This window comes from Diabrotica virgifera, chromosome 1, assembly GCF_917563875.1.
Source record: "Diabrotica virgifera virgifera chromosome 1, PGI_DIABVI_V3a".
Taxonomy (NCBI): domain Eukaryota; kingdom Metazoa; phylum Arthropoda; class Insecta; order Coleoptera; family Chrysomelidae; genus Diabrotica; species Diabrotica virgifera.
The window spans coordinates 74,571,851-74,643,939 of NC_065443.1; positions in this window are offsets into that span (position 1 = coordinate 74,571,851).

Below are 72,089 nucleotides of genomic sequence, written 5' to 3' on the forward strand. Positions count from 1 at the left end.
GAATCAGAATATTTTTCCTAGCGGATGCGCAGAGGCTTTCTAGACTAATAATAATAATTAATTTTTACCAACAAAAATTTAGTTGACAAATATATTCAATTTGCTATTTGGTCGCCACTAACAAATCGGACATTGTAGGATCTGCTCGGGCATTCCTCCACTCGATGTTTAACCGTTTGTCTTGTAGTACCGCAATCGCAATTTGAAAAGGGTATTTTTCTCCATCTGAAAAGTGAATCGGAGCATCTACCACAATTTGTTCTTATTCTGTTCAGTGTCGCCCAGATTTGTCTTGGTTAGTCGAAACTCTCTAGCTTGCTTATAATACATGACATATGACATATTCCAGGTGTCAGGCTATACTTCGTCAATCTCTTACGTCCATTTACTATATTTATTCGTCGTGTTTTACTGCTTAGAGTCCAAGATAATGTCTTGCAAGTCGCCATTCGGGTTTTGATTGCTATTGTACTCGACTTCACAATCATATTCATTAAATAGAGCCTTTCAACTAGAACCGAACAAACAGAAACTAGCAGTAGGTATTGATTCATATTTTGAACGCTTCCCTTTTCCTGAATTTTTAGTTTCCCCTTAACATGGTCCGACTAATATTCATTTTAGCCTCATTTTTAACATTAACATTAAAAGTGGATTCGAAGAAATCGCATTTTTCGCACCAAATTGTTAATAATTAAAAAACCCCGCTGAAATTTCTGCAGAAAAAGTCGTCAAATACCTTGGTATTGAGTTGTCTTGGGTAAAGTCCTTCGACTTTTATACCCGCATGTACTTTTATGCCATACTGGACACAGTGAAGAAACTCGTGTATCTTGGCAGTAATAACAATTAGAGCTGGGATCCAACCATAGAAATTAAAATCTGAATAGAACGAGTCCGAGTTTCATTTGAAAAAATGAGAAACGTACTATTACTGCTACGATCTTAATATTGGCTTTCGCGTTCAAATGACATAAGTTTATAGTTATTCAGTGCTATAATATGGAGTGGAACAATGAAAGAGAAGCAATGCTTAAATGATTGGTCGACAGAGTTAGAAATGAGGAGGTCCTTAGACGCTGAATCAAACAACAGAATAGGTCAATATATAAAGAGAGACAGGCTTGAATACTTCTGTCACATTATGAAACATCCTGAAAATATGAACTTTTACGTCTGATGCGTTCAGGGAAAAATCCGAGGTAAACGTGGTGCTGGTAAAAGAAGAACATGCTGGCTGAAAAATCTTAGACAATTGTACGGAAAATTGACTGTATCCTTAATTTGAGCTACTTTGAATAAAATCACAATAGTGAATATGGTAGCCAACGTAATATCCAACAATCGATAACTGCCATGGAACTAGAAGAAGAAAAGATAATAGTGATGACAAAAGATTAAAAGTTTGATAGGTGCTTGTCGATACATATTTGGCACCTTATAGGCCTGGATCCCGCGTACCAAAAAAAAGTTGATTAATAGCAAGCTGAAAATTTGTTAATAGCTTAACGGTGTCTAGTCAGACAAACTTTGATCTACGGGAACACTGGAACAGGAGAAGCATTAATTGTGGAACAGTTTAAAAATTTGGAACCTCAGATTACGAAAACGTCTCATGTATTTTGTCGGACAGAACATCCAATTGATTGGTTACCCTTTCATTAAACTCTCATGCAAAAATCAGACTGCTATTACTAACCAACATGATTCCTGTCATTTGACAAGTTCTTCGTGTTCCACTCAATAAAATGCCCAGTTGGTGATAAACACCAGTTAGTACGTTCTTTAAAAGTAAAATATTGCAAAACCTCTAAATTTTAAAGAACCGCTTGGATTGACACGAAATTTGGCATGCACATAGCTAACAAGTTAAAGAAAAAAGTGATATCGTGCCGATGTGTGCTTTTGCCCTAGGGGTTAGTTTCACCCCCTATTGGGGGTGAAAAATATGTGTTCGAAATAAGTCCGGAAATGGATAAAATGACTAATTCTATGCAAATTTTCCTCTATAAAGTTTTTTTGCCAAGTTAATACTTTTCGAGTTATTTGCGAGTGAATATGTTCATTTTTCTACAAATTAACCACGTCTTCAGACGGTCTTTCGCAAATAACTCAAAAATTAAGTATTTGGTCGAAAAAAAATCCTATCAAAAATATAGCACGTAAAAAAGTGAAAAATATGGTGTATATATTAGGTCACTATACCTAGTAGAAGCAGAGTTATAGCTAATGAAAACTAGGTTCATGTTCGTCAAATTCCAAATCGAATATTTTAACGTGCCATAACCAAAAAACGAAGCACTTTTTTGGGGAAAACTTATTTTAACTTTTTTAAAGTGTTTAAAAAATGCTTATTTTTGTTTTTAAAAAAATTTTTAGCATCAAAAGTAAACAAGTTACGCTCAAAATAAAGTTGGTCCCTTTTTTTGGTAAGAAATCGGGAAAATCACCCCATAATTAGCATTTCAAATGAACTTAATTGTTACCACTTCACAAGTTTTTTTTTACTCGCGTGTGTATTGATCATAAAAAAGGATTTTTCTCAAAATTAAAATTTTAAATAATTTTACTTTAAAACCAAATTTTTTCAAAAACTTTGAAGCACTTTGAATCGATGAAACTTACAGATCATATAAACACAACATAAGTAAAGTAACCTGTGAAGGGGTAACGATTAATTTCATTTAAGTTGCTATCTGGGGGGTGATCTTCCTGACTTTTTTTGCCAAAACAAAAGGGACCAACTTTATTTTGAGCGTAACTTGCTTACATTTGATGCTAGAAATTTTTTTTATAAAAACAGAAATAAAGCTTTTTTAAACACTAAAAAGTTGTAATGTGTTTTCCCAAAGAACGCTTTATTATTTGGATATTTCACATTGAATTATTCTATTTGGATTTTTTCGAATATAAACCTATTTTTCATTAGCTACAACTCTGCTTTTGCTAGGTATAGAGACCTAATATATAAACCGTTTTTTTCACTTTTTTATAGGCTATAGTTTTGCTAAGAATATTTTTTTCGACAAAATGCTTACGTTTTGAGTTATTTGCGGAAAACCATCTAAAAACGTGGTTATTTTGTTGAAAAATGAACATATTCACTTGCAAATAACTCGAAAAGTATTGATTTGGTGAAAAAACTCTATAGAACAAAAGTTGGTTAAAATTAGTCAGTTTATCCATTTCGGGACTTATCTTGGACATATATTTTTTCACCCCCGAGATAGGGTGAAACTCAGCCCCAGGGGAAAAGCACATATCGGCACCATATCACTTTTTTTCTTTGACATGTTAGCTATGCGTATGCCAAATTTCATGTCAATCCAAGCGGTTCTTTAAAATATACAGCAAAAACCGTGAAAGAATGTACTAAGTCTGATTTTTGCATGAGAGTTTAATGAAATGGTAACAAATCAATTTGAAGTTCTGTCCGACAAAATAGATGAAGCGTTTTCGTAGTCTGACGTTCCAAAATTTTATACCTGTTCCACAATTAAAACTTCCCCTGTTCTAGTGCTCCCATACATCAAAATTTGTCCGACTAGACACCCTTAAGCTATTAACAAATTTTCAGCTTGCTATTAATCAACTTTTTTCTGGTACGCGGGATCCAGCTCTATTATAGTTTATATATAGGGCTTTTCATCGATTGTCATTTGTTTCGAGCTTCTGTCATATTATGTATAATCTGTGTATATTATTATTATACACAGATTATACAACATATGACAGAAGCTCGAAACAAATGACTGTGAATGAAAAGCTCTATTATTAAATTTATGTTAGAGTTAGCATTATTTTTATGTCATTTTATTATTTTTCTATTCGCCGTGTGCAAGTACTTGAAGGGGATACGAGAAACGATGGTGCACAAGTCGCAGAAAATCCTTGCAACTTTCTAATATATTTCTTAAATATTTCATATTGTCAAATTGACGTATATTTCTGTCATTGAAGAAAATGAGATTTCGCAAATGCTGTGTTATAAATTGCAAAAATTATATATGTTGCTAGACAATATTGATGTAATAATATGCAATTATTAAAGCGAATATAATTAATTGTATTTTGCTTGTAGTACTGCATTTTAATAATTAATTTGATTTACTACATACCTACAATGCTTACGTTTTAATAACATAACCTGAATCTTACTTTTTCTTCTTATTGTATTTTTGGACCATGGCCTTGACAATTATCCAGTAACCAGGACTAATATAATTGGCCAATATAATTAAAAGTGCTAAAAATGTTGCTAAGCTATGAAACCATGGTTCGCTCTTCCGAACTTGCATGGTCCAAATACAAAGAAAATTAAAAAAGTGTCTATCAGTTTTGTCCTAAATTCTAAATAATAAATTTTAGTTCAGGTTTTGTTTTGAAAAGTAAAATACAACACAACATTAAATGTTAGCAACAGTTGGAGAATATATTTCAACTGGCTGAATTATTAATGTCTAAGCCTAAGCCATCAATAAAATAGCAATAATTAATGTTGAACTATTAGGTTACATTAGGAAATTATAGTATTAAAAAAAATTCATAAATCGCTATCACTGGTAGATCAATTAGAAGAAATATATCTGTAACGATAATTGTCAACATTAAAAATGTAGTTAACGAACATCATGTATGGGCTTATAACATAACTACTGCAACAAAATGCAATTCTTCGAAACACAATGCAAACAAAAAAGGTATCGTATACCACCAATTCAGCATACGTTCTCGATTTTAATCGTTGGTGGCATTTGTAGATATTGCATTTAAGTGAGCTGAATGGTCATTTAATGGTCTGTTAACCTTATTCACACAATGTAGACATAATTATTATAATAGGTACTGGTATGGTAATGGCACACGCCTACGGTGTTCTGCTTTTAATGAAAGAAAAATGCAATGGACTATCAGGTTACTCGGTGTCGGTTGACAGATATATCCTATTGCAGGGGTGGGCAAATACTTATAAGCGCGGGCCAAAATGAAATTTTCAAAATGTCCCCCGGGCCGGAGACCTACCTACACGTGTTTTTGCTGGAGGTTTTTCTCCGTCCAAGAAAACTTTTTGACATAAATACTATAAGTATTATTTTAAAGCATTTGGACAAATACATTTGAGTGTTAATAATAAATAATAGTAGTAATCAATTGTCTTACTTGTAAGTACATGCGCACAATTTGTTCTCAGTTAAATTACGAAATTTTTAATATGGTCCATTATATTAAGCCATAAAAGGGATCCAGATAAAAATCGAAATTCAGAAATTCAAGAGCAGCCTATTTGAAGATGAGGAAATTTCTGAGCAACCAAAGATTCAATATGAAAATCTGATATCGGATGGTAAAACGTTAGGTCAAGTCAACCATCATAGTCGAAATTCAAAGGTGTCAACTGATCTAGTATGATCATGTAGAAAAAATGGACGACGACAGGATGCCAAAACAAGTTTTAAAATGAACGCCAAGTAAAGGGCCTGGCTGGGTGGCATTCAGAAAACAATGTCGGAAAGGAACGTTCACCCTGGTGAATGCAACGACGGAAGAAGCAGGAAACTGGAAACAGGAAGGCGGAGAACCCTATAAAAAACCGGGATGATAATAAAAATGTTATGTCCACTCTATTCTTCTTTATTGGATTGTTAATGCTGACTTAATGAGAAAGCTGGAAGCTTTTGAGATGTGGCTTTTTAGGAGATTTTTGAAAACACCATGGACCGATCATATTACGACCGAAATGGTGTTGCACAGAATGGAAAAGGAACAGAGAACTTTGACCATCATTAAAGGGAGAAGGACAGCAAGGAGACAGGGCACATACTAATAAATGAGAAGTACATTATTGTAAGTTGTTGCAGCAGCTGATTATGAAGGATAAAATGGAAGGAAAAGGCTCCTGGTAGACGACAAATACCCTGGCCGAAAAATATTCGCGCCTGGACCGGGTTAAACATACAGACGCTTTTAAGAAAAGCAGAAGATAGAGATTCATTATTTTTATGAACACTACAAACACTAATACTGTTGATTCCAACAAAATCGCACAAAAGAGATTAAGAGCGTAGGCGCAAAATTTCGGACCAATGCTTTTTAAATGCATTCCTTTTTTTCTAATCGTGAGAAAACTAATAAATATTTTTGAAAAATTTAAACCCAGAATGAAAGATTACATTATTACCGAGGGCCAAAAGTCCCTTACAATAAATAAAAAGTTTCTTTGGAATGAGATATTTGAAATTAAAAATCACCCTAATTTTTTTTCTTTCTTGTTCACCCCTGCAACTTACTAAAATAAGCATTGTAGAAGTTTTCAGGGACTTTCGGCCCTCGGCAGTATAATTTTCTCAGGATTCGAAAAAAATGAATGCATTTAAAAAGCATTGCGCCTATGCTCTTAAAAAAAAGCTTGCGGGATTTTTCAACGGGCCGGATAAAGGAAGCAAAAGGGCCGGATTCGGCCTGCGGGCCGCCTTTTGCCCACCCCTGTCTATTGTGTCCATAAAATAAGAATACTGTTAAAACTATTACATCTCTGGATTTGAAGCACGTTGAAAAGAACAAATTGGCTTTGATACTCAAAATATAGTAACTAAACAATAAAAGCAGTAACATCATTAACCTTTAACTAGCCGCGCATCAAGTTATAACATAACTACACGCGTGGCGTACTTTATACGCCACAAGAAAATACACTAAAAAACAGCGGAAGAGTTTATTTTTTTTTAAATGCACTTACTTGTTTGTTATAAACCGTTTTCGGCATCACTGAATACTTGGAGTTCCTTCTCAGTAAGCCAATTGTGATTTATAAATAAAATTACTAATAAAAAATTTTTTGAAATGTGATTTTTTACATGAGAAAAAGTATTGTTTATAAAGAAAAATATAATTTGTGCCATAATGACTAAAAAACAATTGAAATATGTACTTATATTACTATATATATTAATATAATCGTGGCGTATATTGTCCACCACCGGAAACAACAAATAATAAACTGTAAATTACGATTTTCCCAGAACACCGATTATAACGAAACTAAAACCAAATTGTAAAGCATATTCCAGTGATAGGTTAGAGAGATAAATAAGGTCAAAAATTAAATTTTTAAATATATTTGCAGTAGAATTCTTATATCTGGCGTACAAAATACGCCAGCGCGTGTAGTTAAAGGTTAAGAAATATAGTAAATTTGACTCTTTAGTCATCTTTTATTTATGCCCAAGCATTTATTTTCAAAAGAAATTTTTACTTTTATCACATATTATCACTGTGTTTGTTTTCTTTTGTAATTATTGACTCTAGGTATTTGAAATAGTAACAAGATCCAGATTTAAAAAAAATCTTGGTGTTATTTGATTATCCATCGCTTTTATTTATTTGTGTGTTTTTCTTGGAATGGATTTTATGTATGTACTTCGATTTTAAAACAGTAACTTCGAAGGTAATTACTGCTGCTTTTTTTTAATATGACCCAGCACAGTGACTCAAATTTTACTACTGCGTGAAACACAGGCGGAAAGCTACGAATACGGTAAATCTAGTGGCCCTATTTATTGACTTTAAACAAGTTTTTGACAGAGTTTTTGACAAGTTTTTATCGAGTATATTAAGTATCGAGTTCAGAACTCCAAATTATTTTTGAAGTATCGAGTCCAAGATTTTTCTAAAAGTACCGAAAAGAAATATAATGTATGTGGTATTTTTGAAAAAAGAGTTGCACGACGTTTAAAAAGAGATATCACTCCACCTTCCTTTCCATTAAAGATTTTGGGGGTTGTGTCCGCCTCCACTAGAGGGTTGATGTAATTTAGTTGAAAACTAATCTACAAAATGTCCCCATCACAAATAAACTTGACGTGTTTTTGCATATTTTGAGATTTGCCATAGGGACCAAATTACAGAGAGTGGTACCTTTTCAAATTGACGTACTTTATAGCACAATAAGAACAGATCAAAATGAATATAAAGGGTGATTCATTAAGAATGTCCAATCTTTGAGATGTAGATTCTAGACCTCAGAATATTAAGATTTAACCCAAATCATTTAAATAAAATGTGGCTCGTTACTGAGTAACAGGGTGTTTTATTTAAAAATTTAATAACTATTTTTACCCTGGGCTTTAAAACTATTTGACATATCCTTGTCATACTTGGCAGAAAATATAAGTACTGTACATCCTACTAAATTATGATAAATAAACTTTTCTGGCTACTAGCAGAGGCGTACGACAGGGGAAAGTGAATGGTTGCCCTTCCCAAATTCTACGCCACTGGCGAAATTGCTATCTTAGCACAATATTTCGATTTTCCAATACTTTATATGTAAGTAATATACTCCTCATTTGTAACGTTAGTCATTAGTTTTCGAGATATTTGAAGTTGAAAATGAAACGGCATAGTTATTTTGATTAATGTATTGTGCTCCTTCATTTTTAACTTTAAATATCTCGAAAGCTAATGATTTTATCGGTACGGATGAAGAGTATATTATTTGCATAGAAAGTGTTGGAGAATCGAAAAATTGCAAGAAAATAGTAATTCCGCCAGTGGCGTAGAATGTGGGGAGGGTCAACCATTCACTTTCCCCTGTATTACGCCTCTGGTACTAGCCAGAAAGTTTTATTTAACATATTTTAGTAGGCTGTACAGTATCAACACTATCTGCTAAGTGAGATAAGGATATGCCAAATATTTTTAAAATACTGGATACAAATAGTTAATATTTATGTAATACGGATGTTTGGTTTAAAAATTTAAAAATTATTTGTACCCAGTACTTTAAAAGTATTTGAAATTGCCGTATCATACTTGCCAAAAAGTGTAGGTACTGCACACCTTACTAATTTATGTTAAATAAACGTTTCTGGCTATTACCAGAGGCGTACAGGGGAAAATGAATGGTTGAACCTTCCCAAATTATACGCCACTGATGGAATTGCCATTTCAGCATAATTTTTAGATTCTGCAATACTTTCTATGCAAAGAATATACTCTTCATTCGTATCGATAAAATCATTAGTTTTCGAGATATTTGAAGTTAAAAATGAAGGGGCACAATACATTAATTAAAATAACTCCATAGTTTCATTTTCAACTTCAAATATCTCGAAAACTAATGACCTTAACGTTACGAATAAAGAGTATATTATTTGCATAGAAAGTTTTGGAAAATCGAAATATTGTGCTAAAATAGCAATTTCGCCAGTGGCGTAGAATTTGGGAAGGGTAAACCATGCACTGTCCCCTGTCGTACGCCTCTGGTAGTAGAAAGAAACGTTTGTTTATCATAATTTAGTAGGGTATACGGCAACTACACTTTCTGCAAAGTATGACAAGGATATGTCAAATAGTTTTAAAGTACTGAGTAAAAATTATTATTAAATTTTTAAATAGAACACCCTGTAACTCAGTAAGTAGCCACATTTTATATAAGTGATTTGGGTTAAATCTTAATAATTGGAGGTCTAGAATCTACAACTCAGATATTGGACATCCTTAATGAATCACCCTGTATATGCAGAACAAATGTAGATGATATACGTGATGCACGTGATAGAATGGAATTAATGAGGAAATAAGGAAAAATGATGATCCAGATTAACGGGCTGCGTAAAGTTGAAGCAGACTTACAAAACTCAGGAGTAAGAGAGGGAAAAATTAGAGGCAAAATTATCAACTCGTGAGTTAGTCTGACATGAGCCTTTGGCACGTGGTCCATCCCACTTCATTTATTTTTGGTTGACGATTATTAATTTCATATAAAATGTCAACTTTTATATTAAAACTATACAAATTGTATACAAAAACTATACAAACTATCAAACTCAAAATTGTAAAATATGTGACTTGTCGGGTTTTGCATTTATACGCCTGAAATGAAAATCATGGAATTATTGACAATCAGAAATTTTATATTGGTTGGAAATCTAAATAATTACTTTAAACTTCTTACTGATAACTAAGGAACATCTTAATGATTATTTCATTCAGATGCCAGTCAGATGCCCTTCGTTGCTACGCAAAAATACATTCAGTACGAAATTAATATACTTTTTTTTGGAATTTCTAAAATAAAAAGTACTGTACCAATTGTTTTAAAAATTTGTATGAGCATTCATTATAAGAATAAGGACAGGCAAAATAATTTTCATAACAAAAAATATTTAAAATTAAACGATTTATGCGCCATCTACTGGCACCGTGGAAAAAAACATAGCTCCACTGCTGCAGTGATGGGGACTAATAGAGATCATGAAACATAAAATTTCAAAGTGATTATTGAAATACAAATTAGTTCCTATACCATCAACTAGGATTTTTGAAAAATATTAAAATTTGGAAAAATGACGAAGTAATGAACAAAATTTTTAAAATTAGCTAAAACATTCTCAGTTTCAGAAACCGCCAACTGGACATTTTTTATCCGATTAAAAACCCCTAGTGCATGGCATGGAAAATAACATAGGTATATTTCAATAATAGCACGTTCTTTAACGTTAAAATATTGCAAAACCTCTAAATTTTAAAGAACCGCTTAGATTGACATGAAATTTGGCATACACATAGCTAACAAGTCACAGAAAAAAAGTAATATTGTAGCGATGTGTGCCTTTTCTTCGGGGGTGACTTTCACCCCTTTACGGGGGTAAAAATATACGTCTAAAATAAGTCTGGAAATGGATAAACTAACTAGTTTTTAGAGGGTTTTTCGCAAATAACTCAAAAAGTAAATATTTTGTCGAAAAAATATTCATACCAAAAATATAGCATGCAAAAAAGTGAAAAAAAAACGGTGTACGGGTTAGATCTCTAGACCTAGTAGAAGCAGAGTTATAGCTAATGAAAAATAGGTTCATATTCGTTAAATTCCAAGTCGACTATTTTAACATAAATGACCAAAAAATTAAGCACTTTTTGGGGAAACTCATTACAACTTTTTTAAGGTGTTTAAAATAAGTTTTATTTTTGTTGTATAAAAAAAATTCTAGAATCAAAAGTAAACAAGTTACGCTCAAAATAAAGTTGGTACCTTTTTTTGGTAAAAAAAATAGGGAAAATCACCCCCTAATTAGCATCTCAAATGAACTTAATTATTGTTACCAGTTCACAAATTGCTTTACTGGTGTACGTATTTTTTATATGAGCTGTAAGTTTCATCGGTTCAAAGTCCTTATTTTTGAAAGGGCTGTAGTTGAAATGACTTGAAGGTGTCACCAATCACGAGCGTATGCAAATTTAGAAACACCTAATCTTAACCAATCTTTGTCTTACAGAAAAATAAGAAAATATAAGATATTCAGAAAAGCAAAGCTAATTTTTTTACCGTTTGAGATTTTTGGTACTTCTAATAATTTTTAAGTTATTTAAAAAAAATGTTTTTTTCAAAATTAAAAATTTAAAAATTTTTATTTTAAAACCAATTTTTTTTTTCAAAAATAAGCACGTTTAATAGATGAAACTTACAGATCATATAAACACAACATAAGTAAACTAACTTGTGAAGCGGTAACGATTAATTTCATTTAAGTTGCTAATTATTGGGTGATTTTCCCGATTTTTTTTGCCAAACAAAAGGGACCAATTGTATTTTGAGCGTAACTTGCTTAATTTTGATGCTAGAATCTTTTTTATAAAAACAGAAATAAAACTTTTTTAAACACTTTAAAAAAGTTGTAATGAGTTTTCTCCAAAAAGTGCTTTCATTTTTTGGAAATTTCACGTTGAAATATCCTATTTGGATGTTGTTGTGAAGCTATTTTCTTGTGGCATTTTGCAATTAACTAGTTTTGATAGAAAATAAGCCACAATTTTACTAAAAAAATATTTTATTAACGTTTCGACGCCCAAATCGGGTATCGTTGTCAAAATACAAAAAATATTAATGAATTAAACAAAAATGTTGTTGCTTAGTAAAAAAAATTCTTCTAATAATTTATTTAATCTAACTCATTTATATCGGAAACTCAGACATATATTATACATTTTAAAGTCTTCTACTTTAAAACGTATAATGTATGTCTGAATTGCCGATATAAATGAGTCAGATTAAATAAATTATTAGAAGAATTTTTTACTAAGCAACAACATTTTTGTTTAGTCCATTAATATTTTTGTATTTTGACAACGACACCCCATTTGGGTGTCGAAACGTTAATAAAATCATTTTTTTAGTAAAATTGTGGCTTATTTCCCATCAAACCTGATTAATCCTATTTGGAGTTTGGCGAATATAAACCTATTTTTCTTTAGATATAACTCTGCTTCTACTAGGTCTAGAGACTTCGTGCTTATACAATTTTTTTCACTTTTTTAGAGGCTATAGTTTTTCTAAGAACATTTTTTTTCAATAAAATACTTTACTCCATTAAAATGTTACATTTTTTTAAGCCGTACCTTGCATTTGTTAGAGGAGTCAATTTTATTTCTTTAACGTGTAGAGAGGATCAGTAGAAGCTTAAGTTTAAGTTTTTGGGGTCGCCACCCTTGTCCCCCGGCCGCCATCTTGGAAATGGGGTGCAAAGGGGTTTCGCGGTATATCTCGTAAACTACCAACCCTACGGAAAATTTAATTAAACATAAAATGTAGCAAATTAAATTTTCTATAATTTTGTTTTTATTACTTTTTATCGTCAAGTGGCAAACAAAAAAGATATAAACAAAAATATGTAAATTTTTGTAACAAGTTTCCTTTTGGGGGTTATAACTTTTTTTCAGTTCATTTTAAAATAAAATAACATTATAGCAATTTTGTAGAGAGTTTTTCAGCGAACAATTTCCACTATAAAGTTGTTAAATTCTTTTTATTTATATAGATTTTACAGCGCTCCAAACTTAACCAGATTCTCGAATGCTCATAGGGATACAATAAAAACAAAAGTTAGGCTTATTTTTCTACCTATATATATTTTTGATTCATACAATTTATTATGATTTTAACATTCTTATGCTATTATTAATCTGTTTTTGACCTTTCTCCCCACTATAAAACTTATAACCTTAAGCATATATAGAAAACGCCCAAGAAGTTGTTTGAGGACAAATTCGCCGGTTCAGAATAAGATTGACGCAACCGCAAAATGCAAAGTTTTTAAAAAGAGCAAAAAAAAAACGATTTTTGATATCAAAATCATACAGTATGATCAAAATTAGCCATTCCCTAAACCGTGGTCAGGATCTCGAGATATAAGCGTATTTTGGGGTGTGCCGCTTGTCCATGAAGTAACATAACTTTTTTCCTATTGTATATTTTGACTTAAAATTTTCCAAAAAACTTCTTCATCAATTATATTTTATTTTTGTGTTGGTTAAAATTATAAACTAAAAAAGTTTGTCACTCAACTTCTTTAAGTAAACATGAAACTAACGAAATATGATGACAAAATGTTTAAAAATTAACAACTCCTTTTTTAACGTGTTTAAATATTTTGGACAAATTTCATTGTTATCTACATACTGCAAAGATGACACAGTAAAATTTTCAAAAGTAAATATTTACAGCGACCAAAGATACAGCGAGGTAAATTTGAAAAATCATCAAAATTGATTTTTGGCATTTTTGTATAAAATTTGATTTTTGAACATGTTCCATGGTCCAAGAGCTATGAGACATTTTTGAGTAGGTATTTTAGGCAACCTGAAATTTTTTCAGCTGACTATTCCATGATAGCCTAATACAAAAATGCCGGTCTGGCTGGAGGGTAGCGGTTATTTTCCCCAAAAATCCCCCCCAAAGTTAAACAAAAGGGTAAAAATTGTTATTACAAAAAATATCATTGACGTGACTTTAAAGTAAATTTATATATTCAAATATAAAGAAAATAAACAGGCCATGCGATTTAAGGGCGATTTTAACTCTGCAAGATACTTGCATGGGCGCCCCAGGATTATTTTCAGGGGATGCATCTGCTTCAGAAGATTTCATCTGAATCTGTACATACTATTAAGAAGTATATAATATACAACTATACATGCATAGCTATGTATGTACATTCCTTCCGGACAGGGAGGTGCAATTGTTATTTGACAGGGTATTTTTTAATAATAAAAATAAATATTCTAAAAAAGACAGGTTTTTTTTTGGTGAAATTTTCCAATTGTCAGGTGATCAAAAAAATTACGCGTGAATATAAATGAAAAGCGCTATAGGTCAGCAGCAGTGTGAGAAAGATCGTATACCGATAGCTGTTTGCGTCCTCTGTTGTAGCTGAGCGAGTCCGTTCGCAGGAGAAAAATCACATAACCTGGCCATATCCATGTTGTTGTTTCTCGAAACGTTAGAGTAATTATTATATATTATAGTTTTTTAAGTAACTTTTTCTTAATTAAAGAAAAATAATACGTATTTTACAATAGACTTTTCAAATATGATAGAAAAAGACAAATTTATTATTATAAATATATAGGTAGAAAAGTATAAAACTATAAACTAAATTATTATTTCTGTGGCCGAGTCTTGTACTTCTTCTTCAAACTCCTCATCTGAGCCTTAATATTCATTCTCTTCCTCTTCGTCAGACTCCCCTCGAGACTCAGATTCCTCTTCTACATGATCTGTAAATAGTTGTATCATTAATTAGTTTAGTTGCTACGTATTCTCCGTCCTTTTATACGGAGTCGAAGCCTGGACAATCACATGCTCATCTGAAGAAAGACTTACCGTTGTTGAGATGTGGAGTTATCGAATACGTAACAAACACGGAAACATTAAGAAAGATGAAAAAGGCAAAAGAAATACTCAACACTATGAAGGAAAGAAACATGAGCTACTTTGGTCATATACTAAGAAATAAAAAACGTGATGTGATTGGTTATATAAGGAAAAGTATTAAGCATTGGTTATATAAGTAAGAATACGTAGCAACTCAATCAATTAACCACTAATTAATTTTTCATTAATTCTAAATACATATTACAACTATTTACAGATCAGGTAGAAGAATCTAAGTATCGAGGGGAGTCTGATGAAGAAGAAGAGAATGTATATTTATTTTAGCTCATTTTTCTTTCCTTCATAGTGTTGAGTATTTCTTATTTTGCCTTTTTCATCTTTCTTAATGTTTCCCTGTGTGTTAAGTGTTGTGTGCATGATATTTTTTACATTATTCGATAACACCACATCTCAACAATGGCAAGTCTTTCTTCAGATGCGCCCGTGATTGTCCAGGCTTCGACTCTGTATAAAAGGACAGAGAATACGTAACAACTTAATTAATTAATCACAGATTATTTTTAATTAATTCTAAATACATATTACAAGTATTTACAGATCATGTAGAAGAGGAATCTGAGTCTAGAGGAGAGTCTGACGAAGAAGATGAGAATGAACATTTAAGCTCCGATTAGAAATTTGAAGAAGAAGTACAAGATTCGGACACAGAATTAATTTAGTTTATAGTTTTATACTTTTCTACCTATATATTTATAATAATAAATTTGTCTTTTTCTATCATATTTGCAAAATCTATTGTATAGTACGTATTATTTTTCTTTAATTAAGAAAAAGTTACTTGAAAAACTATAATATATAATAATTACTCTAACGTTTCGAGAAACAACAACATGGATATCGCCAGGTTATGTGATTTTTCTCGAGCGAACGGACTCGCTCAGCTACAACAGAGGACGCAAACAGCTATCGGTATAAGCTCTTTCTCACACTGCTGCTTACCTATAGTGGTTTCATTTATATGCACGCGTAATTTGTTTGATCACATGGCAATTGGATAATGTCACCAAAAAAAAACGTGTCTTTTTTTAGAATATTTATATTTAAAATTAAAAAATACCCTGCCAAAATAACAATTGCACCTCCCTGTCCGGAAGGAATGTACATAGGTATGCATGTATAATTGTATATTTTATACTCATTAATAGTATGTACAGATTCAGATGAAATCTTCTGAAGTTCAGATGCACCCCCTGAAAATAATCCTGGGGCGCCCATGCAAGTATCTTGCAGAGTTAAAATCGCCCTCAAATCGCCTTGTCTGTTTATTTTCTTTATATTTGAATATTTAAATTTACTTTCAAGTCATATCAATGATATTTTTTTGTAAAAAAATTTTTACTCTTTTTTTAAATTTGGGGGGGATTTTTGGGGAAAATCACCGCTACCCTCCAGCCAGACCGGCATTTTTGTATTAGGCTATCATAGAAGAGTCACCTGAAAAATTTTCAGGTTGCCTAAAATACCTACTCAAAAATGTCTCACAGCTCTTATACTACCACCAAATATAGATAAAAATAAACTTCATATTCGGATTCAGCGATCTCGAGATCATAAAAATACACTAAAATTGGTCATTTACCTTAAATTTGACTTTGTGGTCGGCATAACGGTTGATGCCGCTTGCCTAATATTTAGATAGAAAAGTATTGTATTCCTACGAGAATTCGAGAATCTGGTCAAGTTTGGAGCGCTGTAAAACCTAGATAATAACTAAAATGAAACAACTTGATAGTGAAAATTGTTCATTGGAAAATCCTCTACAAAATCGCTATGATGTTATTTTATTGTGAAATGAACGGAAAAAAAGTTATAAGCTCCAAAAGGAAACTTCTTACAAAATTTTCTCTTATTTTTGTTTATAACTTTTTTGTTGGTCACTTGACGATAAAAAGTGATAGATATAAAATCGTAGGAAATCGAGTTTGCTACATTTTATGTGTAATTAAGTTTTCTGTAGGATTGCTAGTTTAGGAGATACAGTGCTAAAGCCCTTTGCACCTCTTTTTCCAATATGGCGGCCGGCGGACAAGGGTGACGACCCCAAAAACTTGAACTTAAGCTTCTACTGAACCTACCTACATATTAAAAAAAATAAAATTGACTCCTCTAAGAAATGCAACCCTAAATATAACATTCAATGGACTACTTACTTTTTGAGTTATTTGCGAAAAACCGTCTAAAAACGTGGTTATTTTGTTTGAAAAATGAACAAATTCACTCGGAAATAACTCGAAAAGTATTAAATTGGTGAAAAATCTCTATAGAACAGAAGTTGATTTAAATTAGTCAGTTTATCCATTTTCAGACTTATTTTGGACGTATATTTTTTCACCCCCGAGAAGGAGTTAAACTCACTCCAAGGCAAAAGCAAACATCGGCACAATATCACTATTTTTCTTTGACATATTAGCTCTGCGTGTGCCAAATTTCAAGTCAATCCAAACGGTTCTTTAAAATTTACAGCAAAAACCGTCAAAGAATGTACTAAATTTTATGTTTCTGGATCTCTATTAGTCCCAATCATTGCAGCAGGAGCTATGTTTTTTTTTCACGGTGCCAGAAGATAGTGCATAAATCATTTAATTTTTAATATTTTTTTATAAACATTATTTTACATGTACTTCTGTTTATAGTAAATGCTTATGCAAATTTTTAAAATAATTGGTGCAGTACTTTTTATTTTGAAATTTCCAAAAAAGTATATGAATTTCGTACTTTTACGCTAGGATAGCCCCTTAATGACAACTAATGTTTTACATCTTATCACAGAGAACAACAAGAAAGAGGTTAAGCAAATATTCAGGCGAAGATGCCAATAAAATATTAGTTCAAATGATTTAAAAAGACAGTTTTATTCATGAAATAATCTTACCGAGTTACTCTCGAATTATCGATTTGTTTTGGCCTCGTGACACTTTGACATAATTTCACTTTCCTTCGGGTTGTGAAATTAAAACTGTCAAAGTGTCACTCAGGATACAAATCGATAATTTTAGAGCTCTCGTGTAATTACTACTGTTAATATCTTATACCATAATGGCTGATGTAAGTTTCCACATTATAGTTGTAAATGCGGTGAATACTGCAACATTGGAGTGGAGATAAAAAAATTTCAAATCATTCTGAAATTTCGAACGAATCAGTTCTTCGTCACCGTTTTATGGCATTTTGTTGTGGATTTTATTACATATGTCGTAGATACTTATTAGATTAAATTTATTTTTATACTGTCCTAATTTATAAAAATAATAACAGCAATGTTTAGTATCTTCCTTTTAGTATAATTTACACGTATTTTTAACAATTGTTTGTTCCCTTTCGTAATTTATTTATATAGGCCATGTTTTGTTCCAATTCCGTTACTGTATTGTTACAAAATAGTGGTACATCAGCGACCCTGACAGTGTTATTTATTTGATTTTATTAACGATACAATCAACGTTTTGTTGTTTTGTAAATCGAAATTGTATAAATAAAAAGACTTTCGCTTTTTTTTACGCTACCAGACGATTGGGAAAGAACTGTGATTTTGTTGCGAAAATCGAATAAATGCCAGTTGTGTTTATCTCTTTTTTGTGTCAATAACATACACAAATCAAAAATTCTTAGATCATTATATAAATAAGTAGGTAGGTTGAATACATATATTTACATAAAAAGAAGTAGCATTTTACCAAGGTTTCGGATTTACGGATGAGTGATAATTGATTAAACATTAAACAGAAATTAACAATAGGTGAAAGATTTGATATCTTATTATTTGATCAAAGATTCGGTATTATTTTGACTATTGTCGAGTAAAAATGCGAGTAGATACCAGAGATAGCAGGTGTCTAAAAACGAGGTACTATTAGAGGACTACTCGCAGTCTTAGTATCATTTGTTGTCATTTTGATTATACCAGAGCAAAATATAAATTGTATAATTTCTCTGAAATTTGCAAATTATTATTAGTATTATTAGTATCTTATAATACTATTGCGCGCAGCAGAAGTTAAATAAAGTTCAGGATCTTGAATTTAAAATGTATTTTAAGAATTTATAAAGTAGACAATCTAATGACAATTATTGAAGTTATTTACCTTTTCAAAGCATACTAGTAAAACAACATGAACTAGTATATAGTAGACACTTAGGATATTGCCTTTTTAACATTCTCCCTCAATACCTAAGGTCACCTATACTTTTAAACTAAGTTTATTATATATAAACTTGTGCTTTTGAGTACCTAAAGCTTTTGTTAAAATATCTTTAACTGCTGAAAAGGTACTTCATGATATTCTCCCTCAAACGAAAGTTTTTGATTTTGTTCAAGGGGTGTACTAATAGTCTTACAATCAGTCATTTGAAATTTTTCAAGCAATTTCACAACATACTGATCTTGACTAAGTTTCAACTCGTTTTGCTTTATATTTCGCTCAACTTTCATTCCCAAACAATATGAAATTGGCCCTAAGTCCTTCATACGAAAATGTATTTGTAATTCTGATTTTAGAAATTTTACCTCACTCACATCATTGTACAAAATGAAAAAATCATCAACATATAATGCTATGATAACTAGCATTTTATCAGAAATTTTTACAAAAATACAAGGTTCAATTTTAGATTGTTTGTAACCTAATTTTTGAAGAACTTGTGTTGCCTTTTCATACCAAAGCCTAGAAGATTGTTTTAACCCATATATTGCTTTATTTAATTTGCAAACTTTGTTTTCAAAACCGGGCACTTCAAAACCTTCAGGTTGAGACATATAAATTTCTTGATCAATGTTACCATTTAAGAAAGCTCTTTCTACATCCATGTGATCTGCTTCTAGATTTAGTTCAGCAGTCAATGCAAGTAAAAACCTTAAATTACTGTAACTAATAACAGGTGAAAAAGTCTCGTTATAATCTATGCCATGTTTTTGAGTAAAGCCTTTGGCTACTAAACGAGCTTTATAAGCTAAAATGTCACCATTCTGATCCCTTTTTATTTTAAAAACTCATTTGTTTTTTACAATGTTTTTGTTAGACGGCTTATCTACTAGTTCCCAAGTGTTGTTAATTTTGAACGCATTCATCTCTTTTTCGATAGCTTTAATCCATTCAAAACTTCTCGAACCTGATAACGCTTCTGAAACAGTTGTGGGTTCTAAATCATCAATAGGAATGCAAGGCATTGCATAACTAACTCTCTCATTATCAACTGCAAAATCATCATACATTTTTGGCATTCGTCTATCTCTTTTCGGATATCGCGAACTACATGTACCATCTACCTTTTGCTCTGAAACGTACTTTCTAGTATTTACATCATTTTCGTTTACACTTCCATGCACACTTTCAGTCATACTTACTTCCAAACAATCATTCGCTTCATTCTCACCACAATCATTCTCATTCACACTCTTACTAGTACTTGGACGAATTGAAACTTGATTGTTTTCTTGGACTGTAACAGATTCAGGATCAGCAGGTTCATCTGTTTCAACTTCAGACAACTTTGGAACCATTGCAACTTCAATGTCAAGCTGCTCAAGAGGAAATGACGTGCTTCTTTCTTCAAACGGTTTGTCATTCATTTTTTCTTCCAAAAATACAACATCTCGTGCAATTTCAATTTTGTGTGTAACAGGATCTAGCAGTCTGTATTCGGCAGATGCTTCTGAATACCCAACAAAGATTTTTTCTTTACTTTTCTGGTCGAGTTTCTTCCGCTTTATTTTTGGAACATGAGCATATGCATAACATCCAAAGATACGTAGAATTGTAAGGTCAACTTTGTTTCCAGACCATTTCTCTTCTGGAGTTATACCTTTCAGTTTCTTGGTTGGTGATCTGTTTAATAAATATACTGCTGTGTTAGCAGCTTCCGCCCACATTTGTTTTTCAGCATTTACCTCGAACAGCATCGAACGTACTTTTTCGAAAATAGTGCGGTTGAACCTTTCGGCAACACCATTCTGTTCAGGACAATATGGCACAGTAAGTTCATGTTTGATGCCTTTGCTTTTTAAAAACTTGTTCATACGAGCATTACAGTACTCACCACCATTGTCGCTTCTTAAAACTTTAATTTTTCTTTCAGTTTCAGTTTCGACTTCTGCACAAAATTCTTGAAACTTCTCAGGAACTTCGTCCTTTGACTTCAAAAAATAACAAAATGCTTTTCTTGTATGGTCATCGATAAGGGTAAACAAATATTTTGAACCAGCATATGATGGAACCTCCATAGGTCCAGCTAGATCTGAATGAACCAAATCGAGTTTATTTTTAGCAACTTCTTTGTTTGGATTTTTAGGAAATGGTTTTCTGGCATGCTTTACCTTAATACAGCTTTCGCAAAGCTCAGGTGTTTCTTGTTTTTCATAGTGTATACCAGTTGCCATACCATTTTTTAATAGATCCATGCTAAAATGGTTTAAATGACCCAATCTTTTATGCCATAACATCTGTGAATTTTGAGGTTTAGCAATGTTAACTTTTTCCTTAGCCATTGTATTAAGTTTATACAATCCATCGAGATTTGTTGCTGTGGCTTCAGGTCTCTTCTTCACTGCTATCTTTTGATTGTGAAAAAGTCTGCATCCGTTGATGTCAAATACTACAGACCAACCACTGCTTACTAAGGCGTTCACTGATAAGAGATTTACCGATAGGTTTGGTACATACCTTAAGTTTTGTATCAATTTTTCTTCTCGACTTTCTCTAAGTGTAACTGTAGCATTACCAGTTCCTTTTAATGTAAGCCGGGAGTCATTTGCCACCACAATCTCTTGACCAGAATTTTTGTTGGTAATATCTGTTAAAATTTCGTATTTTCCGGTCATGTGTGAAGATGCACCGCTGTCAACGTACCATACATCGTCTTTCATGTTGATACCAAATGCAGCGAAACATGTTGTACCACCTTTTTTGTTACTTTTGTTTTGAGATTTACTTCTTTCGGGCGATTTTTCCATTTTCTTCTTAGTACATTGATTTTTGTAATGTCCTTTGGATCCGCAACCCCAACAATGTGGTACTTTTTTAAATTTCTGCGCCGAGAGTGCATTGTCTTCTTCACGTTTACCTTTTTGCCATTTTTTGTCTTGCAAGAGTTTGGTCTTAACAAAATCAGCTGTAATGTCAACATTTGAATTTTCCAGAGCCATTACCATTGGGTCATATGCTTCTGAGAGACCCTGCAGCATGATTGCACCCAAAAATTCATCATCGATCGGTTTTCCAATAGAAGATAATTGCTGAGATAAGTCCATCGCTTCGTTTACGTAATCTTCCATTGCACTAAAATTGGATAGTTTAATTGAACATAAATTTCGTAGTAAACGAAGTCGACGATGAAGACCTTTATCCTCAAATGCTTTTTCAAGTGCAAGCCATGTCTCTACAGCTGTTTTGCATTGCATTACATGAGGATATGTACTCTTATCCAGAGAAAGTATTATTTTTGAAAGTGCTTTCTCCTCGTGACGCTTTTTTGCTGGATTGTCTAAATTAACAACATTATTACCATCATTAGTATTATTACCGGTTGGTTGAATCTCTGGCTGAACACAATACCATAAACCATCATACTTCAGAAGAGCAGTCATTTGGAATTTCCAGGTACTGTAATTTTCTCTGCCTCTGAGTTTTTCAACACTTCCAAGTCCCGAATGATCATTTTCAGCCATCGTACAAAAAACAAATCTTTAAGTTTTTTTTTGCTGCAAAATATTCTTCTAACTGGAGCTGCCCATAACCTATTAGTATTATTAGTATCTTATAATACTATTGTGCCCAGCAGAAGTTAACTAAAGTTCAGGATCTTGAATTTAAAATGTATTTTTTGAGAATTTATAAAGTAGACAATCTAATGACAATTATTGAAGTTATTTACCTTTTCAAAGCATACTAATAAAACAACATGAACTAGTATATAGTAGACACTTAGGATATTGCCTTTTTAACAATTATTAGTTTAAGACTAAGTTCCCTTGTAAAATTCCCTCATCTTCTTTCGTCTCAGCATCCGTTACCTATGGCTGGCAAATTTTAGAGGCCTCGGAGGTATAACCAGAGAAGGTTCCCATTGTTTTCAATCTGGTGGGATCATAATTTACAATGTATACGTTGTATACATTGTAAATCCCAAGTCATGATCTACAAAGTTTAAACATTGTAAATCGTGATTCGGGAGTGCTCTTCGTAATATTCAACGTGTCTCGGTTTGTTTATTTCTAGAGCATCTTTATTGTGATTTTAGTATAAGTAATAAGCAAGTTTTATAATCCTTTAAACACTATAGAACTAGAACTATAGGGATAGAAATATAAATACAACAAATTAGAAATATGTAGTTGTGGTCTCGAGATCGGCATGGGAGACTCGCTGGTGACTTTAGTCTCGATACCAAGACAATTCCGTGACGACTAAAGAGTCAACACACAGCCCACTATGTGACTGCATCACGCGTATACATATTTTCATTCTTCAAAATTGATTCACGTCAGGTACTAACTTTTATAATTATTGCGTATACATTATACATACTATTCTGCAAAAACGAAAAAAAAAGGTGAAAAAAAAAAGAAGTGTTGGATGAGAAAATGAGTAGATCATCTAATTGACTTGGGAGCCGGTTAAGCTCTCGTAAATGAGTTGCGGTTGAACGACGCACAACAATTTAAAAAGTTTGTTTTAATGTGTGTTGTGAAGTTTGGACTACTTTTAGATTTAGTAAAACACCAGATTCAAGAGAATATAAACTTAAATTGTGTAACTTCCTCTATATTTCTTTTGCGTCACAATTATTCAATTTTTTTGAAAACTCGCCACTAAAACTTTTTTTGTGCTTCCTGTACCTATAACTTGTGGTTGACATTTCATAAGAATTATTTTTATTCGTAAAGATAAATTAATTGCAAAATTTTATCAGTATAATGTCTCGCACTCATTTTTTAGCAAGTCAGTATTTACTTTTTCTCTAAACACCAACCTGAGACTAGTCTCAGCTCATCTGGCATAGACAGAAGACTGGAGATTAGATCTTGAGATCATAAATAAGCATGACCACTTGTGACAAGCGCAGTGTCGGCGAAAAGTCACAGCTTCTCTCGGAGAGTTCTCTCAGACCCATATACATCTGTGAGTACAGTGTCGAGACTGCTCTCGAGACTATTTTGTCTCAAATGGACACTAAGCTTTACACCCGATTGTGTACCTCCCACATAGAAATGTTACATTCACAACATGTCTATGGAGCGACTACGAACTCCCCCAAGCCACCTAGATTTTAATGGGTTCAGTTTTATAGTAGGATTAAAAGCGACTACGAACTGCCCCACGCTACCTGGGTACTTAGATAATATTTTTGTGAACATATATAGTTTTTTTTACTTTATTGTATTCAAAAAGAAACCCAATTCCCAAAGCATGAGCGAAAATTTTAAATAATTAAATAATGAAACTATAACAATATTATCGAATAAAGTTTATTTATAAATCTACATTAACTTATATACAATAACAAAAACTACAGTCAAACAATAACAATGCTTAATTCTAATGTGATTAGTGATTAAAATTAGTAAGAATGAACACTATATTTTAGATTTAAAAAGTTAGCTCCATAATAATTGCAAACTGACTTAATAAAGTCTAATTTAGTAATGTTTTGATTAACGTAATATTCATGTAGCCTATTTTCAATAAAATTTACTTTTCTTTTTGCCGTTTTATCAAGTTTTTTTTTCGAATCTATGTGCAGTTCTAATTTTCATATATACTTCTGCTTGAAAATTTAGCAAAATGTATGTAAATTTAAATATGTCAGGATGTGATTTATTAAAACATTCGTTAAATTTGGAGTAAAATGATTCACATACGTTTGTAGTAAATATAAGAGATGATGGATTTGAAGCCTACATGTAAGGTGGAAATGTTGAATCTTCCGTTAAATAATTATCAACTAGGTAATCACAAAATTGCAAAACTCTGTCACCTTCTAGCATAATATTAAAAAAGTTCATCAGAAAAAAGTCACCAACATCATTTGGATCTAAATAAGGAATGCCGAAAAACAATTTTAAATATTTTCCAATAACAGTTTGATTTTTATATTCCAAGGACAAAACTAAATTTTTAATTTTTCGGTACCAAGGTACTGAAGTGAATAACTGAAAATATTTATATTCTTACTTTCAACTATAATCAAATTTGGAATTTTTCGGTCATTAAGACTTAATCCCCAACTTTCTCGGCGATGGGGCAGCAGGTACTTGGGATTAATATGCCCAGGTAGTTCGTGGGGCAGTTAGATAACGCCGTTTCTATGTGGGAGAAACCGCAAGACCACTAAGTTCCAGGATAAATGAGCATGAAACATACATTAAAAAGAGAGACTTCGATAAATCCCAGATATGAAAATATGCCTGGGAAAATGATCCCAGAGTACAAGGAAAAGATGCATCAATAATAAAGAAAAAGACATGGAAAAGAGAAAATCAAAGAAGCAGCTATATAATGAAAAAAATTGTGTAGCAAACTCATCAATAGCATGCTCTGGTTGCCAATTAAATACTTAAAAGAAGAAGTCAGCAACAAGAGTATACCAAAAATAGGATTAATAGAAAGTCGAAGACACATCATCTACAATATTATACGTAATACCTATACAACACACAAGGAAGAGTTTCAGCACCATCGTAAAGCCGGACTCAAACGACTCGTGTACTTGGCGAATAATCGTTACTTGCGTATATAATATATGTACTTGCCTTGTTATGTGAGTGGGTTAATAGTACAATTATTTGTCATTCGTTGCCACTCGTTGGTTATTCATTTGTTAAATGAGCCGAATAAGGAATCACGATTATTCGTACACCTGCCAAGTACATACTTGTCAATACTTGCAGAGGCGCTCAAACGAAATGCACAAATAAATGGCATTTACTGCGATTATTCATTTAGTAATCACACGAATGATTCATTCGTCAAGTTTTTTAAGCTAAATGTTTACGCTTGCTTACTTGTAAATTGTATACGTCGTGTGAGCACCTTGCTTGCAATCGCAATCGCAAAGCTCGTATACTTGCCAGGGCCGTCGGGAGAGATGAGCGGGCCCCGGTAATAAGTGAAAAGCGGACCCCCGGCAAAAAGGGGAGAAAAAAATTTGTTTAATTTTTATAGAAATAAAATTATTAATAATAAAGATTTCAAATATGAATTTTATTAAATTTTGATTATACTTATTCATTTATGTGAAAGTTTTCTGATTGGCAAAGATGTCCATAATTTTGTCTATGATCCTGCTTTATTGTAGATCTCCGAAATACAACTATTTCAGAAATACAATCCATTTCTGAGACTGTCATCGCAATATTCCCCAATACCACCAATATTCTTACCTAATGCAATAACGACATTAGGAAGTAATGATTCCAATTTGAGAAGTTTAATTTTATTAAGTAAAACTATTGGAGAAAGTTGAGATTTACTCATATGTCTTCTTCACTGATGTCTTCTCTGTCTTCCTTTTCTTCTATATAGGCAGTCCTGCCTGTTTTTCTTCAACGGTACCTTTTATTATGCCCCTAAATTGCCATTCCATCTTTTCCTTGGGTGTCATATAGGCGGACTGGGACGTTTCGCCGTCGCCGTTTCGCCGTGGCCATTTCGCCGTGGCCATTTCGCCGTAGCCATTTCGCCGTCGAGCCACTTCGCCGTCGGCCGTTTCGCCGTCGAGCCAGTTCGCCGTCGGCCGTTTCGCCGTCGCGTCGCCATCCCGGCATTGGTTAAGTTTACAAGAACGTGATAACGTACTAACTTTTTTTATAATAAATGTCGCAAAAACGTGATAACGTACTAACTTTTTTTTATACTAAATATCAGTGTAAATAAAATGCTGATGTTGCTAGTAAAACCAAGCTATATTTTCGTATTCAACTATACATTGTTTTCGTCTGAAAAATAAAATATTTACAGATTTCAATTTCAATTGTTTTTACTGCATCAAAAATAAAAAACTTCATTATACAAAAGTGATAGTATATAATCGTTCGAAAACCATTTAAAACTTATATACAAGTAATGATCATCCCGAAATTATAAGTACGAATGCTAACAACGAAATGGCGACGGCGAAATGGCTCGACGGCGAAACGGCGACGGCGAAATGGCTCGACGGCGAAACGGCGAAGGCGAAATGGCGACGGCGAAACGGCGACGGCGAAATGTCCTAGACCCGTCATATAGGTACTTCTTTTGACTCACGGCGAGTTGTCCCTGGCTATTCTTACTATCCTTATTCAGACATCCTGCTTATGTGTAAATTTCACTCTTCTTTTCTGTTTTTTACTCAGGTACCTATTTATTTTGTCTACCTCACATATGCTTCTGATTTCCTCACTTCGTACCCTGTCCTGTAGTCCTTTAGCAGCAATCCTTTTTAAGATCTTCATTTCGTTGGTCTCCACATGTCTTTGTGTTTTGCTTGTGTCTGATCTTGAATTCCAATCACCAAGAAATTCTACACAAAAATCAGAGAACAGAATAGAGGTTTCAAACCAAAAGTAAGTGGAGTTAAAAATAAACAAGGGCAAATAGTAACACAAGATCAACCATATATGGAAGTCTGGATGGAACACTTCAAGGAGTTATTGGCAGAAAATCAAACAGAAGAGATTACAGAAATGGAGGAAGAGTGGGAAAATAATGGAACGAATGAGCCAACACTCGAAGAAGTAATCGAAATAATTAAAAATAACAAAAACGGAAGAGCACCCGGGAAAGATAACATAAACAGCGAACTCATAAAATTAGGAGGAGAACCGTTGCATAGGGAAATACACAAACTGATAGTAAACATCTGGAAAGAAGAGAAAATGCCAAAAGAATGGCAAACAGGGCAAATAATAACGATACATAAAAAAGGAAACCAACAAGAATGTCAAAATTACAGGGGAATAACATTACTGAGTACAGTATATAAGGTGTTGTCAACCATAATACAAAGAAGATTACAGGAAGCAACAGACAATAAGATAGGGCAATACCAATGTGGATTCAGGAAAGGAAAATCCACAATAGATGCGATATACATACTAAAACAAATAATGGAGAAGGCGAACGAATCTAACATAAACTTAGAAATACTTTTCGTAGATTTTAGACAAGCTTTTGATTCCATCAAACGAAAGCAACTATTGGAAATACTAAAAACGCTACAGGTACCTCTTAAATTAAGAAAACTTATAAAAATGACGATGAGTCATACCAGAGTGAGTGTGAAAACGCAAATAGGGGAAACAGAAGAGTTCGAAACAAACAAAGGAGTGAGGCAGGGTGATAGTTTGTCCACAACATTATTCAACATGGCAATAGAATATATTACCAGAAAAATGAACAAAGGAACACTCAGAAATAGAGGAGGTCAAATTGTAGCATATGCCGATGACGTCGTGATAATGGCAAAGAGAAGAGATATATTAACGCAAATGGTAGAGGAACTCATTCAAGAAGGAAAAACAGTGGGTTTGAGTATTAACGAAAACAAAACAAAAATGTTAAGATTAGGAAAAAAACCTACCAATAGTGAGGTCAAAGTAGGAAGATACAAATTTGAAGAAGTAAGTAAATATAAGTATCTAGGAGTCATGCTGTCAAATGATGGAACAAGAGAAAACGAAATAAAAGAGAAATCATTGGCAATAAATAGAGCATTCCAAGCCAACAAAAAAATGATAAAAAGCAAGATATTAACAAAAACAACAAAATTAAGGCTCTATGAAACATTAATTAGACCGACATTAATGTATGGAGCAGAAGTGATGACAATGACCAAGACAGACGAAGAAAATTTGAGAAGAACTGAGAGAAAAATAATTCGGGCAATATTAGGACCAATAAAAACAGCAGAAGGTGAATACAGGAGTCGAAGAAATAATGAAATAAATGAGGAATTGAAGGGGCAAGATATAGTCAGGAGAATAAAGAGACAAAGATTGAGATGGCTTGGGCATGTATGGAGAGCAGGAGAAGAGGCGATAGTAAACATAGTAACAAAGTGGTCTCCGGCCGGTAGGAGACGAAGAGGAAGACCGAGGTCCAAATGGCTGGAAGAGGTGAAGCGAGATCTAGAGGACATGGGAATTAGAAATGCAGAAGAAAGAGCAAGAGACAGAAGGAGCTGGAACCGGATATGTAATGCAGTCTAAGAAAAGAAGAATGGAGGACTGATCCACCTCGAAAACATGGATCTAGAGAGCCTGTGAAGGCAGCGCTACCCCCACGGGGGTGTTTTAGCCACTATATATATATATATATTGGAGAAAGTTGAGATTTACTCATATGTCTTCTTCACTGATGTCTTCTCTGTCTTCCTTTTCTTCTATATAGGCAGTCCTGCCTGTTTTTCTTCAACGGTACCTTTTATTATGCCCCTAAATTGCCATTCCATCTTTTCCTTGGGTGTCATATAGGCGGACTGGGACGTTTCGCCGTCGCCGTTTCGCCGTGGCCATTTCGCCGTGGCCATTTCGCCGTAGCCATTTCGCCGTCGAGCCACTTCGCCGTCGGCCGTTTCGCCGTCGAGCCAGTTCGCCGTCGGCCGTTTCGCCGTCGCGTCGCCATCCCGGCATTGGTTAAGTTTACAAGAACGTGATAACGTACTAACTTTTTTTATAATAAATGTCGCAAAAACGTGATAACGTACTAACTTTTTTTTATACTAAATATCAGTGTAAATAAAATGCTGATGTTGCTAGTAAAACCAAGCTATATTTTCGTATTCAACTATACATTGTTTTCGTCTGAAAAATAAAATATTTACAGATTTCAATTTCAATTGTTTTTACTGCATCAAAAATAAAAAACTTCATTATACAAAAGTGATAGTATATAATCGTTCGAAAACCATTTAAAACTTATATACAAGTAATGATCATCCCGAAATTATAAGTACGAATGCTAACAACGAAATGGCGACGGCGAAATGGCTCGACGGCGAAACGGCGACGGCGAAATGGCTCGACGGCGAAACGGCGAAGGCGAAATGGCGACGGCGAAACGGCGACGGCGAAATGTCCTAGACCCGTCATATAGGTACTTCTTTTGACTCACGGCGAGTTGTCCCTGGCTATTCTTACTATCCTTATTCAGACATCCTGCTTATGTGTAAATTTCACTCTTCTTTTCTGTTTTTTACTCAGGTACCTATTTATTTTGTCTACCTCACATATGCTTCTGATTTCCTCACTTCGTACCCTGTCCTGTAGTCCTTTAGCAGCAATCCTTTTTAAGATCTTCATTTCGTTGGTCTCCACATGTCTTTGTGTTTTGCTTGTGTCTGATCTTGTTTCGGCCATGTAAGTCATAAATGGCTTAATAACTGACTTATTCGGGCCTTTGTTTCCACTCTTAGATGTTTGTTTTCCAAATTGTGTCGTTTAGACATCCGGCCGTTTTACTGACTTTAATTATTTGGTCTTTTACCTCTTCTTAAATATTGTTGTCGGCTGATAGATTAATTCCCAGGTATTTGAAGTGATTATTTATAGTATAATGTGATTGTCTCTCCAATTTGCATCCTATTCGTTCTCTGGCTATTACTTTTTTTGCTAAGTTTTTGTTTTTTTGCCTTCTTTATAAAACTATATTATAAATAGCCGAATATTAATTAAACGCATTATGCACATAAAGTGGAGAGCAAATAAAAAAGGGAAAAATTACGTCTTTGGTCTGGTCGACGCCGGGCCCCTTACATCATCGGGCCCCGGTAAAATGTACCGGCTGTACCGCCCTCTCGGCGGGCCTGATACTTGCCACCTTGCCAAGTAGGCAGATAATTGTGTATTTGCCAAGTACACGAGTCATTTGAGCCCACCTTAACCTGAGTAGTTGTTTTTCCATTGTTGTCGTCTAAACTCAAGCGGTTCGGAAGAGATTAAATAAATTAGTATTGTTTTGAATCGAAAAACTATTCAACGGACAGAGTTTTTATTGTGTGGCATCCTCTAGTAATTACGATTTTTTAAATGGCTAGACACGTGTGATCGGTATGCTAAGTTTTGTACAGTTTTAGTTTTTAAGGAACAGAACCTAAATAATTAAAAAACCGTAAATTGTATGTTAACGTTTCTATTCATCAGAGTTTAAAAGTTTTAGGTACCTACCACGAAATATAAAATGGTCTTAGAAACGGTTTTATGCGATTTTATAATTAAAACATCCTTCTTTTTGTACTACAATGAACTGGTTTTAGTGCACTTATGTCGTTAGAGTCACAAGACACGGAAGTGCGTTTACTACTTCATCAATTTAAAACACAATGTCTAATCACTTGATGTAACTGATGAAGGTCAGTTCATTAGACAAAAGCTAGTAAATAAAAAAAAATAAACAATTTTACTTGAGATTGACCTTAAAGTGTCTATTGTGGGCGATAATATAAACAATTATTGCTGGTTTGTTATTTAGTTATTTAGGTATTTTTGAAATTACCCACACAATAAAAGGAAGAATCGATAGGATTCTAGATGATTTTTAACTTATGTGCAGGGCGTTTCATTAAGAGTGTCCAATATCTGAGATGTAGACTCTAGATCTCAAAATATTAAGATTTAACCCAAATCACTTAAATAAAATGTGGCTCCTTACTGAGTTACAGGGTTTATTTAAAAATTTAAAAATTATTTTTGCTCAGTATTTTAAAACTATTCGACATACCCTTTTCAAACTTGGCAGAAAGTGTAGGTACTATACACCCTATGAAACTATGTTAAATAAACTTTTCTGACTATTACCAGAGGCCTACGACAGGGGGCAGTGAATGATTGACTCTTCCCAAAGTTGACTCTTCCGCCACTGGCGGAATTGCCATTTTAGCGCAATTTTTCGATTCTCCAATACTCTCTATGTAAATAACATACTCCTCACTCGTAACGATAAAGTCATTCGTTTTCGAGATATTTGACATTAAACATGTAACGACACAGATATTTTGATTAATTTATTGTACCGCTTAATTTTGAACTTAAAATATGTCGAAAACTAATGATTTTATCGTTAAGACTGAAGCGTATATTATTCATTCTTAAGAATAAAATCATCAGATTTCTAGATATTTAAAATTAAAAATTAGGCGGCACAATATAATCAAAATAACTGTGCCGTTACATGTTTAACTTCAAATATCTCGAAAACTTATGACTTTATCGTTACGTGTGAAGAGTACGTTATTTACATAGAGAGTATTAGAGAATTGAAAAATTGTGCTAAAATGACAATTTCGCCAGTGGCATAGAATTTGGGAAGGGTCAACCATTCACTGTCCTCTGTCGTACGCCTTTGGTAATAGCTAGAAACGTTTATTTAACATAGTTTCATAGGGTATATGTATAGTAGGTACCTACACTTTCTGCCAAGTATGAAAAGGATACGTCGAATAGTTTTAAAATACAGTCGAACCCGCTTATTAGAATACCTGTTAAAGGAATATCCCACTTTAAGGAAAGGAAATTTGAGGTACCGAAACGTTTCTACTAGCCACGAAAGATTATTTATTAGAATATCCCGGTTATAGGAATACTTCTGCTTGGCACGAAGGCTATTCCAATAAGCGGGTTCGACTGTACTGATCAAAAATTTGATTTTGTTTCAGAGTTGGGACTGCATAGCTACACTGATGAAGCATAGGATGCAGAAATAGCTATCTGTAGATGGTGGTCCAACTCTGAATCAAATTAAAACAAAACTGCCTTTCCCCTCCCCTTGATCAAAAATAGTTGTTAAATATTTAAATAAAACACCTTATAACTCAGTAAGGAGCCATATTTTATAGAAGTGATTTTAGTTAAATCTTAATATTTGTTGATCTATAGGTACTAAAATCACAATAAAGATGCTAGACTAGAAATAAACAAACCAAGACGCGTTGAATGTTACGAGGAGCACTCCCGAATCATGATTTACAATGTATAAACTTTGTAAATTATGATTTGGGATTTACAATGTATATACAGGGTGTAACAAAAATACAAGTCTTAAATTAAATATCATATTCTGGGACCAAATATAGTTCGATTGAACCTAACTTACCTTCGTACAAATATTCACACAAAAAAAGTTACAGTCCTTTGAAGTTACAAAATGAAAATCGTTTTTTTCCGATATATCGAAAACTATTAGAGATTTATTAATGAAAATGCACATGTGGCATTCTTATGGCAGGAACATCTTAAAAAAAATTATAGTGAAATTTGTGCACCCCATAAAAACTTTATGGGGGTTTTGTTCCCTTAAACCCCCCCCCCAAACTTTTATGTACGTTCCAACCAAATTATAATTGTGGTACCATTAGTTAAGCACAATGTTGTTAAAACTTTTTTGCCTCTTAGTACTTTTTCGAAAAGCTAGTTTTTATGGAGATATTTTGAATAGTTGTGAAATCCACCACATACATATTTGTATACTGTTACGTACGATTATACAGACCTGGGAATAATATGAAAATTTATTTATAAATAATTACAGTTTAAGGGAACAAAACCCCCATAAAATTATTATGGGGTGCACAAATTTCACTATAATCTTATTTAAGATGCTCCTGTCATAGGATGCCACATGTCCGTTTTCAATAAGAAACCACATATATTTTTCGATATATTGGAAAAAATCGATTTTTATTTTTTAAATTCAAAGGGATGTAACTTCTTTTATGTGTAAATGTGTACTAAGGTAAGTTAGGTTCAATCGAACTATTTTTGGTCCCAGAATATGTGATTTAATGTATGACCTGTATTTTTGTTACACCCTGTATATTACAGTTCGAGTTGACTCTCAGTTAGAGTTGATTACTCCTAGTTCGTGTCAACTCAAACTAAAACGAACAGTAAAAGTTGATTTGAAAAATTTAACTCAACTTTTACTAGTTGAAGTGGACTTTTCCTAACTCTATTATTCTAAATTCTAAAAATAGAATCAATTCTTACTAGTTTGAGTTGATTATTCCTGGATTGATTCAGTAAATGTAGAATCTCACGTGCTTTTTTGATGATTGCGCATCTCTTTGTTTTGACTGTTTTAACTACTTATCATGATTTGAACATACCCAGATACGTTTTGTTTCTAGAATCGGTTGTTTGTATTTATGTTGTGAACGAATCAACTCTTACTAAAGGGCATTGAAAGAGTATACTTTTTTTGGTTGAGTCTACTTTTACTAGAAAATTTTGAATAAAAATCTTCATTTTTTATTTAAAATCAACTTTCACTAAAACCAGCCGTTTGAGTTGACTCGAACTGGGAATAGTCAACTTAAACTGGATAAACAACTTAAATTGTAACATATACAGTACAACCTGCCATATCCGGACCTGTCATATCTGGACCTCCCCATATCCTGACGGTTCTGCGCCGTCCGGATCTACCGAAATCTACCGAGAAAGGTAGTCCTGCTGTTGGACAACGCACTAAAAGAAGAACTAAAAGATGGTGAAATAATGTATTATAGAATCTATAAAACGTGTCTATCGACGAAAGTTATTGACGGCGTTGATTATTGGAATGTATGAAGGAAAAAACGTTTCAGAGACTGTAAAATAAGTAATGGTCTTGATATCCGGATCGGTCTGTCGCCACATTGATCCGGATATGGCAGGTTTTACTGTACATTGTAAATTATGATTTAAGAATGCTCCTCGTAAAATTCAACGTGTCTTGGTTTTTTATTTGTAGTGCAAATGTAGTGTAGTACTTTATTGTGATTGTAGTATAGAATCTAAAACTCAGCGATGGGACATTCTTAATGAAACACCCTGTATATTCTTCTTAAAGTGCCGTGCATTTCTACGTAGGCGTGCACCGTACATTTTCTTGTCAGGTGAGATGTTAGATAGTCAATTATTCTGTTTTTAGCAGCATTGGGAAGCATTTTATAGCTGTGGATTCCTATCCATTGATGAATATTACACGACCATAACATCTTTTTATTCTATTTTATTTAATATTTATTTATTTAATAATAATTGTTAAGTGAAAACAGAAAAAGCTGCAATTCAAATAATGAAAAAAAGAATGTGTGTGTACTTTGTACGCACGTAAGAAGATATTCTTCTATTATATAATGGGTAATTTAAACGAAGTAAATATACTTAAAAGGTTATTTGTATTTTATTTAAAAATCAAACTAACTTTCTTATCTACCACTTTCAAAAAATTTTTATTAAAACAACCAAAAATAAAAAAAATATGAATCGCCCAGGAATTGAACCCGCAACCTTCCAATCTCAGTGCTAACGCATTTCCCACTACTCCAGCGAGGCCCTAGAAATAGACATGTAAGTTTCGGATATAATTACACAACACGGCGACATATAGTGTAAAAATGTTATGCTTACATAATATTTTATTATTTTACTACAGGGAAACACAAATCCAAAAACACAAGAATTATAATAAATAATACATTTCCTAAAACCACTAATATATTCTTTTAATGACTTATTTGTACGGTTACAGATACATACATACCTATCTTGAAAAATTAGCAATGAACTACATACTGTCAGAACTACATACTGTCAGTGTGCGCAGGCGCGCGGATCATGTACAATTTTACCCTCAATCGATTCGCCACTAAAGAAGAATATCTTCAAAAAAAATGCTCTAGGCAGTTGGCTACTAACGTCTTGTCGGTTAATTTGATTGGGACATGTGTAGAGTTGACCCCAACAAGGATGATCGGGGAGTTCTGTCGTGCAGGGTGTTCAGATTGGAACGTGTGTAGGCTCTTATACTTTCATAAGACACTCAGGTTAAATATCAAATCGAACACGCAAGTCTCCTGAATTTTCTCACTTAAATGTTTAGCGTACAAAGGTCCATGTACTCTGACGGCTATGAACGAAAACGATCTAATACTATCGTTTTTTGCCATTCACACGATACGAAATTTGCAAAGGTTCACATATTCTAGCAAAAGCTTGTTATTGCTTCGAGGTATTAAAAAGCCAATAGGTATATGGCGTTCGAACTGATAGACAACAGAGTGTTATGACGTCATTTCAGTCTAATACCTTCATCAAATACTCCAACTGAACATAAAATCGAATACGGCACGTCAACGATTATCTTCTGCAGGTTCTGCAACCCTGTCCTTTTCCAAGTCTTTTTACGTCTGCCTACTTTCCGTACGCCTTGAGGATTCCAATCCAGCGCTATCCTGGCAATGTCACCTAGGGATATATGGAGTTTGTGGCCCAGTTATTTTCATTTTCTCGCCTTATTTGCTTTATTCGTTGGCTTCGTTCCATGAATTTTGTTTCGAGATTCGATGAAAATGGAAACTTGTAGTTGGTGTACTATTGGTGCTGATTTGTTCCACGTTTCACAACCACCTAGTAATACAGCTTTTACATTTTTGTGGTATAAAGATTTTAAATACATTATTAATTCTTTCCTCGACATCAGCTGTGTACCACCGTTAAAACAATTATGCTGTCCAGATATACAAATTGCGCCACTCTCTTAATCTTTTGGTTGTTGATCACAATAGATTGGCTGTTTCTGGTTGCCAAATCGCATACCTTTAATTCTGTTGATGTTTATTTCTAGACTAACCTTCTTTGATTCTTTTTCGAGAAACTTTAAATATTCACAGATGGTTTGTATAATTCAAGCGTTTACGTACCAAGCTGCAAAGAATTTTGCATAAGCATTTAACAGAGAGAAAGCTGTGCATTCATTGGATTTTTCATAATTTGACTGGTGCCAATAAGAAGGCACGTATCGATTGGTTCCGTGCCACACTCAAACTCAAATTTGGTATAGAAGATGGTAACTGGTAATGAAACATATTTATGTTGCTCTGAGTCCCAAACGAAAAGCCCTTCACAGCCAACAAAACTAGTCCTAGCTCGCATCGTTGGTAACAAATGGTCGCGAGTTTCTTTGGAAAAATGTGACATGTTGCATGTTTCAACTATTTCATTAGAGAATGGTAAAACAGTCAATGCTGAATAGTTTTACAAACATTTGGTTAACGCAAAAACAACTACTTGAATCTGAGCGTCCCGTAAACAGATGAGTTTTTAAAGGCGAAAAACATCGATTTGGTGGTCCTGTATACGATCCTGACTTGGCATCTTGTGAATTCTTTGCGTTTCCCATAATCAAACAATAAATAATAAAAAAAACAAACGCCTGATGAGGCGGTCGAAGCATACAGGAATCTCACTTCTGATACACATATTTCAAAGTGGCATAAATTTTTCAAAGATTAGTTTGTTCGAATGCAAAATTGTATTGACCTTAGAGGCGAATACTTTGAAAAGCAGTAAAGTTGTCTTTTCCCAAAATATGTTTTCGATATATTATTTATCTAAAATTTTTAATGTACGCCCTGTAGATATCATAGGTTCCAGCGATACCTATTTGCACACTATTGCGATAACCTCAATTCCAATATTTTTGCAAGGACTTTTTAATGTCTTTCAATTACGATTACCTCATAAACGGAGACAAAACTTAAACGTCCGTGAAATCTATCTCATTACCATTCGTCTTTTATAATTGAATCGGCTTGGCACCAAGCCAAGAAGTACCGATCATCAATACCATTCGGATGAGAGAATTGCTAATAATAAAAAATACGACTAATAGTTCGAGATGCAGTTAGAAGGTTCCTGAGATAGGTACAAACATATTTGATCCAGTGATATAATCTAAAGATTCAATAATGAAATATAGAACTTTATAGTAATTACTGATAAGTTTTGTGTTGAATTATATATATTGTGTTGAATAATACTCAAAAGGAAAATTTCAAAAAAACATTTAATGTTTAAATAATTTTCAGTTTTCGTCAAATATATTAACAATGATATACAACACAATTAATATATGCAGTGAAGTTGTCTAAGCTCACTTTTGGGTATTAGTCCAGAGAAATAAGGATTTTCTCAGGACACTCAAAGATCCTGGTAGCTGACTATTTTTTAGTTATTCTAGACATATAGCAAGAAAATCTACCTGTTTCCTCACTAAAGTTTGCGTCCGTTTTTTAATTAATAACAATTTAGTGCAAAAAACGTATATGTTTTTATTTTTTGCACCCCATCAAAAAGCTAAATGGTTGACAAAAAATTAAAAAATTTGATTTTTTAGGACATTGAAAAAGCTTCAAAATACCGATTTTTGAATGTTAAATGTCAATTTGTTGCTTCGCAAATGGCAAAATAAATGAAAATCGATATTTGTTAATAACTTTTACAAAATTTAACTTAGAATTTTAGGGTTTCACCCTAGATTGGCTATTTTGGTTCTTAATAAACCCTCAAAATTTGAGACCGATCCATTGATTAGTTTAAAAGTTATTTTATATGTTTATCCCAGAGACCTTTATTTTGCAATAACATAAGACAGAAAATAATGAATATACGCAATTCTGTGTATGCCAAATAAAATTAGAAGAGTGATAGTATCAATATGTATTGAAAAAAGATAAAAAAAATAATTAACATAGTCAAAAATCGTAATGCCAAATTTTTGAAATTTTATAGTTTATAAATATTTAGAATAACTTTAAAAATATTGTCCGTAGAAAAAATCTTTTATACACTCGAAAAGCTTGAATTTTCAAATAAAAAAATTTAGCCTGGGTTTATTTGGGACAAAGTTAGCTATGTGTTTTTTTTGTAATACGCAGCTAATTTGTTTATAATAATTAAGGAATCTCATTGATGTCATTTTAAAGAATGGGATTTGTGTTTTTTGTTAAAAAATTTGCACAAACATTGTGGCTTTACAGCATCCCCTACAAATTTTCGAAAATGTAGTTAAAACGGTTACTAGGGGGAACCTACAAATCCACCGAGTTAAAATACCGAAAAAGTAATTTCAAACTAAAACAATTTTCCGTATCTCCGGAAAAAATTTAATGGAGTTTGATCTTTCTTTTTTCAATTTGTATGTAATTTCCACGTACATTATAAATATGCAATTTGTATATATAAATTTATTAATTAATAAAGAGTCGAATTTGTTTAAACAATTCTTTAAACAATATCTTTTCTCCAAAAGTCTATTCTTTAAATCATAGTATCATTAATGATCTTAAAAAAAGTTAAAGAACATTTTAATAAATAAATTATTTTTATTAGATAATTATTTATTGAAGATTATTTATTTATTAAAATGTGCCTTAACTTTTTCTATGATAAGTAATGACATGGATTTTGGGACAAAATTATTTTTTTAAAAATTGTTTAAACAAATTAGACTGTTTATTAATTAATAAATGTCTAGACAAATTGCACATTTGTAATGGATACAAAAATTATATACAAATAAAAAAAGAAAGATCAAAATCCGTTGAGTACATCCCGAGATATTGAAAATAATAGTAGTTGCTTTTTTAGTTTTTGAACTCGTGCATTTGTCGGCTCCCAGCTCCTCCTTCACTTACCACGACTAGTCATCATTTCAATTACATTGTTAAAAATTCGTGTAGAATGCCCACTATTCGAATATGTAAAATGATTTTTTTACGGACAATATTTTTAAAGTTATTCTAAATGTTTAAAAACTACAAAATTTCAAAAATTTGGCATTCGGATTTGTGACGATATTAGATAATTTTTTTTTAATACATTTTGATAGTATCACCTTTTTACTTTCATTTAGCATAAGCAGAATTGCCCTATCTTCATTATTTTCTGTCTTATGTTATTGCAAAATAAAGGTCTCTGGGATAAAAAAATAGAATATCTTTTAAACTACTTAATGGATCGATATCAAATTTTGAGGTTTTGTTAAGTATCCCAATACCCCACTGTGGGCGAAACACTAAAGTTCTAAGTTAGTTTTAGTAAAAGTTATTAATAAATAACGATTTACACTTATTTTGCAGTTTGCGAAGCAACAAATTATCTTTTTAATGTTCAAAAATCGGCATTTTGAAGGTTTTTCAATGTCCTAAGAGACTACATTTTGTAATTATATGTCAACTATTTAGCGTTTGAATGGGGTGCAAAAAATCGAAAAAATCGCGTTTTTTGCACTAAATTGTTAATAATTAAAAACGGACGCAATCTCTAGGCAGGGAATAGGTAGGTTTTCTTCCTATAGGTTTACAATAACTAAAAAATTAGTCAGCTACCTGGATCTTTGAGTGTCCCGAACATGGTCTATTTCTAGCTTATTTCCCTTAGGTATATGGCACATTAAAAAGAACAACCCGTTCGTCAAGTTATTAACCAAACTGCTAAGAAAACATAAAGACACAAACAGTGTACAAAGTGTATACAGAATAAACAATATACAGAGTCATACAATCCAAATATATGATAATTTGATCAAGTTAAAAAGTTGTTAAAAAAATTACTGGTGGATTAAACTGACGATCCGTCAATTGTGACTGTTGCTAAAATGGAATTGAAAGTAAAGATCAACAAAGTCATTAATGATTTAACAGTTTTTTTGCGACGTGGAAGAATGAAAAGGAATTTGATCTAACTCCACAAAAAAACGAAGGTAGTAGTGTAAGTATGGCGGTGAAATCTGAGAGAGTTGATGAAACACATGTAGAGGGTCCAGATTATGATGACCTCGAGTATGATTTATCTTGGACAGAACTTGCACTTTAGAATGATTGTGCACATTAAGGGTGTGATACAAATACAGTATTGTGCAGCTTGGCTATACTAACGATGGTGAACTACGTATACTGGTATAGAATTGAAGCTTACATGCAGGCTTTTATGATCGAAAATTATGTCTCCAATATTAGCGGGGTTTAGAGAAAGCTAAACACTAGCTATCTAGTGGATACTGTACTATGTTAACGATTGCAGTGGTAGTATTTGCGGATGCCTCCGAGACATTTGATAGTTGAACAACAAACTAACTGTTGGAGACAAAATGTAACAGAGGTACAGCGAAAAAGTGAGAAAGAAAGAAGCAGGCATACATGAGTGGCACGGGAGATAGGCTAATTGAACCGAACTCGAAAGAGATGAAGAAGGCTCCGTTGTCAGAAGCCAGATCCGGCTCTTATCACCAATTGGGATAAGGATTAGGGCCTCGATTTTTGACCCTTCGCTTCGTTATCGAACGTATTCGCTTCGTATCTGTTTAGTGTACGTAGCGCATACGTTCGATAACGAAGCGAAGGGTCAAAAATCGAGGCCCTGCTGTCTTATTATCCTGTTTTATTATTAGCCACCTTTTTCGGTCGTTCCATTCTTCCTCATTTATGGCTCTATCTCCCAATATTTCCCTGATTCCTTCTCTCCATTCCAGTGTGGTCTTTCTCTTCTTCTTCTATTCCATGGAACATAGTTTAACGCCTGTTTTGGCCATCGTTCATCATTCATTCGCATTACATGCCCTTACCATAAAAGCTGGTTGGATTCTATTGTATCTACAGTATTGTAAATCCTTCCTGTTCTTCTTCTTACTTCTTCATTTGGGATGCGATCAAGTCTAGATATTCGACATGCTCTTCTTAGATGGTCCATTTCTACTACTTCCAGTTTTTTCTTCTCATTCATAGTCATTTGCCAACATTTAGATCCGTACGTCAAAATTGGTTCTACAACCGACTTGTAGATTGTCATTTTGGTTTGTAAACTAATTTTAGGAGACCAAAGTAATGAGTTAAGTGTTTGTTCCACATTTCGGCCGTGTTATATTTTCTGCTGGATGTCCCGTTTCGACGTTCCTTTCTTCGCTATGACTGTCCCTAGGTATTTAAATTCTTCGCATTTTTTATATCTCTAATCGAGAGTTGTGGGCCTCTTTCTTTGTCATTTAATCTAAGATATTATCTTTTAAAATGAAGTAAAGAAACACAGACTTACTCACAATCATTTAATTTACTTCGACGACCGGTTTCGATCTCTACAATATACAGATCATCTTCAGGTCGGCGTTACAAGTGATTAAATGCTACAATTAAAGAAATCCAGAGTTAGAACAATGTCTGGTTGTATAAAAATGCAAATAGAAAGCCAAAAATTTTGAGAAAGTATGTAACTGTTGACATTTCAGAACAGCAAACTGATACATACGTATGTACACATATGAGAAACAGGTACTGATATGCACGCATACGCACATAGATGTATGTGGTTTATGACTATTTGTTAAATTAAGTTATATTTTTAAAAAATTTTCAAAAATTTCCAAAAATTCTCAAAAACTCTTATAATTTTGATCTACTTACATGCCGTTACAAGGGATGCTTTGTAAGTTCATCGATGACATGTTTAAACGTCCAGATTATGCTAATAGGATAGCTAGGTGAGGGACTGGGTAAACGGACATGCCTCGTAGGTCAAAACACAGTGAATTGGAATGGATCCTGGAGGCAGATGTGTGATGTGAAACAGAGATAGATGTATTAGTAATGAGAAAGACAACGTTCGGTTGGGAATGTTAATAAATGCAGCTAAGGTGTACATTGACTTATTGTAAGCACTTGTACGATTGTAAAGGTCTTTGCTCTTAGGTGTTTTTTGAGCTACAGTCGTACTAGTGCTTACAATAAGTCAATTTACACCTTAGCTACATTTATTAACATTCCCAACCGAACGTTGTCTTTTTCATTACTAATACATCTGTTTCTGTTTCACATCACACATCTGCCTTCAGGATCAATTCCAATTCACTGTGTTTTGACCTACGAAGCATGTCCGTTTACGCAGTCCCTCACCTAGCTATCCTATTAGCATAATCTGGACGTTTAAACATGTCATCGATGAACTTACACAGCATCCCTTATAACGGCATGTAAGTAGATCAAAATTATAAGGGTTCTGGGAATTTTTGGAAATTTTTTGAAAATTTTTAATAAAATAACTTAATTTAACAAATAGTGATAAACCACATACATCTATGTGCGTATGCGTGCCTATCAGTACCTGTTTCTCATATGTGTACATACGTATGTATCAGTTTGTTGTTCTGAAATGTCAACAGTTACATACTTTTTCAAAATTTTTGGCTTTCTATTTGCATTTTGATGCAACCAGACATTGTTCTAACTCTGTCTTTCTTTAATTGTAGCATTTAATCACTTGTAACGCCGACCTGAAGATGATCTATATATTGTAGAGATCGAAACCGGTCGTCGAAGTAAATTAAATGATTGTGAGTAAGTCTGTGTTTCTTTACTTCATTTGAAATGAACTCACATATGCAACCCATTCAACATATTATCTTTTTTTTATATTGATTGTGAGTCCCCAATTTGCGTAGTCTTCGGTTAACTTTCGAATCATATAATCCATGTCTTCCTCATCATTTGCCATAATCACTTGATCGTCTGCGAAGAAAAGATGTGTTATTTATTTATTTATTTATTTATTTATAAAAATCCAAACAGGTCCTAAAACCGTTTTACGTGGACAGTTATAATCATAAACTTTATATAACAAATATAACTAATATATACAGTCATTAGCACAACTATTGATAGGCAGATATAGAAGACTTTAACACAAAAACAGCTAGACTAATGATATCTATTATCCATCTACTAGTTTAAAGTGCTCTTGCACTATATGTCTATAGCAACCAACTGACATTGTAAAATCAATGTTTTTTACTAAATTTATATTGTTCGCTAGTTTCAACATGGCCTCTAGAGGAGAGCAAACAGATGTTCTTATTTTTCCAAACAACAACTGATATCTCGTTGCTTTTCGAGGAACATTAAATGGTATCCGCATTCGTAAATCAATTGTACCTGAAATATTATTAATTATTTTATATAAAATCATTGCCATTACAAATTTGCGCCTACTAGTCAAAGACAAAACTTCAAATTCTTCCCTTAGCATGGTTGATCTTACGGTTCCATAATCAGGCCATTGATGATGTTTTTTGAAATACAAATAACGAAGAAACTTATTCTGAATTTTTCTAGTGCCTCTAAATGTACTTGAGGTTGTTGTCCCCAAATAATGGAACCAAATTCTAATATTGGTCTAACTAAAGTATTATATAATATTTTTATACCCTTAATACTAGTAAAATCGCAAGTTTGTCGACATATAAAACCCAGCATACGGTTCGCTCGTTTTGCAGCTAGCTTTACCAATATGTGTAACAAATGACAGTTGATTATTATAAATCAAACCCAAATCCTTGACCTCACTGGTCCTTTTTAAAACATTCAGTCCTATTAAATAATCAAATACTATTGGTTCTCTTTTACGGGTAATAGACATAACGTAGCACTTATTTATATTGAATTTGATCTTATTAATTGTCACCCCATAATAAAATGTTCTCAATATCCCTTTGAATCATTACGCAATCCCTAACAGTTTGAATTATTTTGAATAACTTAAAATCATCTGCAAATAATAAGTAATCTGAATACTGGATGACGTTTGCTAAATCATTTATAAACATTAAGAACAAAAGTGGTCCAAGATTAGACCCTTGTGGTACTTTCGAGTTAGCCTTAAATTTACCAGAAGTATTTCCATTGTGTTTTACAACAAAACTCCTATTCTGCAAATAACTTTTAAATAACTTTATTAGATTATCAGATAAGCCAAAATTACATAACTTTCTTAAAAGAACATCGTGTTTTACTTTATCAAAGGCTTTTTCGAAATCCGTATACACTACATCCAATTGCAATTGTTTTTCTAACGCATTGTTTGCAGACTCGGTGAATGAAATAAAACTTGTGTTTATCGAGCGACCCGACATAAAACCATGTTGATGATCATTAATACTATTTTTGACGTGATTATATACATGAGCATGCAATATTTGTTCGAAAATTTTTGATGGAGCACACATAATAGCGACTCCTCTATAATTTTCAATATCTCTTCTGTTACCCGCCTTAAATATTGGAGTAATTGAAGATAGTTTCCACTTTTATGGAAATTTTGAATAAGTTATTATTAGATTAAAAATATGTAATAATGGTAACTTTAACCATTCTTGGTTATGTACTTGTTTCCAAGTTCTATTCCCATTTCTGTGTATATTCTCCTCCAGTTGTTTAATGCTTGCTGAATATTGATTTTGAATTGAGTTGGGGACAAAGAAGATCCTTGTCTTAAGCCCTTTGTTACAGGAAACGCGTCTGAAATTTTATTTTCCATTTTAACGGAACTTTTTTCATTTATGTACATGTTCGCTATAGCGTTGATGTATGCATCACTTAGGCCTGCCTTCGTCAATATTTCAAATAATCTTTTTAAAGTTACTGTATCATAGGTCTTCTCTATAACTTGTTGAACTACAAATATATTATCAGTACAAGATCTGCCAGCATGGAATCCACTCTGATCTTCCATTTCCTCATATTGGTTTTCGATTCGTTCTTTTATCAATCGACCGTACAACCTCCCCAGTGAGCTAATAACACTTATACCTCTGTAATTTTTGCATTTCTTTTATTATATTATTTTAACAATTATTACTAAAAACACCTTAAGTAGAGTCGAAATATTTAAGGGATTTATATAATTATGCGATTTAAATCAATTGAGAAAAACTTCTCATCTCAGTCGAACAAAAATAAGATTAATTTAAGGAAAGCAATTGATTGAAATATCAATCGCTTGTTTTTACTAATAAATGGTATCGGTCGACCGGCTCTCTTACTATAATAGATGATTTAAGTTGAATGTCATTACGTAAGTGCAGTTAGGTAAGCAGATAAATGTGGGCCGCCATAATGCTATTAGGTCATATTGATTACCTGTGAATATGTCGTGCTTATAATTTTGTTTTAGGTCAGTTGGTAAATGCGGAGTAACAGTAAGGGAACGTATACACGTGAGGGGTAAAATGGGTTTTAATTAGTAATTAGATTAGGGTTGGATGAGATACTTTTAGCAAATAAGCCAGTCGCATTGCGGAAATCACGCCAACATTAGATTTACTAATAAGCTATGGCATGTACCAACAAGGTGGAAGATTACAAAGTTGGATTCGACTTTGTTTTTCTGAAAAGAAATCAACAAGGAAATGAATTCCCTGTAGTCGGATGTGTGCCATAAATCACAAAAAAAAATTCGAAACACGTTGACGGACAGCGGACAGTGCGTCAAATGTATAAGCAAGTGACACTATATGTATTTTGCAAAGTAGAATAGGGAAAAATTCAACGTCTATAGACGTTATGTCACATTACATCAATGGAAATTAGACGTCTATAGACGTTCTGTCCGTCAACGTGTTAAAAAATCCTTTATAGAAGGTATATTTATTTGAAGTAACCCTTTCGGGCTGCATCATAGAACGTTTTCGTAATGAAAATTCCATCTTCATGGAACTTGGGGGTTGCTGGCCAAGAGAAAACCTCTCCAAATGTACTTTAGGTAGCAACAATTTTTATTCCAAAAAAGCTTTGTGGTGTAGCCCGAAAGGCTTCTTTTAAATAAATATAACTTTTATATAGGATTTTTCAATAAAAAATTTATGAAAAGTCTATTCTCTGAGTACTAAATAAACCTTTTACTAAATATATTAGAATATTTTTGTTGTGAAATATTTCGAATATATTTGAATGTCCATTGGAGGATACATCAGGAAAAAATAACTACTCTCCAACATTAATGCACCACTTTAAATGTACCATAAGTTTCAAGCTAGTTTCCTTGTAAACCATTGGTATGATTTTGGTTTTTTTTCACATTATATAGATCTGTTTCTAAGGAATAACTTTATCAATATTTTCTGAGAAATGTCAAAATTTTTCTCATATAGGTACTAGGTGTACCTAAAGTACACCTAAAAACCTAAGTACCTAAAGTACCTAAGTAAAAAATAAAGTTGTTTTTTGTCTTAATTGGCAAACCCTGTGTAATTCTCCACCACGCTGTAAGAGATATTGCTCCTCAAACGATTACATAAATATCCTATCCTTCATTGAACAAAGTCACACGTCGTATGTTGTAGTGATGTAACGAATATTCGTATTCGCATTCGAATTCGCGAATATCCGCATCTTTTTGCATATTCGCATTCGCGTTCGCATTCGCAAAATTTGTGCGAATGTTTTGCGAATATGAATTTCAGAGAAAAAATAATTTGAAAAAACATTTTTTTCCTTTCCTTGTGGATTTTTCCTTTTTATATTGTTCCTATATTCTGTTTTTAAACCAGGAGGAGTAATTCACATTTACCGCTCCGTAATCCTTGTTTGTAATTGGTCCAACCTCATGCAAGTTTACTCCACTGTTATGAAATTTTGACACTAATGACATTTCGACGCTGTCAAGCCAAAACGGCATAAACGACATTAACTTGATTTTTCAGGAAACACAAAAAACTGATTATTTTTATTTTTACCAATTCTGCTTATCTGCATAGTGACTCAAAAAAAATGATGATTTTTTTTTTCAAATTTTAATATTTTGCGAACATGAATGTAGCTGAAAATACTGTCTGAAATAAATTAAAAACTAGAAAATGGCGCTTATGTCCAATCAAGATATAACATTGGTGAATATGCCAAACTTACCTCTGACGTTTGTGTCGATCGCATCGTTGTACGGTTAGCCAATATGGCGCTTAAAAGGGATATATGCCATTAATGAAAAAAAAAACGAAAACTAAAAATTGTCGTTTATGCCAACCAGAAAAATTATGAAATTAGGAAGATTTTTGATAGGCTTTAAGTTAAAAACAATACCCTAAATTCTTTAAACATATTTTTGATGCTAGGATGAAATACTCTAAAGTAAATAATTCGCAAATAGGAGCGGATATCTAATAATAGCGGATTATAATTCATAATCACAGTCAATATTTGGTTCAACATCATTATTGATTTGATTGCTTGTATTTTCCTTATTTTGATCACTACTTATACCGGCACCCAAACCATTATCTGCTGCTAAGTTGAAACATGATGTGAGATCGTGACTAAATATTTCTTCTTCTACTGCAACGTCTGGTGGTTCCTCAAAGATGATAATGTCATTGCTAAAGTCTTCTGCAATGTTGGCCTTATAAATATTATAAACCTCTAAGAGGAATATAGGGGAATTATTGTCAGTCTGTATATCATTTTTACTGCTTCGGTATATGTTTTATTGTCATTTATTAAGGCCATTATTTTTTTACTTCTGCTATTCATCTGCAACAAAAAAATGGCATAAACGCCAAAAATCGATCGCCATTTTTAGCTATATAAAATTGATTTGGACTATATGCTGTAATACAAAATGAATTGTTCATCACACTAGTACAAAGTTACAATAGAAAATTTTAAAATAAACTTTTTATTTGCGCAATTTTTAAATAAGAAACCTCCATAAGAATACCATTGAGGAATGGCGCTTGTGTCAACCACGATGTAAATATTTGGTTTTGGCATAAACGCCTCATAGTTTTTAGAGAATTTCAGTGTATTTACGCTTCAAAAATCAATACAAATTGAAAATCTTGCAGAGGTAAGTAATATCATGTTACTTATCCATAAAAATTGTAAAAATACATACCTTTACTATTATGACTGGACCGAACTGTACACAATGATAATCTTACGGGCACTGGCGATTATGTCAATCGGTGTTCACGTCGGTGTTCACGTGTGTGACTAGACTGGCGTTTATTAAAAATTTTAAACGAATATTACCCCTATTTCACTTTGTCTGGGGTTATACCGCGTTGACTGTCTGGTGCGGAAATTAAAATCCTATTTTTTGGTGCAGCTAACTAAAAAGTGGTCATTTTGGCGTTTATGCCGTTTTGGCTTGGCAGCGTCGATTTATGATATTTTCACATTATTGACATTTCATAGGTTAATTAAGTTCGTGCACGTGGCCTGCCCATCTTAGTAACTATGATTTAATTTCTTGGACAATATCGGTGTCATTGTAGAGTGCTTTTAATTCGATATGGTTCTGATCCTATACCTACTGGTTTGTATTAATGTCGTGGTGAAGTCCGAAAATGTTTCTAAGTATTTTTCGTTCAAAACGTCTGAGGTTTTCTTCGTTTGCTTTGGTCATGGTTTACGTTTCGTATCCATATGTTAGTACAGCGGCGGGATTACGAACACTCGATGCGAGATCGCAAAACGAACCGTAGGCAAACTCGATGCGAATACGCATCGATGCCAAAAAGTGATTACGAACTGGGTTCGAGTAGACTGTCAGAAAATGATCGGCTATTATCGTATTTTTGAACCTACGGGATAATATTTCGAACAAATGGAATGATTTACACGTTACATGCCAAGGAATTTCTCTCATTAACCTCAATAATTATTACAATAGAATATAACATAAAGTTTTTATTACATATTTAATTATTATAAACGTTTATTTTATATTCTAAGGATTATACAGTGATAACGTGCACCTACATAAATATATGATTTTCGAACTTGAGTAGAATTTGAGATTAATTATGATTTTTTACCGTTATTAAAGATTAAATAGCCAAGGAAAGATGGGAGACGTTATATAAAAATATTACTTAAGGTCGTAATGGTCACTGCTAACTACCTATTCCCTTCATTGAATTCTGTCTCCTTATTCCGAGTATTCCTTATCTTACCTTTTCGCCATTAAATCTTACTCTGCAAATATTACAAGGATAAAAATTAACCATGGACGTTTCCTTCACATCTTTTTAAAATAGGAATAGGGGAAGGGAGGGCAAGACGGAAGGCTTAACTTTAGAATGTGTAAAAAAATAAAACAACGTAATACAAAACTTTCATTTTAATCATTCTTGAAAGAGACCTTATACAGTTACAAAAGTCAGCCATTAAATATTATTAATAATAAGTAGAATTTTTTTTATGAGTAATTAAAAAATATTGTCAAAAATTCCGTCTTGCCCTTACCCTGACGGTAGGATGGAAAGCTTGTTCGGGCAAGATGGAATGTAGAGGAAAGCACTACATTTTACAGTTTACACACATAAAACTGCCATCTTCTGTGTCGGTACACAATTCATGTGCCCAACCATTACATACAGGACATTGTACCCAGTCCTTTGTAGGCGGTTCCACATAACGTTCACCACATACACAGAACACATAATTTTGTGAAGACTGTTCTAAATGTTGTACAATATTTTTACTTTTCTGTTTTTGTCCCTTTTCCTTTACCTTTTCTTTTATTATCGCAGGTTCCTATTTCCTTGCTTTTATTTTTGCCCAACTATTATCTTACAACTTGCCCTAAGTTGCAATTTTCCATCTTGCCCATATGCCCCTTTCCAATAATTATATCAATATTTTAAAAATGCTTTATTATTTCTCTTATTTAAGTATCAATTCAGATAACCTATACCTAATAGATACTTTGTATAAATGCATAATAATAATTATTATACACCTCGTTTAAATAATCGTATCACAAAAATTCAATAATTGCGTAATATTTAACTGGGAAAATAAGAAGGAAGCGTGTACACTCATAAGCTGACCTGAACTGACTGAGCCGTCGTTTGTAAATGGAAGAGGTTCGCCTGCATCTGTATGAGTGTGGATCCGGGCGCTTCATTGTGCAGTTCGGGTTTTATAGGTAATTTCCATCTTGCCCTACCCTTCCATCTTGCCCTCCTCTCCCCTAAGTATTAGAGAACTTCTGTCAGTGTAATGAGTGTAATAACACCTCACTGGGAGTTTTAAACAATAAATTTTTTTAATGTTCAAAACATGAGAATTATTATCAAAATCGTATAATCTAAATATCGTTTGACTAACGATTTACATTATTTTTAAATTGAAGAAATCAAAGTAAGAAGTAAGTAGGTTATGTCGTTATGTATTCACTTTTCTTAATTTTTATACTTGGACCGGCAAGAGAGAAAGTGTTATAGGAGATCAGAGATCTATCAGAGAGAGATAGATAGTTCGAGTTGGCAACTCGACAGGGTGTCGTCGGTATCGAGCAGTGCCTTCGAGTTGACTCGCATCGACAACGTAGAGAAAGAGGTTTCGTAATCACTCCCTACGGTAAAACATGGCGGATACGATGCGTATCGAGTGTACGTAATCCGGGCCCAGGTCTGACGATGGATTTATAGATTTTGATCTTGGAACTTCTTATAGGATTTTATACGCTTATCCAGTGCGAATAGACAGCGATTTGTCGATTGGATTCTGTCTTTTATTTCTTCAGAAACATCGTTGTCAGCTGTGATTACGGCCCCCAGATACTTAAAACGTTGTACTTTTTCGAATTTGAAAGTTTTATCCGTCACATTTTGTCATATCCTGTCTCTTCATGTCGTTCTTTTATACACATATCTTTCGTCTTCTCTTCATTAATCTTCAGCTTTACTTCAGTTGTTGCTCCTTCCACCTTACTGTTTATGGATAGGATGGAGTCTCCAACGAGATCAATGTCATTTGCGTATGCTAGTAATAGCTTGGGACCTTGAACCGATAGCAGTTCTGTTTTTATTTCGGCCGACTAAGCTTTAAACGTTTCTATCTCGGTTATTTTTTACCCTACAGAAATAGTAAAAAAGGTGAAATAATTGATATAGAAAAAAATAAAATTTGGTTATAAATCATTATTTACGTATATTGTGTATTTTTTGGAGTTATTATCAAGAGAAAATAAAAATTACGATGATTTAAAAATTCTGATTTTTTTAATTATATCTTCTTTTCGAAAAACTGCATTCTAAACCGGTTAAAATTGTTGAGATGATTACTCATGCTAATATAAATAAATTCTTGTAAGAATTACTATTAATTTTAATTTTTGTTAATATTACGTACGTTTTATTTTTTACTTTTTCCTAAAAAAATCGAAACGGTTCTCTTATTTTCATTATAACTTGCTTAATTTTGATGCTAATTAACTTCTTCTGGAGCTCATGTGATAGGTATTCCGAAGTACTTTGACAAAATTTTAGCAGGTATCTTTTATAAAATGCATCGTTTTTCTGTTATTTAAGCTTGAATACTTAGATTTGACTACTTGTCGAAAAAAATATACAGTATGTCCCTGTAAGTTGTATCCATATGGAAAACTTTTTTATTATTAATTTTACGAAAAAAAGTTATTCTTCATAAAAAGCTCTGCATGGTCCAAAACCTAAGATTCAACGATCAGATATAAAATTTTATGAATATTATACGAGGTATGTCAAAAAGTTTGAATTTCACTCAAGAGTAAAGTAGCTTTATTTTTCACAATATTGAAAATTGCTATTATGAAAAGTTGTTTGGAATTAAAAACTATATTCTAATATGCAATTAAATTCTTCTAATTGATAAAATTTTTTTTGAAAAATTATGGATAACGAACATTATTTTCAGATATTTCAATTCTGATAACTCTTTTATTATTAATTTTACGAAAAAAAGTGATTCTTAATAAAAAGTTCTGCATGGTCTGAAAGCTAAAATACAACCATCTTATGTCAAATTTTATCAATTTTATACAAGGTATGTCAAAAATATGAATTTGGCTCAAGAGTAAAATACCTTTATTTTTCACAATATCGAAAATTGTTATTACGAAAAGTTATTAAGAATTAAAAACCATGTTTCAGTATGTAATTACATCCTTCTAATTGAAATATTTTGAACTATAAAGGTACCTACTTTACTTTTGATCTAAATTTATCTTTTTTGACATACCTCGTATAAAATTGACATAAGATGGTTGTATTTTAGGTTTAAGAGTATTTTAGACAATGCAGAACTTTTTATTAAGAATCATTTTTTTCGTAATATAATAATAAAAGAGTTATTAGATTTAAAATTAGTGAAAATAATGTTAGTTATCCATAATTTTTCAAAAAATAATTTTTTTTAACTAGAAGGATGTAACTGCATATTAGAATATAGTTTTTAATTCCAAACAACTTTTCATAATAGTAATTTTCAATATTGTGAAAAATAAAGCTAATTTACTATTGAGTGAAATTCAAACTTTTTGGCATACCTCGTATAATATTCATAAAATTTTATATCTGATGGTTGAATCTTAGGTTTTGGACCACGCAGAGCTTTTTATGAAGAATAACTTTTTTTCGTAAAATTAATAATAAAAAAGTTTTCCATATGGATACAACTTACAGGGACATACTGTATATTCAATTACCCATAACTCCATTTGAATTAACAATACTTTAGTTCTTTAAATGATAGGTATATTCAGTTTTTTATTATCTTTAATTTTGGTAATATTATCTTTTTTATAAAAGCTTATAGTTTTTGAGTTATACGTGCAAAACTGCTTTAAAACATGCATTTTTACGAAAAAATAAAATCTTTGATCTGTAATAACTCAGAAAGTATTGATTTTTTTTCATAACTTTATATAACAAATTTTGCTTAGAATTTATCTCTGTATTGATTTGTAGTATAATTTTTAATAAAATAATTTTCACCCCCCAGAAGGGGTGGCGTCCACCCCCAGGGTAGAAGCGCAAGTTGGCATCATGTTACCTTTATTCCTTGAGGTATCATCTAACTACTCACCAATTTTCATGAAAATCGATGAAGGTTCAACGAAATCGGAGGTGAAAACCTTCAGTTACTGCACTAAATAAGTATTTTGAAATTGAAAAATATTAATTAACAATCATTGTTATTAATTATATTAAACAATTTTAGTTGTTCGTAAGTATTTTTTGTACTAATTAAAAAAATTATGTAAAAATATTTTTATAGTTGTTTCTTAAATTTTTTATTACTTTATTAATTAATTACACCTATACTACAGACATTTATCTTTTAGAAATCCTTTTAAACTTTTAGGATTTCTCATAAATCATCAAAATATATTTGAAATAGAAATGATTTTTCGAATTTATTTAATTAAGGAACCTTGGCCTGCTTTTTAATAAATTTATAGCTGAAATTTTAGTAATAAATAAAATACGCTGTTCCCCGTTTTTTAACGTAACCTACCGCAGTCTTTTATCTACTCAATATTATTTTTTGTGAAGTTAGATATCTATTTATATGCGTTCCAGTTTCTATTTGTTTTCAGTATAGCTTCCGCAATTATAGAAGGCTCCCCATTTAGATATTATGGTAAAATTAGAAACTGGAATAAGATTAAAAATAGGTTTCTTTACTAGTATTTCAATGAGATGTCGTTTCAAATGGACTCTATATTGAAAGCATAAACTTGATTGAAGTTTTCAAGAATTTATTTTATTTTTTTTTGGTTTAACTCAAAAATATATTTTAAAAATTAATTGAAAAGGCCATATTTGATATTTTAAAACTATCTTTTATCTGTTTATTTACTATACACGTGTTATTACGTTGGAGTCAAAGATTCATCTTCTTTTTCATTGAATCAACAATCTCTCTCTTGTCGTTTTCCCATTACTGAGGATCGTAATTTCTTCCAATATTCCTAACAATGTTTCTTCATTGGTCTCTATCTTCAGCTGCTCTAAGGGCTTCGCAGAATGAGTTTCCAGCTGAATGCTTTATTTGGTCAGACCATCTAGTTGGTGATCGTCCTCTTGATCTTCTTCCCGGATCGTTTCCAGAAACAATTAATCTCTCCAAACTGTCGTAACCTCCGCGAACCACGTGACCAAAGAATTGCAGAATTCATTGCAGACATATTGTGGACAGCCTTTTTTTAATATTGAGTTGGTTTAGAATGGAAACGTTTGTCCTATGAGCTGTCCAAGGTATGCGCAGCATTCTTCTCCAGCACCACATCTCAAAGGCATAAAGGTTATAAGGGCATTGTTTTTGGTTTGAGGAAATATGGTGAGTTGGAAGTAAACAATGGTCCATACTGTGTAGCCACTAAGTTTTTTCCAGATAACCTCTTACCTTCTAGTATTCTTTGTAGTATGAGTTTTGGTAAGTATAATATATAAAAAAATAATAATTATTAATTTTATAGTTTAATTATAAAATGAATCCCTCAAAAAGTGGCCCAAACATGGTACTTATCTTAGGTTTCTTCTTCTTCTGAGTCGTTAACCTGATATAAGTATCGTGATATCATGAATCTCTTAGCTGATTTTTTCAATGTTCATCCATTTCTTTTTTTCTTTTTATCTTTTGATATTCTAGCACATTATAGCAGTGACTCGCCAATAGTAGCAACAATATGATCTGTGTATCATGTGTGAGCTCTGCTTCGACTTCTTTTGTCTTCTACTTTTTCCTACGTGTTAAGTTTTTCAAGATCGAAGATCGAAACACTTGTCCAAAATAACCTCTTACTTATTCTGATATTAATGTACATTCTTATCAGTTTGAGTCTTTTTTTATATTTAGCTGATTCAGTAATGATTCATTTGTTCTTTGGGCTACTAAATTATGGTATTTTAGTATTTAAAAAAAATAAAAACCTTATCTTGTAAAAGGTATATTTAAAATCCCTAAAAAGGGCTGTATCACAACAAAACGTTTTCGGAATCAATATTCCATCATCAGTGTTATCACAGATTTACATGCTTTAAGCCACCAAAATGTAAAAGTAAAAACTTTTAAATTGATTTTAAACAGTTGGGGTTACCTACATTATGTTATCCGATTTTAAAGGATGTTAAAAATATTTCCAGATTAACCCCTGGTATCACATGACATCAACCATATTGGTTGGTAAATTGTACGTAGAACCTTACATGGCAGAGTTGTCACCTAAACTCTGCCATGTAAGGTTCTATCTACAATTTCCCAACCAATATGGTTGATGTCATGTGATGCCAGGGGTTAATCTGGAAATATTTTTAACATCCTTTAAAATCGGATAATATAATGTAAATCTGACGTAATGATAACGTATGTAATGTAATAACTGTTTAAAATCAATTTAAGGGTTTTTACCCGTACATTTTGGTGGCTTAAAGCATGTAAACCTGTGATAACACTGATGATGGAATATTGATTCCGAAAACGTTTTGTTGTGATATAGCCCTTTTTAGGAATTTTAAATATACCTTTTACAAGATAAGGTTTTTATTTTTTGTGATTTAATATATACAGCCAGTACTGGAATTTTTCCTTGTGATAATTTTAGTATTTGTCTCCAGTAGTACATCTTAAATGAATCTACAATCTTTTAGTCTTTCTCCATAATGATCCAGCATTCCGATGCATAAGTAAGTACTGGAAAAACTAGACTTCTTACTAGTATTATTTTTCTATCGGTAGTTATTTCATAGCTTTTCCAAATTTTTGTTAATTTTGCTTTCGAAGCTTTCGAGTTTTTCGCACCCAAAACTCGCGTCTCTTCAGTACCTTAGGCCAGTGTACAGGGATGTACAAGAGTTACCACTAAGGTTTTGAAACTGTTTCCTTACGGCATGTATAACTTGCAATACAAATTATGAATCATTATAAACATTTACAGATCATTCATCATTTTTATTTCAGAGTTTTTTTAATCCGAAAATCTAAAAGTCAACCCAAATACAAAACGTAATTGCCTATGCAATTAATTGTGGTTTAATCCCATATAAAATAATATTAAAAAGTAAGGATATCCGATTTGTTTATAAAAATTCGATGGATATGAGTAGGTATGGTTTTTAGTAATGTTCATGATCAAGCTGAAAACTCACTGGCCTTATTCCGGGCAGTCTTCTAGTGGATATCAAGGAGTTTAGTCTTAGCGGACATTTTTAAAGACCATGAAAAAGCAGTACTTCTCACAACGAACAAATCACATCAAGCAGTTAAGTCTTGAAGGACATCTTAGATCATGAAAAAGCTGTACTTCTTACGACGAAAAAATCCTCTTATCAGTTCTTACCTTATACCTTACCTTGTACCTTATAGTAGAAAAGATCCATCAAGGGCTTACCAGCAATCTGGGACATCGCTCAAAAATGATCTAGATTTTTTAGATCATTTGCTATCTAGAGTCCGTTCAGAGAGGTTACTCTGTGAGCCAGCAACCCACATAGCTGGGAGTTCTGCATTAAGATGATGTAAATAAGTTAAAGTTCAAACACCATATTATAATATTATCTACAACAATGTAATATAATTACAATTTTATACCATTTAGAGGGTTTTCACCAATATATTTTAAGTGGATTTAACCATGTATACCTCATATGCATCACCGAAGATTGAATTTTCATTCTGAAAGGGAAATAAATATACCTGTATAAAGAATGTTTTTGTGATTTTTTTTGCGAATTCATCAAACTTATTGTCTAATAATCCCAGCATATATTTGCACGATGTTTCTTTAGTATTGTGACAAATGTCGACTTACCTACAAATCATCGACAAAGCATCTTACCGTTTTTTACCGATGTTATCAAAAAAAATTATCAAAGATTTTTTATATAACTTTTTTAAAAATCAAAATTTTCATAGTTATTGCAGTTCCTAAAATAAACTTTGGAAAGTAAAAATATTAAAGAAAATTAGAATTCAAGTTCCCGATGATTAAAATGCTCGCTTGAATTTTTTTAGGCCGGATATCCTGAATTAGGGCTTAAACTTTCTGATGGCGTGCAGGGATCGGGGTTTATAAATTTTTCCTATAGATTATTATATAATATTGTAATTTAACATAATAAAGCGTCACAGCTTTGTAAGAGTTGTGTTGTACGACGAAGTAAATAATATTTTTTTAAATCTAGTCTGCCTTTGGTCTGAACTCAGTCGTGGACCGAGTAATAGCTATTTGTATAACAAGGGAGGAAAGTGCTATTTTTCCTCCTGAGAATGAAGTTTTAGTAATCATTCAAGAGAGGAAAAGGCACTTTACTCCCATGTTATACATAGTTGAGTTTAGTTCTAGCAGCCGTAGAGGTAGCATCGTTTAATAGTGGCTTGTGAATTTAACCAATATAAGTTAAAAGTTAAACAGTTTTTATTGTAAACACAACTGTAAGTAGAAAAACTTAATTTTTAAAAAAGAAATACAATTTACATTTCAACGTTCTACTCAATCGAAACCAGAATATTGCCTTAGAACAGTTGAATAGTTTTTACTATAAACACACCTGTAAGGAGAAAAACCCAATTTTTAAACAAGAAATACAATCTACATTTCAGCGATCTACTTAATTGAAACTTGAGTATTGCCTTAGACAAAAACTTAAGTAATTAGTGGTACCTTTAATAGTACGGTTAATATTACTATAATGGATTTAAATTGTCAGGCATGCCATAAAATTATAACACCGACAGATGGTAGCAAACTGGAATGTTCTGGATGCAAAACAACATGGCACGGTGTTTGTGCTCAACCTCAACCCTTAAATTTTTCACCTGCAACCTTGTTGACATGGAAGTGTCAAAATTGCACCACAGAAGCAGATGCTAGCACAATGCACTTCAACGCAATTATGGCTCAGCTTGCTAATTTAAGTAACGCTATCGCAACATGTAACACTCGAATGTCTGACTTACATAATTTAGTAAATTCTCAGTCGACAAAAATTGACGCTTGCATCTCGGAAATAGCGGTTCTAAGAAGAGAAAACGAACAGCTAAAAATTAAAATCCAGAAAATAGAATCCTCTCCTCCCGAAAATATCCTTATAGAGCTGGCTGATAGAAAACAAAGGGAAAAAAATGTTTTGCTCATGGGTGTTCCAGAAAATACAGAATCCGATGAAGTTAATGCACAACAAATATTAAATCAGGTAGCTCCTAACTTACAAATAGCTTCGCATCGCCGGCTTGGCTTTCCTCGCCAAGATATGAAACCAAGGCCGCTGAAAGTTACTATGATGTCCAGTGAAGATGCCCTTTTTGTTCTTAAAAATAAATCTAAACTGAATCAAAACTCAAACTCAAACATATACATAAAACAAGATCTGACACCTTGCCAGTCAAAATATCTAGCTGAATTACGAACAGAGCTACAAAGTCGTATAGATAATGGGGAGAAAAATTTAACGATTAGATACATAAACAAAATACCTAGAATTACTACAAGAGGAACAACCAAACGTGATAGAGAGGAACAGGAATCACCTAGACGTGAAAAGGGACTCAAGACTTCAAAGCCTGCTTTATGTGGGGCAAACTCATCTGTACCTGAATAGCAATCATTCAAAATAGTATTTTGGAACTGTCAAGGATTTGCCAATCTGGATGAATTTGTTAGAGATTACGATGATTTTTCGGTTTTATGTCTTACTGAAACATGGCTACTTAATGAGTGTAATAATTTGTCAATTGTTTTGTCATCCTATAATGTTATAAGTAGTCCTGCTTCGAAAGAGAAATCCGTGGGCAGAGCAAGCGGTGGTATCTACATATTTTATAAAAATGTATACAACTGTGTAATTTTAGAAAAAACACCGTGGTGGCTATTTTGCAGACTGGTTTCTCCTTCGGAAGAGTCTATTATTATTTGCACAGTATATTTTAAACCGTCCTTAGATATTGTGTATATTCTAGAACTTTTTCAAGTATCTCTGTCGGAAATTCTAGAAAACCATTTCGATGTTCCGCTTCTAATTGGCGGTGACTTTAACAGTAGAATATCAGATATTGGAGAAGTTCCGCCAGAGATGCTGGAGGGCACAAATCTATCGGAGTATCGTCTAAGCAATGACATGGTTTTAAATACTAAGGGGCGCCATATTATTGACTTCATGAACACCAACTCTTTCTGTCTACTTAATGGGAGGACTGAGTCTGATACACCGGCACAATTTACTCACATTAGCAAAGCTGGAAATAGTGTAATTGACTTAGCATTTATCCAGAACAGTGCAATACCTATTATCCGGTTAATATGGCCCCCCTTAATAATTGCACCGACCTTATTGGTTGTCTTAATAATGTAACTATAATATCCCTGAAAGCAATTTCAATATATATTTGGAATATCATAAAACTTAGATCTTTTGTTTTAAATGAATAAGCTTCAGTTTCTCCTTCATTGGTGTTTATTTAAGAAAACAAGTCTCCATTTCAGTTAGTAATAGCGATTAACTTTTGTTTAAATTTGTTAATAGTTACTTATGTTCTAGACTAGTTGTTAGTTATATTCTGTACTTCAGTTTCTCCTTCATTGGTGTTTATTAAAAAAACCAAGTTCTCCATTTCAGTTAGTGATAGCGCTTAACTTTTGTTTAAATTTGTTAATAGTTATTTATGTTCTAGACTAGTTGTTAGTTATATTCTGTACTTACTAAACTCATTGTTATAAAACTGTAGTTTTTAAAAACAATAAATGTCTATCTATCTATCTATCTATCTATACATATGATTTTTCCACCTTCCTCAAATAACAAGTAATTTTTAAATAATTTATTTATGTAACTAACACAATTTAGGTATTAGAAAACTAAAACTAACAAGTAGATACAGCAGAACTGTCAACTGTCAAATATAAGTCAAATTATTAATGTAAAGCTTGTTAAATCAAAATAACAATTTCCTGTTTCTCCCATTCTGCAAAATAGAGGGTGTTCTATAAATAAACGTTAAAATGTATAGATACTTAAGTAATAGATAATAGAATATTGTATAGGGCGTCAATAAGTTATTTCATCAATGACATACCATGACGTCACTTTTACTTTTACTCCCTAGGGAGGAAAAGTACGACTTTGCTCGCTACAATCAGGTCCGGAAAAGTATACTTTCGGTAGAGGTAGGTGGAAAAACAGATAACTTACCCTGGAACAATAGAAAACGAACAATGGGATCACTCACAAGAAGTAAAATGTAAAATTGAGAAGGCTAGGAGTGCATTCTACAACGGCCAAACTGTTTAAAAATCACAACCTTAACCTGGAGATAAAAGTAAGGCTTCTACTATGTTACATCTTCTCAATATGATACTACGTAGTTAAATTCTGGACACTCAGTGAAGCGATGAAGAAAAAGACTTGAAGCCTTCGAGAAGTGGCTATACAGGCGAATTCGAAGGATATCATGGACGGACAAGATAACCAACGAGACCGTACTATAAATGGGGAAAGAAAGAGAAGTGATGTATACCATTAAAAGGAGAAAATTAGAATATCTCGGACACACAATGAGAAACGGCACTAAATACAGGAACAAATCTGAGGAAAAGCTTCTCCACAACAACAAAACTAATATATTTAGAGCATCACTTAATCAAATAATTTTAGTCAGAATGATGGCCAATATTCGAAACGAATAGGTACTAAAAGAAGTCTGAATTTATGAATTTTTATTTTCACACAATTTTGAAAAAATGTAAAAACGTGTAATTATCCATGTCCGTCTGTTCGAAACACAACTCATCCGTCATTATACCAGGTATAATTAGAACTGAAATTTCGAAAGAAAGCTTACCCAAGAAGCAATTGGACGTAATATTACGACGTCTTAACGTTGGATTAAATGCCCCAACGTTAATACGCGACGTTGCGACGACGGTCAGAAAACCGCTATTTGCACCTAAGTGAGGAATAGAAATACGGGTTGCCTCGACGTCCCCCTCTCGACTTCTCAGCTCCAGATATTTTATCGTCAAATTACGTTAGTTTTTAGGACTTTGGTCTTGTAAAGTAATAGTATAAAATTCTCTACCACAGAAGTACGGCCGACACACTTCATTTTTACCAAATAGGTTAATAATCTTAGAGGATATTAAATCATCAGAAACTAAGATGCATGACGGCCTGTTGATACTTATTTAAGTAGGTTCCTACTCTATTCAGAATATAACCTAAGTGACTTGTATAATTATTTTATTAATCATCTGCCTCATTGCATAATGCGGTCGAAAATTTACAAACGCAAGGAAGTGTACTGTTAAACTAGGTATAAAAATTGCTAAAAACTGAAAGCGCCTCAGAAATTTACAGCTTAAATCGAACAAAACGGTAAAAATAGAAATAACCATCGTAATTAAAAAAACATATTATTATATCTAGACCCATACAAAATTATCCTTGATTTATATAATAAACAAAATTCGTTAATTAAAATCAAATATCCATTAAAATCTAGCAAAAAATTGCCAAACATTATGTTTCAAAAAATGGCTGAACCATGGCGATCTTTCATTAATGGCGGATTTGACTCGCGACCTAAATTGCACTAAATTTTAACTGATTTGGACAAGGACACCCCCTGCCGACCTTTAGTATAACCTATTTTTACTTTGCACACCTCGAATTTACCTATTGGTATACCTAATACGTCCTAAAGTAAGCGCAAACAACCTGGCCTTGACGACAGACTCCCGAAGACCAGTCGTCGTCGTGAACACGCCTTAATCTGGTGGACGAAATAAATCAAAAGCTTTTGATTTCTTTTTCCATGCATTTCCCCTTCATTTTGAGACATTGTTTTTCTCAAAGAACAACTATATATATATTTTTAACTATATAGGTTTTTCATTCAATAAATTGTTATTGTTAATATACTGTTTATAGAAAAACTAGAAAAACCAAGTGTAAAAAAGTAAGGTTATGTTATGCAATGTAATATCTGTCATATTATAGTTATAGTCATATAAGTCAAGATGAGTCAAGTCAGATAGGCCCTAATCAGCAAATTTTTACGTCGTTTTGTAGTTGGAAACTAAACAACCAATTGTCGAAAATTTACTTTACGACGTTGGATAGTCGTCGACGTTTTTTAGTAAATTACAGGTATCTTATAAAAAAAACTTTGACGTCAGGTTAACGTATACAACTTTACTTAAGTACTACGTTGTTATTACCCACGGTTATTAGACTTTATTACGGTTGTCTTGTCCGACGGTGGTGGGGAGACTTATATTTTTGACTTTACGTCACAAGAGTTTACATTCCCATATTTTTAAATTATTTTCGATCATTGAATGTGTGTTATTGTGTATATATGTGTATTATTTGTGTTATTATGAAATAATTAGACAAATAGTACACATTTTATCTTATACCGGGTGGTGAATCGTAAAAAGGGCCATAGGAAACTCAATGTAAAATTCTGAATTGTTGAATTCCTGCTTCCCTAATTATTTTACATCAAAAGTCATGAGAGAATACTTGTAGAGTTAAAATCTGTATTAAAATCAAAAGTTAAAATTGTTCTACGATTTAAATGCATTCCAAAATTTTGAAAAATATGATACATTTGCCACAATAGGTATGCGTGTAAAAGTAAGGCCACACGTTACTATTTAACTGACAATGCTCACACCATTGACTGAATAAAAAAATGTTTATTATTAATCCTTTCTCCTCAACTGAGGGTATCTTATCAACTGTATTTTTTTTTAAACAATAGATGATAAAATAAAAATATTGACAGTTCAAAAATGTGAACATTATTGCATTGTGTGTGGCCTAAGTTTGGGCTGAAAACTAAAATGTATTACATTTTTACAAAATTTTGGAATATGTTTAATTACGTAGACCAATTTTAACAGTTATTTCCAATACAGATTTCAATCCTCTACAAATAGTTTCTAATGTCTTTTGATGTACAATAATTATTAGGGAAGCTGGAATTCAACAGTTCAGAATTTTACATTGAGTTAATGCAAAATTTTGACGCATGTCAAAATTCTCAATGTGTTTTAATTGTATTCATTTTTTTCCTGAGAATCCTGAGAAAACTAATAAATATTTTTGAAAAATTTAAACTCGGAATGAAAGACTACATTATTACCGAGGGCTGAAAGTCCCTGAAAACTTCTATAATGTTTATTTTAATAAGTTACAGGACTGAAAATAAAAGAGAAGTGTGATATTTAATTTCAAATATTTCATTCAATAGAATCTGCTTGTTTATTCTAAGGGGCTTTCCGCCCTCGTTAATAATGTAATCTTGCATCCTGCGTTTAAATTTTTCTAAAATACTTGGTTTTCTCAGGATTCGAAAAAAATCATATTACGATTCAAATGACAGTAAACTCTCGTGACGTAATCTCACCCTTAATGTTCATTGGTTAGTCGATTTAGGCAACCGTAGTAATGTCTAAGAACCGTGGTTATTACCTACGTTGTATTGTCGTTCTCACCTTCCCGCAAGTACACGCAGAAATCTACCATATACCTACTGAGAAAACACTCGACGTCTCCTGAACGTTGGGTTCGATACTAATAAATACTCTGTAATCCCCGACGTTGAGCAGTCGTTAAATGTCTTCCAGTAAATTACATTGTAGTCTAGAGATTATACCCGACGTCAGCTTAACGTTAAACCTTAACCTAATAATTAACGTTGGTATTCTCAACGTTGGATTGTCGTTGTCGTCTTCCCGAAAAATACGTCTACCATACTCGATAAAACACCAACGTCCTCTGAACGTTGGCATCTATCCTAAAAAATACGTTGTAATTCCCGGACGTTGAGTAGTCGTTGATGTATGCCACTTACTTGCACTTATACTACAGATAGGTTCAGACCGACGTCAGCTTAACGTCAAACCTTATCCTAATAATTGACGTCGTTATTCCCGATGTCGGTTGGTCATCAGATTATATTACTTATTAGCAGCAACGTTGGTCCATAGGAAAAACAGACGTTGTCCTTGGTTAAGGCTTATTGTGAACCAATTTTGTCCTTAAATTTAACGTCCCATTAGGACAAAATTGGTTGCAGGTCGTAAAATTGCTACTTGGGTATAACCCAAGGATGGTACTAAAGGTGCGAAATTTGACCTAAGAGTTCCGGTTTTAGAAATTCAACCAGAAGTACTGCTTTAAAGTCACCGAAATAGTATAAGTGATATATTATTCGACGTGGCTTAACAAGATGAGAACAAATGTATACTTTTGGCTTTTTACATCATTTCTGGTTAAAAAGTTCTAACCGGAAGTGCCATATTAGAGTCGCAGAAATTATACATGTGACATATCAATCGAAGCGTATTGAAAACTGGTTCTTAAATTTTTATTTCCGATTTTGAAATTATTTCTCTTTAAACAGTTATGACCGAAACTTCCGAAACTTTAGTAAAAATGACTCAAAATTAGTGAAATCGTATATCAATCGACGCAAAGTCACACGAAGAGTTCAAGTATCGACTTCCGGTTTTCCTTTTGATCACTTTGGTTGAAAACTTAGGACTTACGAAGTCCAATTACTTGTTTGTTATAATCTATTTCCATTATACGCCAGTCAATGTGAGCAAAAATAGGATATTACCTCCGAATTCTATCCTACTGCATGGATTTTAATGAAATTTTGGGCCTAGCCTCTACTTATCTCCTAATTCAAAGTCTACCCTCTGACGATGTGTGCTTTTATCTTGGGGGGTAATTCCCACCCTTTCTTAGGGGTGGAAAATTTTTTGGTTAAAATCAACGCGGAATTCGCTAGAGAACCTAATTTTAAGCAAAAACTGCTCTATAATTTTTTTTTGAAAACTCAAAACTTTTTGAGGTATTCGTTGTTGAAAATTGGCCATTTTCATTGAAACATAATACCTTTTCGAACGGTTTTTTGCGAATACCTTAAATACTATGCATCTAACTAAAAAAACTATATTAAACATTTTTGTAGGTTATAAAAAAACAAATAGACACTTGCCTTCATAAATCTTCTAGTTATAATACAAAAAGAGATATGGTAGGTGAAAATAGTTTGTTTTTTGGTATATTCTCAAATTGGTGTATTCAATTTGAAATGACAGAGAAACGGTCAACTTTAGGTATATAATGCTACTAATACCTTTTGTAGTGCTTGAAAAGACCTTTAAAATGAGCTATATTAGAGGTCCATTACATTAAAACTAAGCGAGATATGCTGCAAACAAAATTGATAACTAATGTATTTTAAGAAAAAATGAGAAGTAATTTTAACCCCCATCCACCAAAATGTAAATGCATTGTTTTCCTTCTGCAATACCTTTTATTATAGTGTTATTTCTATGTTCAAAAAATTGGACGGGTTTAGAATGAATGGTTTTTGAAAAAAAAAGATCAAATTATAGAGCGCATTTTTAAATTTTCTTAAAAATCTTCCTTTTTCTCCATGTAACTTGAAAATGATAAGAGATACAGTAATGAAAAATAAAAAGAAAATTTATATCTGAAAAAGCCCTACATTTTTGTGTGGAATCTTTTTTTCGTATCTCTTATCATTTTCGAGTTACATTGAGGAAAAGAAAGATTTTTAAGAAAATTTAAAAATGCGCTCTATAATTTAATCTTATTTTTTTCAAAAACCTTTCATTTTAATCCAGTCCAACTTTTTAAACATAGAAATAACACTATAGTAAAAACTATTGTAGAAGGAAAACGATGTATTTAAGTTCAGATGGATGATTGGTTAGATATACTTCTCATTTCTTCTTGAAATACATTAGTCATCAAATTTTTTGCAGAATATCTCGCTTAGTTTGAATGTGATCGACATTTAGTATTGCTCATTTTAAAGGTCTTTTCAAGCCGTCCAAAAGTTATTAGTATCATTATCCACCTAAAATCAACAGTTTCTCGGTTATTTCAAGTTGAATAAACCGATTTGAGCATGCAGCAAAAAAACAAACTCTTCTTGCCTACCATACCCCTCTTTGTATTTTAACTAGAAGATTTATGAAGGAACAAATCTCTTTGTTTTTTTATAACCTACAGAAATATTTTATATAATTTTTTTCTTAGATGCATAGTTTTTAAGGTCTTCGCAAAAATCCGTCCGAAAATGTGTAGTTTTTCAATGAAAATGACCATTTTTGAACCACGAATAACTCAAAAAGTATTGAGTTTTCAAAAAATAATTATAGAACAGTTTTTGCTAAAAATTAGGTTCTCTAGGCTCTTCCGTGGCTATTTTAACCAAAACAGTTTTCACCCCCCGAGAAGGGATGGGAACCACCCCCAAGATAAAAGCGAACATCAGCATAGGGTAGACTTTGTTTCTTCCTGCTTACTGTGAAAATATCAAGTAAATCGATGTAGTAGGATGGAATTCGGAGCCAAATACCCTCATTGACTGCCCTATTAAATAGATATCTCAGTTTAGTCTTGTTATATTTCTTCCGTTATTTGTCGCAGTTATCGAATATTTTATATTTTTATTAATATTACAGTATTAACGATATTTTTCTTATGTTTTAGCTTTCCAATATGACTTCACCCGCCTTAAACAATGGCAACAATGGCCAAAAAGATTCCAAGACCGAGTCGAATCCCGCTCTCGAGCAGTCCACCAGCAGAATAGAACCGGAACCAGAAAGAACTCCCCCACTAATCGCCTGGTGGCGAGTTTTCAAACTAGTCAATTTACTAATGCAGCATAAGTGCTAAATATTTAATTAAGCTTATGGAGGAAGAGAGTAAACTTATGGTTGAAATAGTAAATATTTAATTTTAGCCATTGATTTTTAAAATACAAGACGTGTTTTCTGCTGGTTTATGGGAAATAACAGGGTTAAAATTAGGATGAAAACTATGGTACTACAACAGCAGGATAAAACATTATGCACTTTTTCACCTGAAATATTAATATTATCAATACTTAACAGAGCAATAGAAGATGTCATAAACACTAAACAACATTTAAATTGCCACTGTGGTTGTCAAAATATTTGAATGTATATTTAATATGCCACTGTATATTTGAATGTGTAAGTTGAATATAGCTAAATAGAGGAAAGCGAAGAGGGAAATTCAAAGTCTTGTATAAAGTCGTTATATTTTTGTCTTCAATAAATGTAAAAATTTTGTTGATTCATAAGATTGAATCCACAACAATTTCTAATACGGTTTAGTATCTTATCAGAACGATCATGAAAAATATAAAACAAAAGGGCAACTATCAACGCCATAAATCAGTAGTTTGGTTAATTGTAATTTAAAATCCTATGAATGAACCCTCCATAGGTAATAAGCCTTAAATGGAAATACTTATAACTCACTGTAGATTTACGATATATAACAAAGTAGGTTTTACCTTCTGCCGTATTTAAAGAAGCCTAAAAAAGCGCAGATGAGATATATTAAAATAAATATAACAATAAATAGAAGACACGTAAACAATATCCAGCCATGAGCGAACTATAATAATCATTAGACCAGAGTAGTCCTTTGGTATTAAAAAAAATACAAAAGAATTTGCTATAAGTTAGCAAATATATGAAAACTACTTGATATCCTTCAATATTAGATGTACTTCTAATACCAACCAAAGTATGGTATTGTAAAACCTGGTAAGATCTACCTAATTATTAAAAGAATAATTTCATAAGTTAGAAAACCAATAAAGCTGCTATATTATCGGTAGGGACATTAGGAATGGAGAAAATACTAAGGACCGAGATAAAGACACTAACATACTTAAACACTGACATACAAGATCTATTTGACTCTACGGCATAGGACTTTACTTAGTAACAAGGCATTTATTTAAGACAACCTTAAAAATAATGGACGACCCACAAAGCGATGATAGGATATTTTTGTCAATCAACTTCATAGGAACTGATGTAAAAAATGAGGAACTATTATTAAACAGAGAATGTGTGATAAACGGTGATGATATTGATGATGATGACGATGACGATGATAGTTTAAGTGGGCTATTATTGTACGATGTACAGGTTACAAGCAAGCAGTTAAAAAATACTATTTATATTCAACTTACACCCATTCAGATTCTACAGACAACAACTAATACAGAAGGTACAAATTAATAGTTAGGTACACTACTTGACTTTCTAATTGATTCCAACGTCATCCAGTCTGAAACACAGAATTACCATATACCTATTATAGTGGTTATTTTGTTCCATGCATTTAACAATTAAAACCAAAGTACCTATGAAATTTCTCGTCGCTTTAAATGTAAAAAATATCAACTTAGTCTGGGCATCTGGTCAGCACTAAACATCGCCTTAGACACGTCCTTTTCAGCAATAGGTACTTACCCCTCATATAGGGGTGTATTTTTTAGATGTTATTATATTATCTATTATAGCATATCGGTATTTTTATATTCATCAACTTTTAAGATCTATCTATATGGCCAAAGAGGTTGTGGATATAAGAATATGTGTATTGTCTAGTCAGAATGTTATTCAGTGTTAACTTGTTTAAGAAAAATTGTTGCATTCTTCATATATTATGCTTTTTATTTTATTTTCCGATTTATATTGATTTGCTGGCATGTTGTGGAAGAAAGACAGAACTTAGACAAAAGACAGAAAGATAGCTTAAAATATTATTTTTGCTAAGAAAATAGTTTTCTTAAAGTTAATATGTAGGTATATAAGGGAAAATAAATATTGCAATATATTACTTATTACACCAAAAACAGATAAAATAACGCAAAGAAATATACCAGTTTTACGATCGTTTTCACAAAGCTTTATTTGCTTCGTACTGCATATTATGACCGCCGATCTTCTGCGAAATATTATTATTAATTTGTTTTTTTTCTGATATTTTTTGGTTCGTGACTGATCAAATTTCAAGCGATTTCGTTCCTTCTTCAGGTGCCGTACACTATGCAGAGTGCAGGCGTTTATTTATACTGGTTGTATTATGCGTAATGATAATGATCTTCCTTATGATCTTCTACAGTGGGTGATCATCAAATCCAGAAATTCCCGATACAACGTGGAGTACGTCAGGGGAACACCATATCGCCGAAACTGTTCGCTACTCTCTTAGAATATATTATATTATGTAAAAGAGTAAAACTGACTAACAACGGCATAAACATAAACGGAGAAAAGCTTAGCCATCTGAGGTTTGCAGATGATATTGTGCTAATAGCTGATAGGATAGATAAAGCCAAAGAACTTTTAAATTAGCTCTATCTTTCCTCGCTAGAAGGGGAAATAAATATAAATATATCTAAAACCCAGATGGTGACAGCTCTTGTATTCAGCGAAGATAATATTATATGCGTAGGAACAAGATCCATAGACCAGGTAATGACGTATAAATACAGTGCCGGGTTAACCAATAGGCAAAGTAGGCAGTTTCCTAAGGGCCCAAAGGGGGCATCGCAGGGCCCAAAACGAAAAAATAATAATTATAATTAATTAAAAACTATAAATGTTGAAAAATTCAAATATTGAGCAATACCATAAGAGTAATGGTGGACGTATAAAACTACATTACATTACAATGCATACTTTTGTTCACATAGAAAGTCCATGTTGTGAGAATAAATTGCTAATGAATGCTCTTTGGTAATAGAAATAGTACTACAGATGGAAATAAGAAAGACTGCTCGAGAGTGGAGCAGAAAAACGCAAGAAAAAGCAGGAGAAAGAGCAAGATCGAAAACAGAACCAAAACTTACTTAAATTCAGTTTCACACGGAAATCCATAGCTATTGAAGCTGTAACTAATAAAAATGCACGTGATGAAATAGAAATAACTGAGTGAAACATTAGCTTCCGTAACTGAAAAAGATAAAAAACATGTAACGACCGTTCTATTCCAGTTCAAGAAGTTAAAGAACCAGAAACCGAAACTAACTTAGAAATTGAAGTTATAAGATAAATAATTGGGTCATAAATTCGGAAAACGACGTAGGCTTACGCATAGGATTACGCAGTGGCGGTTCTAGCCCTGGGCAGGGGGACAGGTCCCCCCCGTGTGTTTTTACAGGACTTTTGTACTATAATCTCTTTTGTAAACCGGTCACTCAAAATCTATTGTGGCTTGCCCCCCCCCCCAGTTTTTTTGGTCTAGAACCGCCACTTGGATTACGGAATACAATAACTGAAGAAGTACGGAGATTTTGTATCGGGAAAGGTCTTCAGAATGTAAAAATCTTTGATGAAAGTTTTTCAGCATCAAAAAGAAATTTTGAAGGCATTACAAGATTTTTACAAAATCTATGGGTTTTCGAAAATATATCAGTGGAACAAAAATTCAAAGAGATTGGCTAACGTATTCTCCCTCAAATGGAATATCGTATTTTGGATTTGTTCAGACCGTGTAGGTACAACTTTTTTCAGCCTCTAGCCACCGTTGGGAAGTTATGATCAAATGCTTAAATGAAACTCCACTATAAATATCTGCGATTATAAGCAATCTCATTCGCCAGAATGATCTAGTACTTAAAAGAACAAGCACCACAAGATGGTCTGCAACATGAGGGCACATGCAACAAGACCTTTGTCTAAAGGTTACAACGCTTTTGAATCTGCTGTTCATACTTTTGCTGAAGACACTAATCAGAAAGCTGAAACAGTTCATGAGGCTAAGTGTTAGTTGAAAGAAATGTAAAAAAAGAAACATTCATAATGAGTGAGCTTTGGGCAACAATTTTAGAACGCGTCTACGCTGTTAGTGAATCACTACAGAGAGAAAAGAAGAGATTGAACTTCAAACTGCAGTTCAACTTCTAAATTCACTTTTGGAGTTCTTAATCCCAAAGACATAGTTTTGCTTACTACGAGCAGAAGACCTGCGATCTACAATACTCTGAATATTCTGACGCGAGTAAACGAAAACCAGCAAGAAAACTACATTTTGATGATGCTAATTTCAATGGAAGTTTTTCTACAGTATGGACAAAAGTTAAAGGTTGAAACGTATCCACCAATATTCGATAAGCTAATTACTGAGCAGAGTCGTCGGTTGACAATGTACGGGTCAGTAAACTCAGTATTTGGTCTTTTGTGTTTTTACAAAATTGAGTGATACTCTAATAAATGAGTGTGCTGGGTAAAAGTACTTGAAAACTATCCTGATGACATTGAGTCTCAACTTGAAGATGAACTAGAGCAGTTCAAATGTTTTATAGTCCAGCTTCAAGACTTGTAGGGAAAACTATTTCTGCTACACAGTCATGCTCGGTTATTTCGCAACAGGCGAACTGACATGGTCAAAAATGGTGAAAATTATTAAAAACGGAGAAATCCTAGGATTCTTAAGGGGCCTCATAGCTTAGGTTGCCTAGGGGCCTCAAGATTCTTAATCCGGGACTGTATAAATACCTAGGTCAGGAAAAGATAACTAAACCGTGAAGCTTCTCCGTCGTATAAGACTGACTTGGGCAGCCTTCGGCAAGCTGAACCATATTTTCAAATCGTCTGATATACCAATATACCTTAAAAAAAACCTTTAACTAATGTGTTTTGCCAGTATTGACTTACGGAGCGAAAACGTTGACCATGACAAGGAGAACAGTGCAAAAGATCGGTGTGGCTCAAAGGGCGATACAAGATTTTAAACCGCCAGCTACGAAAAATATCAGAAAAAGTGGCTGATGCAGTAGAGAGAATAGCAACACTGAAATGGAACTGAACAGGTCACGTGGCTCGAATGACAGATAACAGATGGACAAAGAGATGATGCCTACCGAAGCAGAGGTAGTCCACCAACATCTTGGACTGATGATCTAAGACGTTGTCATAGGAATTGAAAGCAAGTGGCACAAGATCGAAATAGATGGAAAATTATGAGGGAGATCTACGTCCAGCAGTGGACAAGCGAAGATTGAATGATGATGCTCTTCATATTATTGTACTGATATCAGATATGTCGCACCAGTTTCTTATGTATTTATTCTGATATATTTCTCAAATTTTTTATGAGCATTCCATTTATTTTGATACTATTTTCATTCTGCTGTGCAAGTTGAAAGATCT